Source organism: Epinephelus lanceolatus, chromosome 16 (assembly GCF_041903045.1).
Source record: "Epinephelus lanceolatus isolate andai-2023 chromosome 16, ASM4190304v1, whole genome shotgun sequence".
NCBI classification, from domain to species: Eukaryota; Metazoa; Chordata; class Actinopteri; order Perciformes; family Serranidae; genus Epinephelus; species Epinephelus lanceolatus.
Window position 1 is genome coordinate 32,910,268 of NC_135749.1, and position 61,168 is coordinate 32,971,435.

Below are 61,168 nucleotides of genomic sequence, written 5' to 3' on the forward strand. Positions count from 1 at the left end.
GGTCATTTGAGGGAGAACTATTCCTTTAATATGCTTTGATTTTGTGATTTGTAAGTCACAAGACTTATTTATTCTCCTAACTGAATCTGGTTAAAAAGTGAACATTTTCACACATCTTCACATGAAGTTTGAACTTAAGCACTGAGGCATCTTTTCACCTGCAAACCACCACACCAGTACTTTCTGGTATTCAAAAACACTTTAAAGCATCATAAGTAATATGATTAATAAAGTGGCCAGATGGTGTAACTACAATTCTCTGTTTTAAGAAGAACAGAGAGCCACAGACGGGTACATTCAGCCAAGTAACAAGCTGCTCAGTGATGAGTTGACTGCCAATTCAAGGTCAACAGTAGCTACTTAACCTCTGGTCCCAAGAGAGTGACCTCAGCCATATCTATCCTACTGACACACACACACACCAGATGAGGCTGACACACTGTGAGCCTATTTATTTTTCATTGTGTGTCAAAGGTAATAGCAGTGACAGATGGGCATTCTCCACACTCCTAGAGAAAGGCACAGCCATAGACTTCAAGCTTCACTCTGTACGCCTCCGTTACACCACTGCCAGTTGTCACAGTCTGGTCAAATACTGCAACAAATGTCCATCTAAACAAGTAACTTCATCTGACTTTAAATTCCTTGAGTCTTTGTTCTAACGTGTGAGATATTTGCTGAGTTCTGGCCAAATGGAAAAAGACTGCTCCTCTTGTTTCAAGATAATGTCCCATATTTCCTGTTTCAATTCCAGTTTTGGCCCTGAGTAAATCTCTCCTCTTGTGCAAAAAATAGCAACATTAAGAGGTTTTTGAAACATTTACAGTGGCTTGTAATGGACACGAATATGAGAGTGGCTACTGTTTAAATTTTAGATAAAGGGCCCCAGTCAATGTTGGGTGGTTGGTGAGTGTCTGTCGCCCTAGTTTTGTCAGTGTGCCCCACACCTTTGGCAGTAGTCAGCCCCTGATGACTTTTTTTTGAGTGAGTCAGCATGTTGAGTCGGCATCAAAGATGGCAGAGATAATCGCTGAGAGAAATCACTTGATAGTTCAGCTCAGTGAACGAGAAGAGAAACAGCAAAACAATAGCTAAAGTCAAGAGGGTGTGAGACCAAAACAAATGTGTTTTATGAGCTTAGATCAAGTTTTTAGCCATTAATTTATTTAGCAGTAACAGTTCATGCTTGTTTGTGTTATTGTTCGGTAGCGTACGGTAAATACTCGTTGTTCTTTTAACACTAAGTTGCGTTGTTAATGGGCTAACTGGCTAACTAGCATCTTAAATCCATCCTGTCTGTATCCCGGTTTCCTTTTTCAAATGACAGATACACACTACCGCCACCTTTTGGTGTGGAGTTATTTTCTCTCACACAAGTGCAGAACAAAAATGCAAGCTGGCCATTGGCTGTAGTCTTTGCGGTGTGTTCAAGTGCAACTTTTTAACCAAGACACATGTGATGCGATGTGAGGTGACGCAACAGTTGGACTTTATCACTACTAGTTAATTGATGTCGGCTTGGTGTAGCTGGTCATTAACAGCTCTAATTAGAGCACAGCTTCAACAGAAATGCCTTGCAAACAGTTAAAAAATAATATTGCAAGCTTGAAAACTACATTTGCTGCGAAGTCAGTCACTCGTAAATTGCACTAACCCTCATTTGCAAGCAAGTAAAAATGCCAATAGTTAAGCTTTCCTTTGGGAAAATGATTTCACTGGTATTGATAGACCGCACTTTACAATTGCTGCTGATGAATTATGGTCATTTTGTGTCATCAGACAGTAAAAATGTAGTTAAATGCACCTTTAAAGTCGATGGAAGCACTTGAAAAGATGGACTTTTTTTGTACCCTTATGTGATGTTTAATTGCCAAAATTGATTCCAGGGATTTTATGACTGTTGATGAAGATGTTCTGATACCGGAGGCTACAAGGCAGCATACGTTGAGTGTTCCTGCAAAGGGCTGCAACCACAGGCAACAGGGTGGGGGTCAATTCAGTTTACACTCAGGGGGTGAAGTTTTAAATAGAACTTAGATCAAAAGTTAAACATTTTAATCGTGTTACTCCAATATGAGATATCAACAATTTTAACAAATAAAGTTCCAGACTTAGTCTTAAAATGTACTACAAAAGTAAAGCACATCATAAGTTGTGAATTATATCATTAGAATTTCTAACAATCATATCTCCAGTGCTGTAACATTTTTGAGGCCAAGATTTCAAGGACATAAAAGAAATTGTGTAATGGATGTACTTTGTAACATTTTGGACTGAAACCACTCACATGTCCAAAATCTGACTATTGCTGAACTTTAAATGCACTCCTGGATCAGCTTCGATTGCAAAATGAATTCAACCCAACCCTGGTTGACGACAAGTCGGAGGAGGAGGGAAAGAGAAAAGAGCACAGCAGCTAGCTTCGGTTCCCCTTCCCTCCGTCTCTCTTTTAGCTATAACTATATACTATTTCACAAACTAGAATAATAAATGTATTATTGAGTATATTATCGATCCATTGACGTCAACAAAAGCACATAATGTCTGTAAATGGTAATCTTTGGGTTGTCTTTTCATTCTGAGTGACTGATTATCATCTCTAGGTTACATGAGATTGTAACTCCTTGAGTATTAATATCATGTTGCTGGTGTTTCTATGATCGTAATGGTTATTGCAGGGTATTTATACACTTTGAAATCTTTTTCTTTTTGTATTTTTTTTATATTCATTTCAAGGACTTTTAAATTTTCTTTCTCTTGCTTATGTACACTTACGTCAGTGGTGTCACGTGGAAAGCATGTGCACAAACATAAGAGGGTGTGTAATGTGTAAGTTCATCTCTAGATCGTTTTCATGATTTCATTACATTTGTTTGTACAGGGAGAGTTGACTGAGCGTGCATGCTCTTTTTCAGCAACACCCTGCCTCACCTTTACTCACACATTTACACTGGCACCTACCCAGTAAAACCAGTTTGCGACTGGTTACTGAGCAGCTCTCCTGGAATAAATGGGGGCTACGTGCCTTGCTCATGGGCATATTGATAGTGTTGGTCACTTTATTTCCTCCATCTTGGTTGCTCACTCAAAATGTTGTGTACATTATTTTTACTGTGAATATTATTTTTGTGCTGTTTTTCATTTTTTTATGTTTGAATAATTATTCTCTTTTTTTTAGAATCTTTTCTTTTTTCTCGAACTGATTAATTTATTTAAATATTTTTCTCTTTCCCAACTGCTATTTTTTTAATCTTCTCCATTTCTGTTTGTTAATTTGTCAGTTTCCTTTTTTTCAATTTATTTTTTTCACTGTTGTTGCCCCCTGATTTTATACATTTATATAGGTATATAAAATCAGGGGGCTATATATTTATTTTATATACATATATATATAAATTTTTTGATTTTTTTTTTCCAGTCTCTTTTCATTTTGTCTTCAGTTCCTTGCAGGCTATTGATTTTTTTTTTCTTCTAAACATTACCAACGTAGCCTAATAATCAGTGTTTTTTAATGTTCCCACTAGTGTATTACTGTTGCCGATAGAATTTATATTAATCTATTTATTTTCGTGGTGGTATGTATAGATATTCTTAGTGTTATATTGTTTCCTACACCTGTAACTTTGGGCTATAATGGCTTTATGCCTGCCTGTGATGTATTGTCAGTAGCCTGAGTGCTGGGAGAGTGGGCTAAATGTGGTCTGTGTTGGTGTTGTCAGTGGTTTAAACATTGTAAACAATAGGTACAAGAAATATAAATTATGTGAATTGTTATAAAATCACTAAATGAACACTGACACTTGTCTTAAACTTATATTTTAACTTTTATAAAGTGTTTGTGAGAACGTGGTCGACAGCGGGCGTTTTGTTCCTTCATTTTTAGTTCATATCCTGATGTAAAAGCCATTTTAAAGCCAGCATGAGTCACCAGCTCCTTTTCCCAACACTTTGGCTACTGACAGGAGTCAGACCTGAAACTCTTCTGGTATATTTCCACTCAGCAGACCAATACATGTAAAGGACAATAAGGAAAAGGGGAAGCAATACAATATACTTATCCTCGCTGGAAAAGACAAAAAAAAGGTATATATACATAAATATATAAATATATAGATATATTCATTAAAGTTCTATATGAAAATTGGGTTGTGTCGTGAATTATTGAGTATTGTATCGATGCACCAACAACTGCAAAAACTGCAGTTCCCCTTATGGCCACTTGAGGCTGGCTCCAAAAGTCCCAATAGACCCTTTTAGGGATGATGTCACAATGATGTCATTTAATTAGCTGGAGGCAAAACACAACTCTCCACCACAGGGCTGTAGGCAACATAGGAGTCTTAAAATGTTGCCTTGTTGTGTTATTGGGAGCCAGAATAGAAGGAGTCAAGGCCTTAAAGCTTAAATTGTATTGCATACCAGCTGCCACTGCCTGTGATAATGTTAACATGTATTAAGGGTTATCATGTCCACCTCATCAGAAATTGGGGAGGTCTTAAGAGGAATATTAGAATTAGAAAAAGATCATTTTCATAGCTAAGAAAGTATAGAGGTGGAATAATGTCTGTGGCTAAGAAGGTCATTATTGTAATTTCTGTGATCTCTTTTGTATGTGCCCAAGATTACATGCACAGTACAGTAAAAAAAAAAAAAAACAGCCCAGTCACCAGAAAGAAATGCTGGTATTGTACCTTTATGCAGACCATGAATATGTTACTTTGCAATTTGCATATCTATTATAATGTTTCCTAAGTGATGTAGTATGAGCTGGCTTTGTCATCGGAAGGTGAAAGAGATGGTGGATGGAGTGTCCTAAGCGATGATCATGAAAGTTACTCAGTGGCACATGAAGCCAAAAAACCTTGATTTCCCTGCTATAAAATCAACTGGATGTGCCACACTGTGGGTAGTGATGGCCAAATGAAGCCTCATGAAGCTTTTTCTTCATTTTATGAGCCCCCTAGATGGCACTTTTTCTTCAACAAAAAGTTGAAAGCACACTGAATTGCCATTCTTTGAGTCTCTCTCTTTAAACCAAGAGCGCCATCTAGTGGGTTCATAAAATAAAGAAATTGCTTCATAAGGCTTCATTTGGCCATCACTATGTGGGGCCCATAAAGCAGGTGCACTAGAGACTTAAGCTAGCCAAGCGACTAAATTCTGGTTTAGCGCTTGGCTACCTTGAACGGGGATTAAAATTATTAAATCGTGTAGTTCTTCTAGACTTAAGAAATCTTATCGTACTGAATGAAAAAAATTCTTCGTGGGGACAGTGGCGCTCAAAGAATATCCACTGATTGACAAACACCTTTTCACAATGTATGTTTATGGGAAACACTCTCATACTTATACTTGTACGACACATTGACAGTGACAAGCAAGAAGTTGAGGAAGAATTGTCATGAGATTTGGTCAAACCCGTTGGGATACAGCTGGCTGATGTTCACCAGTGCATCAGAATGTGCTGCTCAGCTCTTCCAAAAAGCTTGAAATTGATCACATTTGCAATCTTGATCATCGCATCCAGGCACCAGTACCTTTGTCCTTTTGGTGCATCTGGTGTTTGTTAAATGATTCAGTGTCACTTCTACCACTGCTACTGACAGACATTATTCACACAAATGCAAGAAGTTGAAAAACACACAAATATAGGTGTCATTTTAAGCATTTGAACAAATAACCAATGCCTCTCTTATTCTAGATAGAAATCGGACCTAAAAAAGGAAACAGTGCAGACTGTGTCAGGCAGTAATTAAGACTGTGCGGTCTCTTAATAATGCTGAGACGTCTTCTCCAGAGGAAAAACACAGGGAGGGACTGTCAGCCCAGGGGAAATGTGACAATTTTTAATCCCGCTGACAATAGATTTGCTGGCGGAGCACAGTGGAGACAGAGATGTGTTTGGTTGAAGCAGCGAGGAATATGATTTGGTGTCAAAGTTTTAATTAGTTGGCCTCTCTGTCTGGAATCCTCCTGACGCTACAGTGCCGTCTCCATGTCTTTGTGCAGCAGGAACAGGCACAGCAGCTCTGCACTGGCTGCTTTGACAAAGAGAATGGTTGTCTCTGCATTCTTGCATAATCTCAGTAACCATGCAAAGACACAAAAACTCTAATATTTCTGACTGCACTGACTGTCATTTTCTTATGCACACCTGCTTATTCTGCTCAGTGCAGCCACTGTGTTTCACTACTGAGCTGAAACAGAATATTTCTTTATACAGAGTCGCAGTTCAGATACTAATAAGTGAACATAATGTCATAAAGGTGTAGATCATCAGCACCGGGCGCAACATCAGTGGTTTCTGACTGGTAAAGCTATTTTGAGAAGAATTAGTGCGTCAGAGATTTAATCTGTACTCGTGAGTCGTGGGGCTTTGTCGACTCAGCAATTCTGATTCAGAGTCCCTTCAGTGTAATACAAGGTAATTAAAAGAAGAATGAAGGTGGCTGAGGCTAAACTGTACTGTTAAGCATGTGGTAAGGGTTAAGGCTAGGAGTAGTAACCATTAGCTGTGCCCTCATTAAGAAGCTAGTTTGAGAAACTGTTAAAGGTAATTAAATTCTGGAAGCTACCTGTTGTGTCCAGATTAACCATAACATCTGAGGTGAGAGAAATATAACTGTCTTGTACTAAGGAGTAAACGTAGGATAAAACATTATGATACTGTCAAACCATTAAGGCTCAGTGTTGTTCGTCACCTCACAGCATAGGTGGTTTTGGACCGGAGAGTTTTTCATAGTTCCACACATAAAAATACTGGGTGAATTTTGACCCAATTTGGGTCAAACGAGGAACCCAGTACTGGGTCAAACTAGCACTGACCAAAATAACCAAGTACCCTTGGGTATAAAACCACTGGGTCACCAATCATACCCAAAGCACTGGGTTAGGACCCAGTACTGGGTCTAAGTAACCTAGCACCTGTACCTTGGGTTATTTTGACCCAGTTTAAGTATTCTTTGTATTATCTCTATTAGGTTGTTCAGCCATACCAAGATGTGGTTATTTTGGCCCAGTAACAATAGGTTTGTTCGAGATGAGCCAGGCCTGCGCAGATTTGATCACCGGCGATCGGCGCACAATGCATGCCGGTTAGTTTTGTGCCTGACTTCATCCCGACTTGCTCTGACGTATTACAAAAGTGGACGGCGATAAAACCGCGAGAGCGAGGCGGCCGCAGTTTTTAGAGCCAGGCGCTGCAGTTGCTCTCCACTGACTGCACTGCTTGGGCCTCACTTGATTTGATGATTTTAATAAATTAATCTATCATAATTAAAACAACTGGAGACTGAAAACAAACTGATATATGGGTCTGATCACTTTTTTAATGAACTCACATCATTCCAGACAGGATGTTAGTGTGTCTGTGATTTCCTGTACGGACTGAAGGCTGCTGGAAACTGTCGGGAAACTGTCCGACTTCACCGCAGCTTTTTGTCACTGCCCCCTGCTGCGGCTGCCTGCTCTCATCTACTTTTCAGGCGAGGCGCAGTTCATCTTGAACGAGCCTGTTGTCATATTTACGTTGCTGTTGGTCAATATCAAACCAAAAAAGGTGGTTTCTTTTACCCAGAGAGTGTTCTGTAGTCAATGGAAAATGCATTCAGTATTGTAAAGTCACTGTAGATTTATTTAAAATATAACATAATAATAATATAACATTAAAAGGGCATATTAAAAACATATTTCACTTATAATGACTAATCAGTTTTGGAAGTCTCCATCAAATATAAAAAAAATATACAAGGACATGCAATATAAATTACTAAACCTAACTGTTTTGAAATCTGTCAAATAGTACAGTACATACTACAGAGTTGGTGTGCCTAATACATACTTCTAAAGTGTTTAAACTTCTACTGTCTGACTACCATCACATGTCTAACAACAGCAGAAATTACGTCAAAAGTAAGAAATTGAACCTCTGAATACGAAGGACAGAGAATAATATACAAACAGTCTTTTCCATCTGAGGGAGCTGAACTTAAAGTGGTTTTCTGGTTCTATCATCACAACCCATCTGAGAACTAAGGCTGTGTGTCAGGGCAGTCTACCTTCTCCACAGTCCAGATAAATGGCACAGAATACACTGCTCCGTAAATGAAGACCTTCTTCTGTTGGCACCAGTCATGCAATAAAAGACAAACACTTTAGTTCTGACATGGTGGATCACAGTGAATTCTACACATATGTGACAGACAGAAATAAGTTACGTAATGTTAAATTAAAGCAGCACTAGTTTTTGGTTTCACACGGAACGTGAACAGCAGTGTCCATGGGTGAAAGTCTGTTTGTCTGACCCATCCAAGTCTTTATATTATCTTATTTGCTTTGAGCATCAAATATTGCCATGTATGGGTTTACACTGGAGTAAACTGAAAGCCTGGCCTGACAAAGCATCATTATTTTGCAACCTGGAAATGAGGACTTGGACTTAGCCTTTTGACTTAAGAACTCGATAACTTCCACCAAGCAATTTGGGAAGATACATTTATGGACATTTTTCCAGTTGGAGATGAGCTGAATATAAGACAGGACAGAAACATGCAAAATTAATGTACATTTTATATATGTTAGCACTCTGTTGTTAAATGGCATGACACTGGGTGAAGAGTGCGTTAAGACTTGTTTAGGACTTGAAACTCAAAGTTTAGAACTTGGGACTTGACTTGGGATTAGTCTGCCTTGACTTGGGACTTGAATTGGGATGTGAGTGAAGACTTTAGACTTACCTGTGACTTCCAAAACGATGACTTGGTCCTACCTCTGAGTGTTTGTCAACTGGCTGAACATGAGCCAATGCAGTACTGGCAACCACATTTTTTAAAAAATCAATTAGCAGTGTAAACAATGGAAAACACAAACAACAGCTTATGAAAAAAAGACAACACAGACAAATGATCTGACAGCGTCCAGACTTTACTAAGCATAAATGCAATGACAGAAATACAACCTGATTTTGACTCATCAAAGCAAAAGGGACATTGCTAAATATGCAAACGTTAAACCAACCGCCAACCAGCTTACGTCACTTTGTGTTCCTGTTTGTAGTGCAAATGCTAACAAAAACAAAGCCTTTGAAGGCCTACCGTTGTCAGGGTAACTCACCGGAGGGCAGTTCATCTCAGAGAGTCCCCAGAACTGTTTGGTCCTAAACATTATGTGAAAATTATGTGATAGCAAATACAAGCTCTTCTTGCGTTTGCTCTTGTTCCCTTCAACAATCCAAAAACTAAAAACTCAAATTAACTCGTTGTGTAAGTGTGGATGGTTATCTTAGGTGTAGACTTGCATGGTGTGTACTTTAGCTCACTTTAGCTCACACGCAGTCAAAACTGTGGATTCATCAAAAGAAAGCTAGATACAACATGGTGTACAGCTTTACCGCAAAATAGGGCTTGAAAGGGTGACATAGCGGAAGTGGAAAAACCACAATGCATTGTGGGCTTAGTGGGCAATTGGAAAGTCTGTTTACATTGCACGACGCTATGGTTGTGTTTTGTTGTTGTTCTTTTAGAAAATTAACATATAACGTTAGCGATATAAAATGGTGCAGACTTGCTGTGTAGTTAACTGCTACAATCGTTCTCACAATCGCTATGGAAAAAGGATCGATGCGTTGAAATTTTTCTCCTTTCCCACTTGGAAACAAAGCCAGGGACCTCGGATCTCTGAACTAACCAAGAGGCGCCGAATGGCTTGGATAGCAGCCGTAAGATGACCAAACCTCACTTTCAGCAAGATTACCCGACACATGTTGGTGTGTTCACTGCATTTTCACACCGGTAAGTTAGAATCAAAGCATGCGTTTTGTTTTTTCATACGCAGCATTTAGTAGGCTGCTAGCGTTAGCCAAGCTAACATTAGCAGAGGGCAGCAAACAAAGCAAAATCAAAGCACACCCTCTCTTGCTCTCTTTCCCCACACACATATGAGATTTGTTTGACTGAGTTTTGACTGACATGAGCCTTTAAAGACTTGGCATTCCTAAATTTGTTACCGATATAGTAGCTTATTCCGTTGAATATAAGATAGAGGACTAGCTCCGCTTCAGACTACGGCAGCAGGTCATTTAAATTCTGAGTCCAGTTTCAGTGCTAGTAAGGATCCACCCCACCTATTTTTGTTATTTTTTCAAGGTACAGAGCCTTTGGAACAGGGTCCAGCTTGTCTCGGTACTGTCCGGCAGACTTCTCCTTAGCCCGGTCCATTTTTTTGTTGTTTCTTTCTCACTTCTCGCTTCACTTCTTCTCTCTCTTTCCAACGTAAACAAAACAATAATGACCGCAAAAATGACGCTTGTTTCACAATGTATTGCGCAACCACGTGCCCTTTCGAGCCCTATTATTTTCCTGGTGGTCAGCTGTGGTACTGCAATGAAACTGTCCATCAGTCCATCAACTGGTGCATTTTTGTCGAACTGCAAACAAGGTCACTTATTATTCTTTGTATTACTGAGTTTAAGCCATAACATTTTCGCACCCTTTTTTCTGTTTTTTTTTAATTTGATTTTTAATTTGTGAGAAATCATCTCAATGTAAAGACTATGAGCAGGCTGACTGAGGGAAAGAAAAACAAATGAGCATGACATGAGGAAGCAAACCTGGCAGAGAAAATAAATGAATAATAGTTTCATGGTGTATTCACTGGGTAAGGCACTTTTGAAGGATTAGTGGACACTATCTTGGACTTTCATAATCCATGGCATATGACTTAGACATGGAATAAATGGATGGATGTTCAAAATAAAGAAAATATGTCCCCACACAGTAATCCATCATATTGCCATTATGGCATTTAATGAAAGCCCAATATACTGTAACCCTTCACAGCAGACTGGTGTTTACCCTGGGGTCTTCCCAGGTGCAAGAGGCTCTGCTGTATTATTATGTCTGACGCTAGCAGCCGATTGTCATACATGCAGTGCGATATGATAATGGCTGCCGCCTTGTGTCAGCTTTCATGACTCAACCACCTGTGAAGACATTCTGCATTTTAATTTCCTCTCTTCATTCAGTCTGATGCTCGCTGTCCGGCTGTCTCTCTTCCCAGGGCTCTTTGGTGGTAAAGAGCGCATGCCTGCAGTAGCTGATAACGGCTCTGGGCTTGCTGACAGACGTCCGTATGCCGGTGGGGAGGTCTGTCACTCAAGATTACACTCTCATTTCCTCTTGTCCTCAAATCCTTCTTCACTCTCAGAGAGGGAGATCCCACGACAGGAAACCTGGGCTGTCTGAGCAACACTGTCTCGCAGGAGAACACACATTGAACTTCATAGACAGGGTTCATACTTTTATTTCTGTTTCAAACGATTACAGCATTAACCATAAAGGTATCTTACAGGTATTTCTACTAGGATATGACATCTGTGTAATTCCACTAAGTATTTCTTGTTTATTATATTAAAACTTTATGTGACATTTAAAATTTCCATTTAAACAAACAAAATCACAGTCAGGATATGTTCATTCATAAGTGGAACCTGATCTAAGTGCCACACCAGAATCAATCAAAGTAAAAGGTGTCCTGGAGGCTTTCATTGTAACACTGATCAATTTCTCAACAAAGGTGTAATTCGATATTGCATGTATTAAGTTTAAAAGTCAAACACTCACACGTGGATGTCTGATTTTTGATAAATAGCAAATGCAACTGTTATCCAAAGGATTCCAATGTGTATGAGTCCATACACAACCTACACTGACCAAACATTTTAACACAACACTTTTGTTTTTGTGTTGCATTTTTTTTTTTTACTATTTTTCTCAGGTTTAAGTTAAAGATCTAAGACTTTTTTGAATGAATGCCTTTATTGTCATTGCATGTTCACATACAACGAAACTTGCTGTCTCTGATAAAAGAAACAACTGTTCCATTCACTCAACACACACGTACATATCCATACACTGAAACAGGATAAGTCTAAAATATGATAAATAAGGTGCAATGAAAAGGACAATGTACAGTGCAAGCAGTTCTTGTACATCTGTCCATGGTATTGCAATTTAAAATGTTTGTGGTGGTGGGGCACTCATGCAGTTTTGGTTTCTTCAGTTTTGCAAACAGATAATTACATCAGCTGTTCAGGTGGTTGAGCTCAGAAGATGGATGCTGGATGTGGAGGTTCTGAGCTGGTGTGCCTACACATGGTCTGTGGTTTTGAGGCAAGTTGGATGAACTGCCGAATTACCAGAAATGACATTGGAGACCATGCCAATGGCAGGCTCCCTCAAAACTTGGGACATCTGTGGCATTGTGTTGTGTGATTAAACTGCACATTTTAGTGTAGCCTTTAATGTTGACCATTCCAAGGTACATCTGCCTTAATCTGTAGATTTTTATTCTGTTATTGTGTAGCTTTTTCGAGTCTGAACTAACCCCTTAAAATACCACAAGTCTCACAATAATACAAACAGTTTGTTGTTCAGTGAGGTAAAAATTGTGTTTTTGTCAATAGATATATAGATATTTCCACACCTGCATTTGTGTGTATGTTATTTATCACAAATTTTCTAAATTCTCGTCATACACACTGTGTCACGGTCAGCATGCAGTGGCCGGGGTTATGACCAGAGTTGGGTATAACGCGTTAAAAGTAACACGTTAGAGTACTTTGATTACTTTTGCAGTAACGAGTAACCTAACGCATTAGTTTGCTGCTTGAGTAATCAAATACTTAAAGCAGCTGTGCGGAACTTTTCGTTTTCGGAGAGCGAGAGGATTAACTAACGTCAGGTCAGACCAAGTAATTAGTGGAAACAGTAAAATTACTCAGTAAATTCTCCTGTCGTGTTTCTGTTCTTCATTCATTCATTCATCTTCTAACCGCTTCATCCTCTTGAGGGTCGCGGGGGGGCTGGAGCCTATCCCAGCTGACATCGGGCGAGAGGCAGGGTACACCCTGGACAGGTCACCAGAATATCACAGGGCTGACACATAGAGACAAACAACCATTCACGCTCACATTCACACCTACGGACAATTTAGAGTTACCAATTAACCTAGTCCCCAATCTGCATGTCTTTGGACTGTGGGAGGAAGCCGGAGTGCCCAGAGAGAACCCACGCTGACACGGGGAGAACATGCAAACTCCACACAGAAGGGCTCCCACACCCAGGATTGAACCGGCAACCCTCTTGCTGTGAGGCGAGAGTGCTAACCACCATACCACCGTGCTGCCCGTGTTTCTGTTCTGATCTAATCTAATCTGTTGTGTATTTTGAGCTACTAAGGCTACCGTAGTAGTGTGAGCCTCAAGTTATTCTGGGTAATGTAGTAACCGTTGTTGTGCTACTGGAAACAATGAGAAGCAGCCGTGTACGTTCGGTGTAAGGAGGAATAAACAGTGAACAAGTCATCTGCTGAGTCCGCATTATTATGTGAAAAGAATACTCTGACGATTTGGGAGTTATGCCCTTTCTCTATCATTTTCATATTGAGACAGCGGTTAGCATGGCACTTGTAGGGGGTCAGTAGGCTACATCTTGCGCGGAGGGATACACCAGTGAGCAACAGCTGCAGCTTGCTCTGGGACAGGTACGCTAGGTCACTCGGTAAAAGCAAACAAAGAGACGACACGGACGATATTACTCACTTGACTGAAAGCTGTCCATCAGCTCCTGCAGGCCTGGGTGTTTTTTCCAGTTCATCTTAGGAACATGAAAAAAAGTTTCAATCACGCCAGGATTAGTCGCCAGGAGTAGTGATTGCTGCAATTCCTTGTGATGCACTCTCTGCGGCGCTTTTCCTCCTGATGATATATCTCCCCAATGATGGTAGCACCGAATCCCATTGTGTGCAGCAAAATGGGAGTGGAGGATTCAGCCTCTCTTCTCATCCGCTCAACATCCTACACATGGAGTTCCTCATCTGTGTACTCCGGCTCAAACAGGTATGGCTTTGGATCTGTGTCTGCTACAAGAAACTCTTCAAAATCGCGTTCAAAGTCATCAATTGCAGCAACTATAGTCCGGAGATATCGCTAGGCTAAATAAACAGCTGAGTTTTGTTTACAAGCTACGTCTGTGCCTGCTCACCTGTGTATCCCTCCGCGGATCACAGCGCAGGACGTACTGATCCCCTACAAGCACAATGCTAGCCGCTGAGACCCAGCCACTGGATGTAGAGACACAAAAAAGATATCGTTCATGTTGTCTCAATATGAAAATGATAGAGAAAGGGCATAACTCCCAAATCGTCGGAGTATTCTTTTATGTGAAGATACACAGTGAAGACATAACATAATCCTAACACAGCAAAGCTGTTACCTGCAGCCTTTGCTTGCAAAGCTAACGCTACTAATGTTAGGTCAGTCCAAGTAGTTAGTGGAAACATGCTAACATGCTAACGTTACACACAAATTAGTAGTAAAGTAAGACCTGTTCATAAATGTTCTGGTGTAGCTCTGAATTTCTTATAAACTGAGGACAACTGCCTGCTGTATATTTGTGTTCATGGTCACAGTCACAGATAATTTTACATGATGCTCCTTCGTTATCCGCCATGACATCAAAAGTACAACCAAGTCCTCATAGATACATCTCTGGTAAAACTGTTAGGTGTTATGTGTTCAGCAATGCCCGCTGCGTACTGCTTACTCGAAGAACACTGTAAACAGGGCTCCTTCTTCTGTGGTTTAATCGCTGCGGGCCGCTGCGGGCGAGCAGAATCACTTCCGCCTCGGGTGCCGTATTCTGGTTCGCTGACTTCCGCTGTGTGTCCGACCCGAGCGAGGCTACGCTAAATAGCCATATAGAGAAAGGCTTTTTTGTCGCTGTTGGGTTCAAATAAATATGCGGTTTTTCAAGAGGCAGTGATACGAACTAGGGACAGTTTTATTAATGGTAAAAAGTTCCGCACAGCTGCTTTAAGTACATTTTCAAACAAGACATCAGTTACTTCTGTTACTTTTAGAACGCTGGTCCTTCAGCTCCGAAACAGCAATGACTGTCTTTTGGTTCTAAAAACAGAGATAACATTAAAGCTATCAGTCCGAAAGATGCCACGAAGCTTGTGGCTCGCTACGTGGTCGGAGAAATGCTGCCGTTGTCTACAGTGGAGTCTAAAACATTTCGCAGGATCGTCAGTAAAATCCCCAAGACTCAATAGATGGAGGAGGACTCGCTGACAGACAGGTCAGACTTAGGACTTGCATTATGCGTGGTACACACTACACGACATTTCTGCCCGTTCTGAAAGTCACTATGTCACATTACACAATTGTGGAGTCATAAAATCGACATCGACATGTTGTTGTAGTCACCTAAAAAGCGCCAGCAGGTGGCAGGAGCTACATTTGAAGCACCGTATGCAAACATTCAAGCTACTGTATCCTCTACAACCAAGTTCCTACAAATGTTTCACAATAAAAGCCTATTTAGAAAATGGAGGGATTCTCTCAGCCGAGGTTATAAGGGGCTTTTAATCTGAAACAAATTCAGGAAGTGTTGAGTTTAAAATGACGGCACGATGCATTAACTTTATGAAGACAACGGAGTGGATAAAAAGTAAATATATAAACACACAGAAGGATTAATAAATAAAGGACCGTCTATAATGTAGTCTGTTTCAAATGAAGCTGGGAGCCTCTGCAGTTGTGGTGAGTAAAAGCCCCGCCGCTATTTGTTAATGTTATTACTTCATGTCCGACCGTGAGGATGTACCATTGTTTGCTAGCTTGATGCTAATGACAGTAACGTTAACTCAGCGGGTTGACAAAGTGCCTCTGCTGTTTCACACCATCATTTCCCCCTTTTACTCTGTGTGGTAACATCCCTAGAGGAAATATTAAAAATGCTGGGGTGTTGTTGTCATAGCTACAGTTGTCTATGGCAGCAGGTCGTTCTGTGTTTCTACTGGTCAAAGTGACGGCTGTGATGGGAGAATTGGATCTCAGTGAAGGGCAAGTGGTCCATAACTTTAATTTTGGAGACAAAAAAATGTAGGCTTAGCGCCCTGTGGTCCATTGCCCAATAGGAAATGTAGAATACTCAAAAGTACTTTAAAAGTGCTTGAGTGACTTTTCTCAAGGAGTAATGTTGGAAGTACTTTATAAGTACTTGAGTTACTTTTCTCAGGGAGTAACGTTGGAAGTACTTTATAAGTACTTGAGTTACTTTACTCAGGGAGTAACGCAGTAAAGTAACTGGTTGCTTTTCAAAAAGGTAACGCAGTAAAGTAATTTGATTACTTTTAAAGTAACCCTTACCCAACTCTGGTTATGGCAAGCTTCTATGAAATCAAAGACCACAAAAGTCAGAGAAAGTTTGAATTCATTCATGTAGCATCAGGACTCACAGAAGTGACATGAATCATGCTGTATAATCCAATCCAAACTGCTGAAAGTCTGAATGATAATTAACATAGCAAATCTCTATCTGTACTAAAGATCAGGATCTTTAAAAATCTGACCAGTTTATCCCTCCAACATATCATGACCTGTGTCAGTGTACTGTATGACTTTTGTTCTCTGCTGTAGGTCTGTGGTTGGAGCCCTGCCATGTCTGTGTGTATCTTTATATAAAGACATCTGATATTCACTCACACATGGAGCTGTATTTGTAGATGAGCTTTAAAAGGTGCAATTAAGTCTTTTATTAGGTCATTACTCATTTCACTTGAAATTTACCATGGCTGTCTAGACATGTGTGACATTCTGGGGATCTTGATTTAATGTGTGTGTCTGTGATACTGCAGACATGTGCAGTGTGTTGGAGCTGGACGCTGCTCTGTTTGAGTTGGACTGTTTGAATATCCGTCTGAGACCAGTCAAGAATGTCCAGCTAACTTCTCCCACACACTTCTGTTCTGGGTTTAAGCCAACAGAGCTGCAAATATTTAAAAGCTTAATATCAGTTTTCGTCGCGTACACTCTTCACTTGTCGAGGTCTCATATTTATTGGAGGAGTGTATTTTCTTTCCAGTGGATTGGATAACGTTTTAAGTGAATGACTTTTGGGGGTGCAGCTCAAATCCACATCTGACTGTGCACACAGTGTGCAGCATTAGAGTATTAAACAGGCAAACTGTATTGAGCAAACTGAGGTAAACACTGAATTTTGAAAGCTTAAAAGTTATCATTTTTAAACAGTGTTGCTGTGCAGAGGTCATGGATGGTTCAATGTCTGTCAGCAGCTGTAGCAGAGGTCTGGCATTCAGTACCTTCACATTTAAGGAACATGAGACAGAGTTCATATCCTCCATCATCCCAAACATCTGTGCTCAAAATGCAGTTGCATCAGTCCAGAAAAATGCAGACTTACATTACACATGAGGAGTTTTTCTGACAGGGTCTGCATATAGTAAAGTTCCATCCAAATGCAGCACAAATTTTAAGAATGTTTTTTTTTTTAGAAAATCAGCCCTGTGTGCATGGGAGTGTCCAAAGTCAACCAGAGACCATAAGAGTGCTTGGAATGTCCTATATGCAATGATAGACCCGAAGCATAAAACCTTTTCATGATATTCTGAGATTTATTTTTTGGGGTATTTCCACTTAGGCAAATTGTAAATGTGCAAATAAATATATATTTTTTTTAAATTAAAAAGTGGATGCAGATGAACCTTGTGTTTCTTGTTCTTCTGTCCAAAAACATTGGCACTGTGCTTAAAGTGAAAGTTTTACACACAAAGCTGCAATTCATCAGTTTTTTCTTACCTAAATTTTACATACCCTGCAAACAGAGGTGCCTCAGACCAGATACACAAATGCTGAAGTCCAGCTATTAAAGACAATAGCCCCTTTTACACTGCCAGATTTTCCACAAATGTTGGGCTGTTTTGCTGGCAAGCTGCGAGCGTTTAGACACACAGAGCTGGACTGGCGAGTTGATCAGAGGTGCCCAATTTTTCGCCTCATAGGGTAGTCATATTGGCGGAACCATTTTAGTTTAAACAGACCGAGGTGGCCTTCCGCCACGGGAGGGGCTGTTGAAGACTTGTGGGAGGAGCTGTTGATGATGCCGCACGTGCGACCCACTGGCGGTGGACGAACAGGAAACAGCTGATAGCAGGAATTAGCGAGCAGCTAGTAGCAAGAGGGAAACGCAAACCTGACAGACACTGTAAAGATGAGCAACTGAGGAGACAAGGAATTGCGCGCCCTCCTTGCCCTCGCAAACGAAGAGGCCATTAACCGTCAAATGACGGGGACGGTGAAGAACGGGCCAACTTACGAGAGAATCGCTGAAGGACTGACCAGCTTTCCTCCCATGTCACTGTTTATGTCAGTATGTCAGTAGCTCAGTCCATAGGGACTTGGGTTGGGAACCGGAGGGTCGCCTGTCCGGACCAAATATGGAGCGTGGACTGGTAGCTGGAGAGGTGCCAGTTTACCTCCTGGGCACTGCCGAGGTGCCCTTGAGCAAGGCACCGAACCCCTCAACTGCTTGGGGCACCTGACCAAGGCGGCCCCCTCACTCTGACATCTCTCCACTATATGCATGTATAGGTCGTGTGTGTCTTTTGGACCTGTGTGTTAATGACAAAAAAGAGTGAAAAAATTAAATTTCCCCTCAGGGGGATTAATAAAATTAAAAATAAATGTCACACATTGAGCTACACGTTTTGTTACTTGCTCACGCCCCCCATTGCCCCAAAAAAGGCACATTCTGTATAAACAAAGTAGGTAGGCAGCATTTTGCCGCACTCCCCGATTTTGTTTTTATACTGCCAATGCTGAAAAAAGACTGATTGGGCTTTCCTGCAAATTTGCACAATTCCTATCTAAAAAGGGCTAATATTAACACACACATTTTAACTAAATGCATGGGTATGGGTACATTACAAACGCATTTAGTACCCTGGTCGGTATTTGTTTCAACTTTCTAACCCCATCAGTCATCAAGTTACTTACAGTAACAAGCCTTATCGTTAGCTTATGTGGGTTATATTTTTGTATGTGAATATGCATACAGTTTATATATTTTTGTGTGTGTGTGTTTTTTTTCTTGTGTCGTCACCATCAAAAATAAATCATGTGATTTTTTTTTCTCCAGTGGTGAGCAATTAAAGTCCTTTTTTGTCTTATGTTCAGTCTACTCTAGAGGTGACTCTCTAGGTGGAGGGTATGGTGGATTATATGCCAGCTAGGTGAGATGGAGAGATCGAGACCAACAAACAAAACCAATCGTTTTTTAAGGACCCATTACTGCATTTCAAGCCGGGATAATGCCATAAAAACTGTTTGGTTTTGACAGAGACATCAGCTACATTTCCAGCTGGGGAAGTGCCACCAAAACCAAACCGAAGATGTGTGTGAAGGATCCACATTTTAGTATTTTAAGCCAAAACATGATCTTTTACTTAGATAATCAAGTGGTTTTTGTGCCTAAACCCAACCACACATTAACCACAGTGTTGTTGAAACGTAACATATCTGCTACATAATAACGTGTAAATGATGTTGAGACATATTAAGAGGTTATTGGTCATTGTCATCTTAGATGCATGTGAGATGGTATGTGGCCACATAGGTCAAGGCCAGTGTAAGGAGGTCAAACCGACAACAAAAACACAGACAGTGAGATCAATGGCTTGTATCAAATGGCTGACGGAGATCAGCTGTTAACTTATAGACCACTGGGATATAATCAAGTTTGTTAGGCTTTAGCAAACTAAGCAAACTAGCAGCATCGGATTTGAGATCCTCAGTCAGCACATCAACATGAGTGACAGGTGCTGTGAGTAAAAGCCTACCCAACACCGGGGCTGGGGGGGGGGCACATTTTGCTGACTCAAAAAGAAAAGCTGTGGCTTTAACAACTTACTATCTGTGCTCTTTTCACTTTACGACTTCTCATATTAATTTCAGGATAATTTGATTCTCTGCAGTGCAGTGAAGTGGATTGGATGACGCTGGGAATGTATGACGTTGGGGGTTCAGACTGTGCTCTCACTGTGAACGCTTAAGTGTGTATCATTATATTTTTTGCGTTCCCGCACACACAAGGAAGAGATCCTGTGTGTGAACCAACGTAAGCGGACACATGTGTATCTGAGAGCATGTTTGTGTGCACAGCTTGTCTCCAGGTTTGTGTTTCGACTGCCACGTCAGTCCTATTGGCCACGGTCTATATTTAGCCAGGAGGTCGCAGCCAACAGCATGGGAGACGCTTCAGAGAGACGTGAGCCTGGAAGGAGGTCAGCGTGTTGACTGAGATGTGCTGTGAGCAGGATAACAAGAACCGAACCAGTAGTTATGTTACTGGAGGGAGGGGGGGGGCGGAAGACGAGCAGAAACCATGACTGAGACCAATCAAAGCACTTAACGTTCTTACCATTGTTTGTAACTCATATATCTACCTCAGTGATCTTCAGCATCATGCAAATATTCCAGAAGTTGATTAAAGTCTGTGAAATGCTTGATTTAAAAGTAACTGAAATGATATTACCACATACCTATAATCTGCTTTTTATGGTTTTTTGAGTTGCTGTCAGAAAGATCATGATTGTGACCTGAGTGGCCGTGACATGTATAAAGGCCCAAGCTGGTGGTCTGGCAGTCAAACTATGTACTGTATCGTATAACAGCATGTAACATGCAACTGCAACATCCTGAGTTCAAATTTAGCTGGGACCTTTGTTGTAAGACGTAGGCCTCTTTCCCTCCTCTCATTTCCTGCTGCTCTTCACTGTTCACTGTCCTTCAAAAGGTAATCATGATGCAGATCTCATGTTCAAAACAAGGTTAATATGAGGAAAGTTTGAATTTAGTATGATATTTATGTGCAGAGAGTATGACCAATGTAATGGACTAATGACAGTTGTTGATTTTTATTTTTTATTTTTTTTAATGTACAACAGCCATGGCCGAAGGCATTATGTTTTCGAGTTGTCAGTACGTAAGTATGTCTGTCCTACTCATGTGGAAGCAATATTTTAAGAATGCCTTTATGGAATTTGGCACAAACGTCCACCTGGAAATCTGAACTGATCAGATTTTGCAGTCAAAGGTGAAAAGCAAAGGTGAAAGGTCATTGTGACCTCAAAATACATGTTTTGGCCATGACTCAAGAATTCATATACTAATTATGACATCATTTCACACAAATGTCTAATAGGAACAAACAATGAAGTGATGACACTTAATACCCAAAAGGTTCTGCACTTTTTTGGCCATTACTCAACGCCATATCTCAGGAACAGAAGGAGAGACATTTGGTCAGATACTGGGTGATGACCTTGAAACTGTGCTGTTTTGATCTCCTGTGCCGTCAGGTTGAAGATGTATGTGAAGGATCTATGTTTTAGAATTTGTAGCTTCTTTGCAGAAACACCCATGTTTGGAGCACTGTCAGCTGTCATGGCTACATATCAGTCTGGAAATGGATGTAAACTGTAAATGCAACTTGACTGATTCACAGAGACAGTGGCCTCATTTGAGAGATAACCCTTGACGAGGGAAGTGAGAAATATTAGGGTAGAGATCTTTCCCTAAGAAATGAAACACTGCTTCATGCAAATTGGCGTGGCCGACATGCAGGCATATGTCACGCGTATAGCAACGCAAGACACCGGTAGTCATTCAGGTTTGAAAATGCCGGTTCCAGTGCTTGTGTTGTGGCACGGTCTGTGTTCATTCTTCTGATGAATCAACGGAGAAGAAATGCTGAAAACAGATGGCGCCTACGACGTCTTCTAGTTCTGATTGATTTTGTTTGGGCAAGTCGATTTTTTAAAATATTTTGACGCTGTGTTCAACCGAGTTGCTGATGAGTTTACGCTAGTCCAACCATCTGTTGTTTGTATAGCCTACATTCCGATCGTACAGTAACAAATTGTTTACCAAAACTTGCCGAAGTTGCTGACTTCGCAAGATTTCATCTTCCACTTCGCTGAAAGTGTGGGTCGGGGCTCCCTTGGAATCTAGGGCAGGTTTTAAGTGTTGTAACCACTTCCACTACCTCAATTATGTTTTGGAACACCACTAGCCTAAACGTAAATGCGCACAACCAAGTGCAAGTGGGTATTTCTAGGGGAAGTGTGGGTATTGGGACAGGCCCTAATACCTGTACTTGGGTTCATTTAGTCACACCAGAGGGAAAAATTATACCTTGTTACATTTTAGTTTTGGTTCAATTCCTGTTCACACTGACTTTTTGGAAATGAACCAAGAGGAGTGAACATTGGTTCTTCTGACTGGCAGGTAACGCAAATCAAATTCCAGTGACTGCCAAGAGTTTATGCAGCAGCACTTAAATGCTTCTGAAGTGTTTATGTTTATGTTCTTTGGTTTCCCAAGTAGCTCATAGAGAAATAACTGATTGTAATCATTAATAGTGGGCTATTATTAGACTACAAATCAATCGCATGACATGAATAATGACACAGGATGAAAGGATAAAAAGGAGGCGTCTTGTACAGTGATGATTCAGGGCTTAATACTGTGGGATCACTGTCACACACTTTTTAATGGACTTCATGAACAGTCAAAGAACACAGAGTCAGATACAATGATGGCAGTTTTAATAGCTATATAATCAGAGGAAATACCCACACTGACATGCATATGTTACCATGGTCACATGTTTGCATTAGCATAAATAGGTTATGGGATATACGTGGCCTTTATCAGGATCAATTATAAGATCATGGCCAGATTTCACCATCAGCAGATGGATTTATTTTTGGTTTAGCTGTTGAAATCCTGCTAAAATTACATATCTGCTGTCATAAAATTCTGTGGTTGGTTCATTTTCTTTCACACCATAAAAGAACTGCATCAGAGTATGTTGGAAGCAGACCGGAACCCACCTTTTTAAGCAGTCTTGATTCGGTTGTTTGGTCCACACCAGGGTTCGACTGACAGTTTTCACACCAGCCCAAACAAACCGTACTAACCACGCAAATGGACCTGAGTTTGTTATTACTGAACCATAAAGGTTAAGTGTGAAAGTGAGTCTACATTTTTAATCCCAGTGTGACAAAGAAGAAGAAGTAGGATGAGTTCACAACTGGTTTGTTTTCTTGTTTCATTTAGCCTGTCTATTGATTTATTACAAAGAAAACAGATATTGTAAACACTGAATGTGCTCCAAAGCCTGACCAGCACAGAGCCAGTGGGACTCAGTTGGGCATTTTTTCCATTACATTTCTTTAAAGACATACTTTACAACAATGCAATCACCAGAAAACAATTGTGTTGTACATTTCTGCAAATCACTGATACGTTACATTTGTATGTTGTATGGCACAAAAATCACTTGGTTATGGTTCAGAAAAATACTCTTTTTAGCTTAAAATACTCAATTATGGTGGGACAATCCACACTGGAAACATAGCAATATCTTCATTTTTTTGTGTCAATATCCTGGCTGGAAACACAACAATGGGTCACTCATCCTCATACAACGGTTAATATGATACATACCACATAAGCTACCCACAAATGATACACTTACATGTAACGTAAAATTGTGTACTTAATATAAAGTCACAGGTTAGGTTTAGGAAAAGGAACGACGTCCGTTAAAATAAATTAAGTGTCACATTCTATGTTGTCTGGCCAATCCACCACTCCAACCTACCTCCTAACATGGACTCTCAGCCTTTATACTACTTCCTTCTCCACTCCTATAAACTCATTTGTCATGGGATCGCAGCCTTCACGATCATATGGATATACACAAATTACTGGGTCATGACTAATTGTGGTGCATTCCTTTTCATTTGTATACCTACAAACAGTGCATGAGAGCAGCCTGCTAAAAAACACCCACATGAGGTGGCTAAAAAGCCACTGGAAATGCAGGCGTCTTGCCCAGGTGCAATGCCAGCCACCATCCTGTATGAAACATACAGTTGTAATGTATCTGCATTTTGCATAAAGGTACATCCATCTATCCATACATTTTAACCACTTTTCCAAAGCTGGGTCACGGGGTCAGCAGGCTGAGCAAAGTGCTGCAGCTCAGTTCTCTCTTTACCAGGACAGTCCGGCACAGCGTCCGCACCACTGCAGATGCCGTGGAACAGAACCACATCATCTGCAAAAAAAAACAGAGATGCAATTCTTAGGTCACCAAACCTCGATGAAAAGGGACAACCCTGGCAGAGGCCAACACCCACCCGGAACGTGTTCTACTTACTTTGGTTACAAAAGGGCCGGACCCCTCCAGCAGGTACAATGCCAACATTTTCTTCCAGCGACTGGGCTGGTTTCATGGGTCATAGTGGCTACATCTAAATAGAAATGCACCATGCTGTTTTTGCCAAAACTTAAAAGCTATAAAAAGATTCAAGTTTAACACAGTATCTCCACTATCATATCATCTGTTAAGGATTAATCGCACATCTGCAACCTAATTTGCCACCTGCAGTCCATTTAATTTGGCTTCCTGCCCTTGCTGTTAGAAAAACCTGCACAACAGCCATTATGTTACATGGGCTGAAAGGGGACTCAGGCTCTAGAGATGTTCACCAAAGAGTTCATGTAGAGCTTGAATATGAGCATCTGTCAAAACTGCTATCGGACTTTTCAGGAGTTCAGCAGAGATTTGGGGATATTTCATTCACATATTATGCAAACTGTTCTAAATGATGATTAATTGTTGAGACTTCAAGTATTTACTTTATCATGTATTATCATTATCATGTAAGTTTTTTTTTTATTTAAAATTGATGACATTTTAGCAGACACCCAAAGAGGAACTATCAAATGTGTAGCCAGTTAGCCCAGTCATTTTTATCACAGAGGTGTAAAGTGGGTCCATAAAAACAGCTATCGAGGAGGCAGCGACTGTAAGCTGAGAACGTGTGGAGAGTGCAGAATAGAAGCGAGAAATGAAACCTGAGAGAGGATGGTATTAAATATTCATGTCATGTTTAATAATAAAATGAAGTCATTCATACTCAATCGATTCAGATCAGAAAAGGTTGCAGAGACAGCTCACCTTCCATTCAGGCACAGAGAAGCACTTTGTTCTAACATCAATCACCCAAGAAAAACACTGGAGGTAAAAACATGGCAGCGTCTCACACTTTTAGCTGAGTTAACACTGTGTACCTTCTACTCCAACATAAATCTTTACAATGTGTTCTCCTTGTTTCTGCTTGCCAAACAGTTTACAAAGTGTAGCACCTACCTACATATGTTCTCTTCTTACAGGGTACATTGTGCTTACTATACAATGCATGAGAAATCTGATAATGATAAAAAAGACAAGTTGCTCATCACAATGACCATACACGGAGATGACATATATATATCCTGAAATTAATGATTATAGATGATAAATGAAAACAAGGTATGTATGTGTACAATTATGAAATTAGAGCCCTGTCACATGACAATACAGGTAATGTATTTCTAATTAATGTCTTTCAATGTTAATTGAAGAACAGCAAAACAACATTCAACATAGAAAATAGAAAGGTGGCTCTGCAGACAAGACAAATATAATAACTGCTTTTTTTCACACATAACTGAGAAAAACCTTCAAAAAGGTTTTCAGACTGGAGGTCGATAAACTGTTCTGTTCATTCAGTGTATTTTTTAATTAAGGTTTAAGGTTAATTAGTTAATAGTTTATAATTACCAGCATTACAATAGAAAGACTCTTGAAAAGTCCTACATGCGATGGCATCCTGAGAATGCAGAGAGTCACACTCCCTCTGTGTTTCATAATCCGAGCCTCTCTGTGGTTTGTTGTGATAAGCCTGTCTAGCTGCGCATTAGTGCATGTGTGCATCCCACTGGCTAGTTCATCGCCACTGCTTTACATCCTTCTTATACGTGGTTACTGCTGATATCTGGAGGGTATATTTGCAGAAGCATAGCGCCCACCTTCTGCTTCCCCCAGGTAACACTGTTAGCTCTGTCAGCGCTGTTGCTGTTGTTAAGCAACCTGGTCTCACTCCAAAGTCTTTGAAATCTGGCGCTTGGGCAGTTACTTCTAGTGTCCGACACAAAAATGCAGTCCATATACATCGGCATGATACGTGGTGTCAGGGGTAAAGTGGGTGAACAATGAAAGTTAAGGCGGCAAAAGTCCAAGTGGTGTGGGTGGGAGGTGTGGTGGATGGGTCCAACAAACACCAACTTACACCCGGGAGAGCAGTGTTCATGTCCCATAAGATTATAAAACCAAACCTCTTATTTTTTCCTAAACCAAATCACGCATGTTTGTTGTTGAAGGAGAAGAAGGAGTTGCAGGAGAATATTGTGAACAGTGTGTGAACAGTAAACTTCCTGTGAAAACAGAAGTGTATTTTGAAAAGCATGTAACAGGCAGAACTTGACATGGTGTCCCAGAACGTTAACAACCAACGTAGCTGGGGTACCTTTCATGTTCTATCTGAACATGGAAAGTCCATGGCCACATGAAAATATGTGATGAGGTTGGCGTGAGAATGTGTTGTGTTTTGAGCTGTTTATGGAGTTAGCACTGTTAGCTACTAGCCTCCAACTCAGCCACCTCCATATTGTGAACCATGTCCAGGCAGTTTAAGTCCCCTTTAAATAAGGGTAGATAAATCAAATAGCAAAGATTGTAATATCCATCATTATGACATGCTTCATAAACATGTTAGCATTAAGGTTAGCCGAACATGTTCGCTAGCTTGCAGCCAATGAGTAACTTTCATACTGTTGACTCAAACTGTTTACTTTGTACTCTGCTATATTTTTTAAAACAATATTTTTTGTTAATTACTGCCAGACAATATGGTCATATCAAAGAAATAGATTAGCTACTGGTAGTATTTTTTTATTTTTTTATATTTAAGTTAGCATTATGCTAAGGACTGGTTAATTTATTGAATGAACTAACAGTAAATTGCCTCCGAACCCTGCAGGATGATTAGTAAGACAATACAGGGCTGTTTCCCAACCACATCTGAGCATAAAGAAAGCAATTTTATAACATCAAAATGAATACTTCACTGTAACCTGGTACTGTAGCTTTTAGTACCTAAATGTCTCCATGCTGAACAATATGAATGTCAGCAAAATTATGTCAGATCATAGCCTAGTCACCAAAAGAAAATGTTGTTGTCGTACGTTTCTGCAAACCATGGATACATTTGTGTGGCACCTGGACCAGATGCCTGCAAAGCTGCAAACCACTGTTTAAGACCAGTGGTTTTTTAGCCACCAAACATGGTTGTTTTTTAAGTGACCCATCCTTGTGTTTCCAACGGGGATAGTGCACGAAAAAGTTTTTTTTTGTTTTTTTTTACCAAGACATTGTTGCATTTCCAGACACGATGGTGCCATAACAGCAGTTGTTTTTTTCTCTGAAACATATCTGCGATTCCAGTCTTCCAGTTCCCAAACATGATCTTCCTATCCATAACCAAGTGGTTGTGTGCCTAAACTGAACCAGACATTAACCTAAGCAGTGTTGAAATATAAAGTTTCAACATAATAATGTACAATAAAATGTACTCCTGCTTGTCAGAAACATAAAATGCTAACAATTATTCTGCTGATTGGGTTGCAGATCAATGGGTACAGGTATCCAGAATGACTAGCTAGGAAAAAAAAGGATTTTTCATACTAAACAATAATATTGTGATATTGTAAGATAACAAGTTAAGTGCTCAGTGCATGTCAGTAAATCTCCCATCACTCTCCCATGAACATGCTTGTGATTCCTATAAGTTCACAGATAAAGCTCTCTCTTTGCTAAGACATCGTTGGGAAACACCCACGCCCCTCTGCACCCTCACTCCTCCCAAACAGACAGGGCGGATAAAGTGCAACTCCACCTCCGGGCCACTAGCTGCTGCTGTCCTTCTGAGGGAGACACCTCTGCCAGGGGCTGTAGGGCAGCGCCAGCAGCAGGAACAGGATCCCACCCACAATGAGGACAGCGCCCGCACAGCCGATACACGACACCGACCAGGAGAGCTCGTGGTGGAGGGGAACCGTGTGGTCGCTGGCCAGGAAGGCCAGGACGGACTGGTGGAAAACAAGGAGAGAGAGAAGCACCAGGAAACCTGTAGAGGAGACAGTGGACATTACCACATCCATTGTGAGACAGAGAGTGCTTTTCATTATGCTAACATGTCTTCCCGCTTCTCTCACTTGCATTTTTTCTTAGAAGAAACTCGAAAGTAGAAAGTAGCAAAGAAGGGTGGCAAGGATGGATGGATGCCAAGTGAGAAACTCTTTGTCCCATGGCATCAGTATTAAGCAACATCAGTTACCCTGCCACATGGGAAGGCAGCTGATGCTAGGAGTTAGCATAATGAAAAGCACCCACTGTCCTAATATTTTTATACAAAGGAGACAACATTTATCAGCCTCTGGAAACCTCAACTAAATTATAATCAACAAAGATCACATACACTAAAGACACTTGCCCGGTGTGTTGTTGCCTCTACTGACCTGACAGAATAAAGCAGATGGACGCTGGCTTGAGGAAGAACAGGATCTCTTTACTGAGAGACATGGTGATGCATATGGCGCCCATCACCATCAGGAACAAACTGAACAGGGCCAACATGGCTGCCGCTATATTCAGATCTGCACAAGAAAGGAGAACCAATAAGGTAAATCAAATGGCTTTTAAGTATTTGACACTTGATATGTTTTTACGGATCATCATGTCATAGCTGTTAGAGAGAACAGATATGTGTGAGGATTTCATAAGCTTGAAATTTCCTGAAAATTTTGCTGTATTTATGCAAGTTGTACCTGCATAAATACCTGGCACAAACTTTGCCACAACGCATTTTGATATCTTTGCATTATATTGGCCAATTAAATATCTGCGAGTGCATATTCCTGGTACATTACTTTGTATTGGAGGCTGACAGGAGCTGATGCACAAACAAATTTGTTTTTGATGCGGCCATCCTTAATAAATTTTGTAAGACCATTAAACACAAAAAAAGCGACTTCTTGTTTGTGAGAAGTTTTTGTCGCTGGATGATTCTACTTAATAATCATGTAGGATGTGAGGAACAAGAAGTAAGACATTGGTAATCTCAAATCACAGCAAGCATTTCCAGTATATATTTTATACTCTCATGTCTGTACTTATTAAATCACCACATTGAGGCCTATAGCCTGACAGCGATGTGGCACCAGCAAACAAAGAGATTTAAATGTATGTCTGTCTTTGTTCACTCAGTGTACAGCACTGTGTGATCTTAATCCATTATGGAGCTGCCAGTGAAATGAGAGGTTAGACGGCAGCTCGGAGACACTTGAACGCAGCGTAGGCGGAATAGATTTCAAACACTCACAAAGCAGACAATGGCCAACCTGAAAGAGTGCAGCGAGGAGGTGAAGGGAGACAGAGAGGGAAGGAAAGGACAGAGAAAGATGGGGATGGATCGTGGGAGAGATGACAGTCAGGGGACTGGAGAATAAAGAGAGAGCATCAGAGGAGAGAGATGAAGGGGCAAAGAGGGCGCAGGGAGAGAGGGAGGAAGCAAGAGGGGGAGATAGATAGAAAAGAAGAACAGGGATAAAGAAAGGAGGGAGTGGGCGGATAAGGTGGGACAGCAGTTCAGAGAGGCCACGAGAGCCAAAAGAGGTGTGTGACTCACTCTTCTGCGTTGTCTTTTGAAACAGCACAGCATTTTCCCCCGTGGTGAAAAACTTGAAGTAGGTGCAGTTTGATTCTGCAGGTGGAAAATGACAGAAAAAGAGAGAAACAGCTACTGTAAATGACAGAAACATAAACGGTTATCCGCGGACAATCTTATTGACATTCGAGCAACCACATCTCTCTCAGCCCTGTACACTTAAGTTTCAACAATGCTCTGTCAAACATAATCAGCCGTGAACGACAATGACAAGCTCAAGGTGACAATCCAATGCTTCCTGCGCAATTAGCATTCTGCCGTCCTGATGATGTGTTACAGTAATTAGAGTTTAGCCGTCAAATAGAACGTGACACCTCTATCTGTTCCCTCGCACATTTGAGCACACAAGCGAACAAAAAACACTCACACACACATCAGTCTTAATTAGTGTGATCAAAGCCACATCCTCAAAGAGTTCTGGGTTGTTTTCTCCACCACAACAGCTATCAGCATTACAGCACTGAGAGGAGCTGCACTCAAATCCAATTGACGACAATTCAAACCCCATCAGCAAATAAAGGGTCTCTGCTACCGGCTGGTCAGACAGTAATTGGACTTTTCCTTTGTGCAATCAATTATTTGTCACATGAAATCATACAAGCCACAGCTCTGCCTCCTCTTACATTGTAGGCTGCTGCTTTATAATTGTCCATGTTTTCACACTGGCTGCAGTGTGTATGTGTGTGTGTGTTTATGGTATCCTGGATGGTTTTGGTAATCCATGGTTTCTGGTTGCCAAATAATTTAACTGTAGTTTTGGGTACAATTGCCTTTGTTGTTTTACAAAATAAATCCACTGAATTCACTGATGTCATCAGTTAAATTTGACAGTGATGTCCTGGAACATGCTCCGGACTGTGATTAGTTCCATCTCTGGTGGCACTGAAGAGATGTGTCATAGTTTTTACATATCTTAACCTCAACAAGTTGCCCGACAGTTGCTCCTCCTGAACTAAGGCAGCCACTCTGCTTTGCAGCCAGCTCTGAACCATGGATGTACAGAACTGGATCCAGCACTGGTGTGGGGCTTCATTCATACCTATGAAATTTGCTCAGTGATGCATGATGCCAAAATCCCTCTTCGTTGGCAGGATGAAATTACCTGGATGATCAGATCTGCTTCTGCATCATTGGGCCAACAGAGCAGGTGCACTAAAGACTTAAGGCCAACAAGCATGACCAAGTGTTCGTCTTTCACTGGCCAAGCAACTGACTTGTGGTTAAGTGCTCCACTAACTCTAATGGGGATAAAATAATTTAAATGTGTAGGTCCTCTAGATGCCTGTGGATATTCTCATTCATCCAGGTCATAGTTATCTCAAGGCAACTGAATCAGACGCAACTGGACTTGGTTTTGTCTTAGAAGACGTTTCGCCTCTTATCCAAGAGGCTTCATCAGTTCATGCTTGTCTGACTAGGCTGGAACTAGTCTGACAAACTGGTGTGGAAACAACCCAGGTATTTAACCTCTGGGGAGGTCTTCACAAGGCCAATGATGTCACTGGTTCGTTAGTGCTCCAATGGTGTGTCAACGATGGTTGTTGAAACTGCTGCAACGGTTGTCATTGGAGTCGTTAGAGTCACATGAGGCCATTTGTGAACGACCATTGTTTTTAGAGGTTAAATTGTTAAACCTCCTGGGCAAGGATGAACAATGCTGTCCTTTCATCCTTATGACTCCAATGACAACCGTTGCGTTGTGGTTACGGGGTTGTGGCATTCAAAAAAATGTTTCCACTGATTTATAGACATCTTTTACCCAGTGTAAGCCTATGGGAAAAAGTCTTTTTGGGCCCACTGGCACCACATGACGGACCCCTGAACTGCAGTACCACTATTTGGCCACTACAAAAATTGGCTTCAAAGCCCAGCACACCTCCTGGGGGCCTGCTGTGACCAGTACATAACAGTGATCCAGAGTGTTTTTTCTTATTGTGGATCATGGTGAGCAGGAACAGGACAGCACCTCACATTCCAACTGTAACACCAGTCCTTATTCATCATAAAGCACAAACCTCCTCCCCTTCTCTCACCCAAGCTGTTCTCAGGCACTGTTGATCTGTTTTCCTACATATCCTACATAATAATGAGCCAGTAATGTGTGGGTAACCCAAGCATTTGGGAAGACTGCGATCCCATGTCCAATGCGCTGATAGCAGTAAAGAAGTAAATGGTCTCGTAAGGACAGAGGTTGGGGTGGTGGATGGATCACACGACACCCGACTTTCCTCTGGAGATTGGTGCTCAGAACCATGTGAGGTTTGAGTCTTTTTAGCTACGTTGTCACCGTGTTTCTTTTCCTAAACCTAGGCGCAGTAACTTTACTTGCATAAACCTAACCCTGGTAACTTTAAAGTGTGTAACTTTATGTCAAGTAAATAACACCATTCCTGGTGCTCTAATTTGTAAAATGTGGTACAAACTGTTGTGTGTGCCTTTCTTAGGATATTATACGAACCACCACCAATACGTTGTCTCACCTCCTCTGCTGAAAAAGAGTCACCTGGTTGAATGGCGCTGTTCAGGATTTAGCCAAGTTTCAGTAAAACACAGGGTATTACAGCTCCTGATACCAAGTTAGAAAATGATCAAGACACAGAAGTTGTCCAGTTTATATCCAATGCGTATACAAAGGCCTTATGTTCCTTATGTTTACATTTGAAAACATTGACCTGACTAGCTAGCAGGAGGAATGTTTACAGACTGGTGAGTTTATTTCCTCTTCCCGATGAGTTATTTGTAGCCACTTGCTGCCACTCCTCCAACGCTAACCACAAAAAGCACCACATACACTTGCAAAATAGACGTAAGAGCATAGATTTAGCACAAGTTTAGTGGAGCTGACAGAGAAGCAACTGGAAGTGTCTGATCCTTTATCCATAGGAAGACACGGTTCATGTTGTTCTATCCTGGGCATCTGACTCAAAAACAAGCATCTGCAGTAATATGTAACATTTAAACTGAATAATCTGAGAATATGTCACTTCATTAGAACAATGTAGCTTACATGATTTAACTTTTTACACACATATCACACTCAAAGTTAACATCATGCAGTGGTGAAATTGTGAGTGTCCAGTAAACTGAAAATGGTGACACCAACACAGAGACAGTTAACTGCAGTATGGTCAGCAGACTAATAGAAAATCAATCATGTCGGCAAAATGGTTTCAAAAAGGAAACAGCACAAAAATGTAGCCTACTATCTACTCCTTCACAGTCTTTAGATGTTGAAGTCCCGGGGCACACTGCAAACCCCATCAACCACAAAGCCAGCCATCAAATAGGTATCCTGTCTGAAACTGATGACAAACACACACAGAGCTCTCGGTGGACTTTTCTCTGTCTCTGTTATGTTTTTTTATGTGAGTCATTCTTCAAACAGGGATACAGGTGAGTCATAGAAAATAGAAGCGATACTACAAATAGCTTTTATAATGTTTTTCCACACTCTGACCAACAATATTGTTTCCATTAGCTGTCCTTGCACCTGCGCAGTATATATTGATATGGGTATTGACATGCCATTTTCTGTTTTATGTTCTAAAATATTAGTCGGTGGCGGCACGGTGGTGTGGTGGTTAGCACTGTCGCCTCATTCCTGATTCGATCCCAGGTGTGGGAGCCCTTCTGTGCGGAGTTTGCATGTTCTCGTTGTCTCCGGGTACTCCGGCTTCCCCCCACAGTCCAAAGACATGCAGATTGGAGACAGGTTAATTGGTGACTCTAAATTGTCCGTAGGTGTGAATGTGAGTGTGAATGGTTGTCTGTCTCTATGTGTCAGCCCTGCGATAGTCTGGCGACCTGTCCAGGGTGTACCCTGCCTCTCGCCCAATGTCAGCTGGGATAGGATCCAGCCCCCCGCAGCCCCCCCGCAGCCCCCAAGAGGATAAGCGGTGAGAAAATGAATGGATGCACGGATGGAAATATTAGTCCGTTCATTTTAGGCAAGGCAAAGCACATATAGCACATTTCATTCCCAAAGGCAACTAAACATTCTTTACACGTTGGAAACAATCAATAGCACACAATAACACAATGCAATAGTGTAGAACAATGCAAAGAAAAAGTTGATTTCAAAGAGATAGGTTAAAACCAACGGAAAACATGTAGGTCTGTAGCTTGGATTGGATTGGTCAGCAGTTTCTCAAGTCTTAGCTCTTCTGCCTATTTGTTCCACATTTGAGCAGCAATCACAGCAAAGTATTCATTTAGTGCACTGCTGTCTTGGCCAGTTCTTCTTTGCCACGGTGGTTCCTGACCTCTTTGGGACTTTTAAGTCAACGTGAAATGAAATTAAGACAACTGAAAAAATGTTAAGCAAAACCTTGGCAAACCAGAGAACAGGTATTGTTGCCCAAGAGCTGAGGACTTCCAGAATGCAAATGAAGAATCCCTTCACTTTACCCAAAAGCAATTGTGGACTTGCTCTATCACTCAGCTATGTAACAGGGACTCAGGCATTTAGTAAATCAGTGCATTCATCCATCCAGCCATCAAACAGTGAGCCAAGCATCATTTGTCTAGCCAGAGAAACAGGTAGACCTCTCATTCATGCTAACTCGCTCCCCCAAACTGAGCTGTCCAACAAGCTCGAGAGTTTGACGAACGTCCAGTCAGCCAGCTGGTCCGTCAATCATCATCTGAAAACTCCCTCCCTCACACAGACCAGTCAGCCATCATAAAAGTTACACAGCCATCTACCCAGCCAGTCGGTAAAAATCTATGAGTCACCTCCGGGTAGTTCAGCGGGTCCACAGCTCTCTCTCTCTGGGTCGATATCAGCCACCCACAAGGTCTTGGTGCAGCCCTTCCACAGGCCGTAGTGAGCTGCCAGACATGTCTGCAAAGCCAAGATCACAGAGGTTTTTTCAAGACAAGGTCAGCAGTAATATTATTTATCCATCCATCACAGTTTTTAGCTTGAGATACCAAACAGTGATTCATGTCTAACAGGAAATTACAGTTTAGTTGTGGTTTTTGCAGCTCAGTCACCAGGAGAATATGTTTGAATTGTACATTTCTGCAAACTGTGGATACCTTACAGTTGTATGTTTCATATGTATCATATCAATGTGTCTAAAGTGACGAGGTGCATGAGCTGACTTTGTCATCAGGAAGTGGAGGCGGTGGTGGATGGTGTGACACCTACGCGAGATACCTATCAAACTGCAGACCACTTTTTTAGACCAACAACAAAACCTGTTCTTTTTAGAAAGTCATTGCTGCATTTTCAGCCATTAAGCCATTTTAAGCCATTAAATGAAGTTGTTTTTTAGCAACCCATTACTATGCTTCCACTGGGAACAGTGCCATAAAAATCAATTGTTTTTACCAAGAAATTGCTGCATCTCAAACTGGGATAGTGCCATGAAAAGTGATTGTTTTAATCATCACATAGCTGCATTTACTGCCAGGATAGTTACAGATAGCAGATGTTTTTACTGAGATATTGCTGCATAATCATTTTTATAGAGCCACCAAAACTGGGAATCTTTATCCAAGGCATGATTTACCAAACCATAACCAAATAGTTTTTGTTCCTACATCTAACCACATATTAACCACAGCATTGTTAAACTGTACAGTTTTAACAAATCTGATCATACTAACATACAAATGTAATTATCCATTGTTTTCAGAAACTTACAATACCAACATTTATTCAAACGATTGGGTTGGGTTTTGTCCCCATGTTTTGAGTATTGCAGAGGACATACCTGGACAGATTCAGAATATCAGGGACAGATGACGAAAACAGCAGCATATAAATTAAATCATGACCACAATTGACCTATGGCTAAGCCCTGCCCTCAAACGCAATGAGCCAATCACAGTGCATATAGCCATTCCCATACACTCGGACATTCTCTGCCTGGACATCCATTGAAATGCATTACAGAAAGTCAGTTTCATTTGGTTTATGAGCTTTTTCTCAGATCTGAAGTTTAAAAATGGTCAAACGGTGTGCATGGGGTACATGGAGCTCCGACACAAGGTATCCTGAGAGGCTGGGCGACGAGGTGTATTTTTTACCCTTTCCTAAACCACATCTCAACCGAGAAAAGTGTCTCCTTTGGATAAAGTTGTGTGGTAATGTTAGACCACAACATCAACTCAACATGAATAAGATTAACAATGATGTCTACATCTGTTTTAAGGTAAGTCAACATTGTGTTTGAGACAACATATTGTCACTTTGCTGGAAAGAAATATAAAGTTATCTTTAACAAATCTAGCTAACGTTAGCTAAAGTTAGCCTAACGTTAGCTCCTAGCTGCGTTGTTCATCATGTCACCTTGTTTGCTGGGAGTTCATTAGCCTATTTTGTTCTAGTTTTGTACTTTGGTGATCGTACATCATTGTTAGCTGTTGTCCAAAGGGCTCTAGTTAAGCTAACGTTAACTTCTGGAGCTTAGCTTCATTAATTTATCTGTAATCGCAGGATAACAAAGGTTGGCAAACGTTATGCTGAATGATTCACTGTAAATACTGTAGCACCAAACTAACGGAGAGACACTCTTGATAAAGATGGTAAAAAGGCCGTTATCCTTTTCTCATATTCTGAACCAAAAACTTTAACTTCAGTGGCACTTTACTTGTTGTCTTTGATAGTGACTGTAACAAGATAAGGTTTATCATGCTTACATTGGGACCTGTACATTTTGGCTTGTAATTTAAGCTTTTCATTGACCTTCTCAACAATAAAATGATGAATATATCCCTCCAATGCATAGTTTAGGCCCTTTTGGTTACATCTGATCGTTATGTCTCCAAAAATCATCAATTGCCTCCTGCGAAATGCCATGTACTGTGACACCTGCCATAGCGCCGGTCACTGAATGTTGACATTTTGAGTGAGTGGAGGGGGGCGTGGCTTAGCCATCTTCCCTGTTTATTGGCAATTCATATTTCACCTGGTTGTTGTAGAAACTCTTAGGAGCTGCCAGCTCCACCCAGAACTCTGTCCCCACACCAAGGACTGTCAGGACTACGCCCACGATGGCCACGAAGAATGCCAACTTGATCTGGTGACATCAAACAAAACAGAATGTGCTTATGTTAAAATAATGGGAAGGGGAAGCCAAAAATGATAAAAAACATTTCAGACAGACATGAAAAGACATAGTAGTAGGCACCATGTCTACCATTTTTCACACATACATTTTATTTTAATCACTGATGATAGTAACTGCCTCTATCCATGTTAAGGTGATTTCACAAAGTAATGTCTATTTCCTTGTACAGCTTTTAGCACCTCCTTTTGTCAGGCACTTACAATAGTCATGCTTGTGACATTATTTAATGTCTATGGCCTATTTCCAATTTCCATCCCCTATTCACTTAACGCCCACAATGTGCTGTGGTATACACAAAGAGAACAACAAGAGTGCTAGTTAATTAAGTTGAGCAAAGGGTATATATGCTGCAGTAATGTGCAGTGAGGAGGTAGCAGTACCAAAGGAAAAGGACAGTCTCAGCATGTTGTTTTTTTAATATCCTCAACAGATGAAATATCAACCCCCCAACAAGCAGCTGAGATGTGTGGGTGGGCTCTTGTACTTCTACCTTTTGTGTGGAGATGTTGAGAGTAAAGAAGCACTGTGTAATGCCTGGCCACAGTCTCCAAACTAACAGGGGGGCTTGTTTCAAAATGTCAGGAAAGTAAATATTCTTCTGTTTTTCTTATCTAAAAGACATACATCCATACATCTTCCGAATTCAAGCTTCTTTCCTTCACCAGTCTACGACTTAAGTAAGCTTTATTGCCTTCTTAACTCATCGTAAAACATGCTTCATTCAAACTTGACAGACACCCGAACTCATGAAAACCTTCTTGATTAGTCTTTCCACCCTGATTTGATCGGACTGAACCCTTAATTCTCCCTCTAAATTAGTAAAATGAAATTACAACCCAAACAACATTCTCGGTCCATTTCAGCACTTTCAATAGCTTTCATTTAACTTTGTGGTTTCTCAATCTTATCTCTATCTATCTGAATTAGGGGTAAAGTGTCATAATAAACAGTTTTTTTAATGCTCACTGTGTCTCTGGGGGCTGCTTCAAAATCTGTTTTGTTCTTGTGCGAACTGGAGACAACAGTGGTGCTTGTGTGAACTACAATTTCAGCTAAATTTCTCGTCTCCGTGTCTGGGTATCCAGGAAGTGTGCTCCAGATACTTATTAAAACAAATCCTCCTTCTTGTCTTGCATTGCAAACTACTTGCATGTTCACCAGTTTTCATTCAACCTATCTAAAGAAATGCAGTGGAGAGTGGACGAGGCTGCAGCTTACTGTAGCCGTACAAAAGGGTCCCGCAGGTGGGGGACCATGCAGGACTTGAGCTACTGAGAGCAAACACCAACTGGTAGCGCTTTGTTCAAGCTGCCATCTGATGCCGACAAGAACAGAATCATTTTGCTGGATGCTGTTACCAACTACAAACCAAAGAGAGCTTGAGTGTGTTACTATGCATTAAAGTTTTCGCTCATAACTATGTATAATATATTGACTGAGTACATTAATGTTTTTTTAGGCCTCTGTTCCAGTGATAATCGTGGCCAGAGGCATTCTGTATTCAGGTTGTCCATGCATAGGTACGTATCCCATTTTTGTGAATGTAATACCTCAAGAAAGCATTGGGGGAATTTCATCAAATTTGGCACATTTATCCACTTGGACTCAAGCAGGAACTGGATTTTGGTGGTCAAAGGTCAGTGCGACCTCACAAAACATGTTTTTGGCCATAATGCAAGAATTCATATATTAGTTATAACAAAATTTCGCATTAATGTCTAATATGATAAAATGATGAAGTGATGACATTTTATATCCAAAAGGTCAAAGGTCAACTTTACTGTGACATCATAATGTTTTGCAAAAAAAACTTTTTTGGCCACTATTTGGCATCATATCTCAAGAACAGAGGGGGAGACATTTGGTCAGATACTGAATTGGTGACACAAATGTTGGGTGTCCACTTTGAAACTGTGCTGATTGTTTAGATCCCCTGCAACACTTGGGGTAAGATGTGTGTGAAGCATCCATGTTTTCACAGACATGAATGTAAACTGTAACTGCAACCTGACTAAGTGATTTTGCATCTGCCTCCTAAGAATGACTGAGCTTCACTGTCAGCTGAGAGACAGTGGGGAAATACAGTGTGTAGAGCATGTCATAACTTACCCAGTGACTAAAGGGTATATTATGTCCAAACCAGAGTTGGTGATTGTTCTGTCCAGTTTAAATGAAGCACATGAATATATTGTTAATAGCCAGTTGTTGGACCAACTGTAGCCAGTTGGAAAATTACTGGGGACCTTCTTCAAGATCCCAAAAATCAACCCAAAAAAACAACTAAGGGCAGCAGGGCTGAGAGGGCTGATGATCACTGACTTTTTCGTCACCTATTGCTACGTTTGGCCTACAATGACGATGCTTTATTCTTTATGTCAACAACGTCGTGTTTGAGACGCCCATTTCCACGTACTGGGCAGGTTCGGGGACTATTTGGGGGTTGAGCGTCAGGAGCTCAGGTGCAATGCATCCTTGTACATTTAAGACTCAGAAGAACTTAGTGTTCTCTGGCAGTAGGCCCTGCAGCACTGAGAAATGTTATTTCCTCAACTGACATCAACACTGCTTGGATATCCACTTCACACATGGTGCATTTCTCGTTTCCTACACTATAAGGAGATGGCATTAAACCCCCTACTAAGCGTCTATCAGGTTAGAAAGGACAACTTGTCGAAGCTACTGGTGGCATGGTGGCATTTTGCAAGTGTTGCAGGAATTACATTTTGTCATCAATGCTAATGCTGTTAGCTAAAGTAAAAACTCACAATTGCCCTTTTCCTGTTTGGCCCTTAATCATATGCTGGCTTACTAAATTGGCACTCAGTCATCAAAACTTAACTGTGTTAGGGTATTCAGTTATAAATTAAGGTCCTCTGTACAACTTGTGTATGTGTGGGAAAATGTCATAAAGTGATGAAATTGAAGAGCCTGAAATCTCAGCTGGCTATGTCATCTTTGAGCAATTATATCCCACCTGCAGATTACTGTCATGGTTCTGATGGTTACATAACATTTTATTTCCTTAATGTCAAAGAACTGCATTTGATCTTTGGCAAATACTTATTTTCTAACATCAGAAGTCATTCATCTGCTCTTGTGGAGTGTTTCCTGCCCCGTGGACGAGCCTGATTTCAGTTGAAAAGGCAGCTGTATGACTGATTGGTTCCTTTAGCTCCAGAGTACTTTCATACAGCCTGAAGGAAAAACACACATTCACACAATATGACACCGAGTCACCTTTCCTTCCTGGGCCTCGCTCATGGTGTGTCCCGTTGACGTCGTCCTGCGGCGCTTGTTCCCTCCAAAGGTACTGCGTCCAGTCATGAGGCCAGCCAGACCTCCGGCAGCCTGGGGTGCTCCTCCTGGTGCAACCACCGTTCCTGGCGCGGCCGGACCCACCGTGCGACCCTCCTCGTCGGTCACAAAAAAGGTAGACCACATGATGTGACAAAAAAGGAAAACACTAAGACAGCTCAGTGGGATTCTGTTTGGCAGCAACGCTTGATTTGTGCTTTGCCCTTGACAGGGATGGTACAATTTTAGCAATAGAAAAAGATAGGATTAAAACAGAGGAAAACTGTTGTGTATTCTCAGTTTGTGCCCATAAAGAAAACAGGAAAAACACCTGAGATAGTAAAGTAAAATGATGTCATACAGGTGTATCTGCCAGAAAGGAAAGAGAGGCACAGTAAGACAGAGGTAGAAAAATGAACTGAAAAAAAGAAACAGCTAGGCTATGTGATAATAACTAACAGCAGAAAAAAAGTCTATACAAAAGTAGAGGAAACACTTTAAGGCCAAAAATTCTCCTTGGTAACAAAAACTAAAAACATATGTTTCTGAAAACTTTAGCAGACAAAGGCAGGAATCAGCCTTCTCTTGTAAAAAAGCCTCAGAACAAATTGCGGTTTTGATGACAGGTGCAAAACTGATAAATGAATCATCGTGAAAAAATAAAATGGCAGAAAATATGTGTAGGAAAGTGAAGCCACTGGAGTCTGTAGAGGTAGAAGTGGATGAAGTGATGCTTCCTAGAGATGAGAATGGGAGGAGAAAAGGAAAGATGAAAATATAAACTATGTCAGGCATTTATATGCATATTCACCTGAAACTGAGATTTTGATCTTTTGCACAAACTTCACAGTTTACAGAGATCAGAACTGTACAGACAGAGGAGAGATGCAGGCGTAGAAAATGCAGCGCATTTCATGGTACAAAAATAAACCAAGATACAGAACATGAATGCTGGTAAACAGAGTGCATGCAGGAGTATTAGCACTGTGCCTTCTCCACTGATTTACACAGGCCCACATATATTTAGATTTAATTATGTAGAGATGAAATAAAGAATTACACTGTGTTTGTGTATATAGACCTGTTTGACATGTGTAGACATAGATGCACTTATGGGTACATGCAACCAATTTGGACCTTGTGGACATGAGCAATAATGGAAATTACTCCCATTCTTTGGGAATTTCCGTATTAAGTTGAGTTGCTCTAATACTAATACCAGTATCGGAAAGGCACCAGTCCAATACCACGTAATTTATCAACAAACTCAGCTAAAGTTGTTGTAAACCCACAAAATATAGCAGTTTTTCCTAGAAATCAATTCTTCATTCTAACACAGTAGCAACCTTCACAGCAAGTTGGGCTGTGCAGCTACGGGTAACTCCTGTTTAAGAGCAATGAAGAACTAGTCTGAGTGGGCGGAAGTTCGCTGCATAGATCAGCCTCTCATTGGGCGGAACGAGCCACTCGCTGAAGTCCCGCCCTACCACCTCCGGTTGTCATAGTTGACAAACGTCCTTTACTAACTTTTGCAGTGTTTGATCTTGCAGAGATGTAGCCATTTTTCTGTCATGGTTCGCATCCTGTAGGCGATATTTTTGTGGGCGTGTTACACCAAAACCTGTTTCCCCCCGGCAATATTTTTGCAAGCGCACCATTGCTGTGGCACCTCCAAGAATGACTGTGTTTGGTTGAAAGAAATAAAAAAAGCCGGGGCGTTTTTTTCTCCAATCTCAAAGTGAGAGTCGGCCCAGCCAGACCTTTCTTTTCTTGAGAAAGGTCTGGTGAGCGAGACTAATGAAGAACTGACTGATGACTGACAAGCTGTTAGCAAAATGTCAGCAATTTGTCAATATTTTGGACTGGATAAAAGACAGTTCTGTGGCATCACTACGCTGTATGCACAATGGCATGCAAAAGTTTGGGCTGCCCAGGTCAACATTCCATTTACTGTGAAAAGTTAAGTAAGCAGAAGATGAACTGATCTCCAAAAGGCACTGAGTTAAAGATGAACCATGCTTTTCAACATTTTAAGCAAGATCAGTGTATTACTTTTGTTTTGTACAATTTTAGAATGGAAAAAAAGGAAAGGAGCTCCATGAAAAAGTTTGGGCGCCTCAAGACATTTGACTGCTCAGACAACGTCTAACAGGGTCTCAGACCTTAATTAGTTTGTTAGGGCTCTGGCTTGCTCACGATCATAGTTAGGAAAAGCCAGGTGATGCAAATTCCATTACTTTATAAATGCTTTGACTCCTGAAACCTTGTCCCAACAATCAGCAGCCATGGACTCATCTAAACGGCTGCCTAGCAGTCTGAAAACTTAAATAACTGACGCCTTCAAAGCAGGAGAAGACTATAAGACGATAGCAAAGTGTTTTCAGGTAGCTGTTTCCTCAGTTTGTAATGTAATAAAGAAATAGTCGTTAACAGGAAGTGTGGAGATCAAGTTGAGGTCTGGACGACCAACAAAACTTTAGAGGGCAGGTAATAGGATTGCTACAAAGGCAAATCAAAACACCTGTTTGACTACAAAAGACCTGCAGGAAGATTTATCAGACTCTGGAAGACTCTCGCCAGTTCAGCATCAGAAGATTGCAAAGGAACATTTAAACAAGCCTGATGCTTTTTGGAAACAACCCCTGTGGACTGATTAACATAGAACTGTTTGGATGCAATGAGCAAAGGTATGTTTAGAGAAAAAAAGTGTGCAGAATTTCATAAAGAACACATGTCCAATTGTTAAACACTGGATGGATTGATCATGCTTGGGCCAAAAAGTGTTGGCACACTGACAATGTTGATTGTGTGGTGTAAGGTGGTCATAAAACTCAGTCTGAGTGTCCTGATGTTCCAATAAAATCAAACAATCCTGAAGTTCAATGATGCAAGCAACAACCAATAGGTGCGCTCCCTCCAGCACCGAACAAGAAGCAGCAAACCAGGTATCTAGCAGTAGTCTTGCAAGTAGTGCAAGATCCCCAGTCTTTTAAAAATCATATAGTGTGAGACAACTCATACTGTCTTTATGTGGGAGGGTGTCAGACTTAAGTCTTTTAATAGTGTTTTCAAAGTCTTATAGTGTACGGTGGGCATAAGTATCTTTAAAATCACAAATGTACAATAATGACATTATTTAAACTCAAATAACCTGAAATTAAAAGCATTGTTCCTCTTTAATTGTGCAATGCGAACACAAATAAGTCCGATCTAGAAATGTAACAAAAAGTCAATTATAGTGTATGTAGACAAAAAAAATAACTATGAATTATCCAGAATTCAGTGTGAGCTTCTGATAGAAGAAAAGCACAGAGCTGAAGAGAGCTTCCTCCAATCACATATAATTACCTGTGCTGTTTGCTCTACTTTCTCCATTAGAACGGAAAAGCAGTACAAAAGCACTTAGCATTGCGAATCACCATCAATTATCTATTTTGAGATGTTATGTGACAGCAAACACACGGGAAAAAACAGTGCTGAAATCATAACCTGCTATCTATTCTGAGACGCTTTGTGGTACCTCAGCAGCACAAAACCAGTCATCATGTTTGAGCCGTAACCAATTATCTATTCTGAGAAGCTCTGTGATGGAGAAGTCACGCAGATACGCTACCGATGGATTGAATCTTAAACCCTTTATGTCTGTGAGGTGAATGAAGCAGCTGTCCTACTGCGTTCCATCAGGATGTGGTGACAACAGACATGACATGCAGCCCTCCCTCTTGTTAGCAAAAATGAAACACATCCCCTGGGGAGAACGCATAACTCTACTTTCCCATCACCGTCTGTCTTGTTAACAGGCTAACAAGCTCCAGAGTGTGAGTTTAGTGCTGCTTTCTGGCAAAGTTCTTCAAGGAATACAGATTATAATACAAAACAGCACAGTGCAATGCATCATATATACATTTCCACACATTTGTATGCTGTTATCCACTTAGATGTCATCAGTAAACACTGCAAATCAGATTGAGTCACTGAGTGCCTCATTAGGAGAATCCACAGATATCAAGTTCTAATGCACGTATCAAATAATACATTTATGCTGCATCAGTATACTCTGTAGGGACATGAAGCAAAGCACACTGCTCGCCAATGATAAATAAGATGCTTCATGTACAGTATACTTAAAACTACAGGAAGGAAATTTTTTAGCAAAAATATCACTTTTTTTTGATAAAATATAGGCAAGATTTTTTTTCATAACTGTCACTATATCCTGACAGTGTAACATGAGGCAGATATTCTGTGAAGAACATCATGTTCCTCCTCCTCCTCATGCTCCTAAACATGTTTGCAAGGATCATGAAAACAACCAATCATCTAATGATGGGACCAGAATCACGGCAATTTTCCGTGGGCCTCTTACGGCTTCCATCGGGCACCCGATGGCACATTGTATTCCTTATCTGCCGTGAGGGTCCAAGGACAGGGAGTGTCATATGCTAAGGCCCGCTGAGGCAAACTGTGGTTTGTGATATTAGGTTACAAAAAAATTAATTAAGATTGAAAAGAAATTAATTATTTACTTTTTAGCTAGTTAGCTCTTGAGTATAAAACAGGGTAAATGGTAAAATAAAAGAATGAGATGATCAGACAAACTGACATAATTAGATTTGACAAAAGACAATTAACAATATACAACCTAACGACTGACAGCATCAAAGACTGATCAAATGGTGTTGAATATTAACAATATGTAGTAATAAGGACAGTGTTAGAACAGGAAGAGGAGTTAGAGGAAGTACAATAAGTAGTAGCACTGCTAGTAAAAGAGGCAGTAGTAGGAGTGACGGCAATAACAGTAGTCCCTCAAGGATTTCATGGGCTGTTTTTGTGATTGTTATGGCCTGAAATGTCTGATTTTACAGCAGCTTTTCCACAAAATTGCATTCCATGTTGCTGTGTTTATAGATAAAATTTTGGAGGCAAGCAAATTTTAAAATGGTTGCAGTGCTATATCAGATTTGGAGTGTAACATTATGAGCATAAACTTTATCCCACAGAATTAGAACCTATCTTGCACCGTCTCTGTGAGCTGCTCTCCTGCTCTGTCTGCCGGCTTAGCATGAGCTACCACAGCAGCAACACTAACATTTCACACTTAGCTGTTAAATTGTCCCAACAATATCACACTGTAATGGCTCGACTCTGTGTGACTAGGGATGAGTATCGAAACACAACTAAATAAGCCCCGGGGCTGAATTTACAAAGACCGTAGTATTGATAGGCTCTGACGGTATCGGTACTTTTACACATTTTGGTTCAATTCATTATCGTCCTGCAGCCTCTCATCTGCGCTCTGTGCCGGGGTTGAACTGCTCCACATACACACACATACACACACACGCCTACACGACAAGGTAATCTGTGAACAGCCGAGTGGCCGTGGTGGATACAAAGTAAAGATAACTTAAAAATTACTTGAGTTGACAGCAGCTACACTCATTACTGTAAGTGAAATTAACCCTTAGCAAATAAGAAGCCAATACTTTATCAATACATGTGTTCAGCAAGCATGAACATATAAACATGTAGACAGAGATATTCAATATGCTCCGTCCGCAGTCTCTCAGAGGAGGAAAGAGGACAGGAGAACAGGAGTACAGGAGGACAGAGGGCAGGAGGACAGACTGATACATACTAAACTTCACTCAGTATTGTAATGTCAGGAATATTATTTATATTGTGATGTTGCTGTTGTAAAAATTACTGTTGCTGCTCTGGAAACAATATTTAGTTATATTCAAAATATTCAGTTATCCTGCTCTGAATTTATTATTTTTAAATTAATATATTTTTGAAAAAGCTATTATTCAGAAATAAAAAAGATCCGATAAGAATACCGATAAAGCACCGGATCCATAAGGAGTATCAATAAAAGTAGTAGTATCGATAAAATCTTAATGATACCCATCCCTATGTCTGACTAGATAACCATTGGGTAACATTAGCTGTGGGATACTAACAGTTAGCCCTGTCACTGTGTGTGTGACTCCCAGGCACAGAGCTCCAGTCCTGAAGCAAGTGGAAGTGGTTTCATGATAAACAGAGAAAAGAGAGGCCAAGGCCAGTGATCAATGTCACTGCACATAGCCAAATTTGCAGTGGCTGGACAAAATGGCAAGGTCACACAGAATTCACTGGGACTGGCTAAATTTGTATGTTTTTGGCTAAGTGGTATGTTTTTCATTGTTGGTCTAATTGTGCCTTTGTATGGCCAATGCACTAATCCAAAAAGATATACAACAAAGGAGCAGGAAGGCACCGGGCATGTGGCTCAGAGGCACTTTGGTGAGCACAAGCATTAGATGCTGGCATCAAACCTGCAGCTTTTCACACATGAGACGTAACATGAACTAGCCTGCCCCTGGGAAGACACACAGCTGCCATACTGATGTTAACAATAACGTTGATTGCATTTTGGTTAATTATGTACTAAATGGAGTTATTATTATCGTACAGTTTCTGTTATTTTCAACACTGAAGCAGGAGTTATGTAAATTTACCAACTTCAGTTACAATGTGAATATGTTAAAGTAAAAAAGTACATTTCTACCAAAAAGTAATTGCATGCAATTTGCTAGAATGACAGTAATAATAATTATAGGCTGATAATTATGGTCGACATATATAAAACTACAGCAAACAACTAAACAACATTCACATCTGTCTTTACAGAACAAATTAATTTAAGTTAAATGTTAGTGGTGAAGAAATTAGAATATTAAATAAACTCTGTCCTTACTCATCCAAACTGAACACGGCTCTCCTTATAAGGCATCCAATTGGCCTCTCTCGAAAAGCAGCAATGAAGCACGAGGAAGAAACTCATTACAGCTGCTGAGGCCACCGACAAATACTCTTTAGCAAGTTCACTCTCTTAAAATATCCCTCCTACTGTCTCCAAAAATAAGCCAATGTGGAATTGGCCCAGAGGAGAAGGTTCCTAGGTTATATTAGAGCAAACTGGACTCCATAAACACTCTGTACAGGCAACGTTTGAAGAAGAAGCCAGTTCAGCTTTATTCTCCCCCCACTGACATGACCCCCACCAAACAGTTCAGTAGCCAAAAAATGTCATGCTGAAATTAGACACATTAATTTTATTTTTTCACTCTTTAACACGTGCTGCACGCGTGCTCCACAATGCTTGCCGCCACTTCACAAATATCACAACAATGATATGAACAAGTTGCTGACCTGGTTTTTGTGTGTGTGCTTCCGCTCGGAGTGACGGAGGGCAAGGCGAGGCGAGGAGAGGGAGTGAGCAAGGGAGAGACAGGAGGGTACGTGAGGGAGGGGAAAAGAGGGTGGAGGTCGAAGTAGGAGTCAATGTTACGTCCGAGGGAGGATGGGGGGGTTTAGGAGTGTACGTGTGTGTGTGTGTGTGTGTGTGTGTGTGTGTGTGTGTACCTTTGCACACATACATATAGGGTTGCAGGGAATACACATTTGTGTGTGTGTGTGTGTGTGTGTGTGTGTGTGTGTGTGTGTGTGGTTGTGTTTGTGTCTGTGAGTGGTAGTATGAATGTATCTGTGAGTGTGCATGTGCATGCCAGCGTATTAGCTTGCAGGCCCCTGTGTATGTGTGTGTGTTTCCCAAGCCAAATGCCTTAATGTGCGTGTGTGTGTGTGTGTGTGTGTGTGTGTGTTTCTACCTTCAGGGACACATTTAGGAATAAAGATCAGTTAATTAGGGACAGCTCGTGCAACTGGGGACAAAAGCTGTGTCCCCACTTGGGGAAAAGTAGATTTTTGGGTCAAGGGTTAGGGTAGGTTAGTCCTGGTAAAGCAAAATCAGTGATTTTTTTCTGGACACATCACACATGTTGGTAAATACATGTTGAAAGATTCAGGATCTTTTGGGCAGGCCTGAAATCATGGCTACTACTAATGTTACTCTTTCAAACCTGGCAACTTTGCTATGTTCCACAAGCTCTCACGGTTTCATTGTAATAAATACATGGATAAATATCTTTGTTAAATAGAACAATCATATAAACACAAGCTAAACAGCAGTCACTAATGTACCATTCAGACTTTAAGCCCGTATCAGCTACCTGGTCTGCCGGCAGTTACTGCTCACTGCTGCGGGTGTGTACTTTGTGCTAACATTATCCTGAACGAGATGCTCTCATAACGTGGCAACTCTCCCATTCTTTGTCTCAGAGGGTGTGTGCTGTGTAACTGTTTGAGTGTTCTGGGTTAGCCGCTAACAAGTCTGTCATTTTGTGGCGACTCATTCTTCGGCTCAGGGTTTGTATGTCCTTTGTGCCACTAGGGTAGCTCAGCTCTCTGCGAATAATGTGAATTACGTGTCAGTTGAATCAATCTTTACTGCAACCGAAAGTCCCCCAATTGGGGGAAACAATAGACTGATCACGAAGACTATAGTGATGTTGCACATCAAATTTAACAACGGAACCTGGGCTACAAGGCTGTAAAAACCCTTTTTACATGCCCCAAACACAGCTCAAACAACAACTAAATAAACAACAACAACAGCTAACTCCAACAACTCCATACAGCACCGATATCTCAACCCACTCGGTTTTTGCTGTGAAAAGCGCATTCTCCCATTCAATCACGCTTCATTCTCGTTTACCAGATGTGGTCCGTCATTCAAATGAATCCAGGCGGAATAAAAGGTTCCGGCGGAAGCATAACAATGACCACTCACAGCAGCCGACATCACCCCACAACGTGTTCTGCTGACTCTGATTGGCTTACAGTGCTGTCAATCACTGTGTATAGCCTGATTCTATTGGCTCTAATGAATCAAACGAGGTGTCATTCACTCAAATCGGCCAAGCCGTCGCAGAGATACGGGCCTCCAAAGCTCAGAATAGAAACTCAGGTTCAAATGTAGTAGGTGCATATTGGTCAGTTTGGAGTGGGAAATAGAGGAAAAAAACGAAACGGACAGTTGTATGTGTATATCCTAAACATCAGTAGGGATTTACAGAAACAAAAAATGAAAGATATAGGATTGTACATGACAAAAATGACATGCAAACATGGTGCAATTTTGGAGAGCTCGTCTGAATTTTCTGTACTAAAACCTCTCTTATATTGTTCTGCTTCACTTTATCAGAATCAACCTTTGCAGAGTTAATGTTCACATATTGTACTATGATGTGATAGAGGTTTAGAGCTGCAGCTGCATCATTCCAAAGGGATACTCATCCTGAAAATGCTTTTTTTTTAGGCGAACCTCAAAATGTTTCATTTGTGCTGTGTGCCATCTTCATTTACTCTTCACATATATATCACGTATACTGATATTTACACATCTTAACAAATCTCACAAGTGTTCCCTTTACCATGACACCAAAAGTATTCAAATAGACCTTGTGGTTGCAGAGATATATTCATTTTATTATGTATGTGCAATTTTCGAGCAGAGGCCTATAAAATAGGCTTATTAAAGAAACTCAACGCAATGGCATAGAAAGCCCACCAGGCAGTTTGCATTTTAGTGGTGTAACTGCAAAGTGACGTGGACATACCATCACACAAATTTAAAGCCTCACACTTGACTAGGCTCTGTTTAGAGGTCGAGTATGGGTAAGTCTTTGATAAATTAATGTAAGTTCATGTAATGCCCCCAAAAGTCGCGTAAGTAAGTGTATGTGTGTTTGTGTGCGTGCATGCATGCAAGTGAGGTATGCAGTCACACTGTAGCCTCTGAAAGAGAATATGTTTGTTTATGTTAACATGGACAGTCGTGCTGGACGAGTCTCTTGGCTTCAGAATGTACTTGTGTGAAAATGTGTCACACACACACACACACACACACACACACACAACCCCAGCTCCTTTTCTGTGTGTGTGTGTTATGCGTCTCTCCAATCTATTTTTGCCCCCCACCTGTTAATGACATTAAAGCCGACCCAGGGGAAAGGGCTGCAGCGGGGGGCTTGTGTCAGCTTGACTCTGGCTGTGAGGCTCATGTCTGCGGCCGATGCTACGATCCCGCTGATTGAAGAGGGAATTGTAGATTCGTCACCTCGAAAACAAGTTACGCTGCCGGTTGGCTCACATGGTTGGATGTTGGAGCCGTGAGATCGATTCCAACCGGACAGTGAAACCCCACACGCCTCACCGCCTGCTGACACACAATGCTGCAGCTTATCCACAGTTTGTTCCCACTGAGAGACAATTGTCTTCAGCTGTTTAATAAAGGTTGTTACATTCTAAAACTTTATTCTAAAATGTTTACTGTGCTCTATTGGGTGGACTATTAATTGACACTTAAAGAAGCTGTATTATGGAAAATACCAGTTGTTTAGGAGTGGATTTTGTCAGAGAGGATGCTTTTTGATGTGATGAAACTGCTTGACTTGTATTTTGACCTCACAGTGGGATGTCATGTTAGGAAAAAGGGGGGCGTGTCCAGTGGTATCTCCAGCCAGTCACAGTGCCAGTTTGTAAACAGTGCTATACCCCCAGCTCACTGGAGCTTAAATCAATTCAAATCAGTTTTGGTCAAAACAAATGTGCAGAGATGTGCAGCAGTATTATAGCCTGGAAATCCAGACTCAAATCTAGAAAGATTTTGAGTCTGGCCCTCACCGATACACCCTTCCTACCCAAGGGGCGGCACTAACTGAGGCATATTAAATGCCGCCGCACGCAATTGGATAGCATGATAGCCAATCAGAGCAAAAAACAAGCTGATGTAATCATTGCACTAAGCCCCATTTGTTTGCCGACCAGTGGGGCTAACTGATATATTATGGTTTTGCAATATCCCGTCGGCAAAACAGCAAAAACGTCCTTCCTGGAAGCGAAGGCTTCTAGGGCAGTCTTCTGTTCCTCTCTCAAGGAAAAAGATAAGTGTAGTTGGCTTAGCATTTCTTCGGCAGCTGCCATCTTGGCTGTTTACTTTTCAACTCCTACGGCGCAGCATTGTCCTCATCATGTTACGCCCACCCAGAGCCCGCCTCTGTCAGGTAGACTGACCTGATTGGTCCGATTTGTGATTCAGTGGGCTCTGCTCATCAGGGCCAGATCCCTGTGCAGTGCAAATTCTAATTTGCTAGGGGCGGGGCATCTGGATTTCCAGGTTAGCAGTATTACAAATTTGTCACAAAAAAGAAAATAACCCTTTTCTAAAAATAAAACAAAAAAATAAATACAGAAAAACCACATAAGGTCCAACTTATAACACATGTCATGACCTTAGGCTACTCATGACTTTCCAGTGGAAAGCCATGAGACAACAATTTGGGAAAAGAGGTGAAGAAACGTGTGCAAGCAGGTTGGAACGGGTGGAGAAAAGTGTCAGGTGTGATGTGTGATAGAAGAGTACCAGGAAGACTAAAAGGAAAGGTGTACAAGACGGTGGTGAGACCAGCGATGTTGTTTGGTTTAGAGACAGCGACACTGAGGAAAAGACAGGAGGTAGAGCTGGAGGTAGCAGAGATGAAGATGTTGAGGTTCTCTTTGGGAGTGATGAGGATGGATAGGATCAGGTATGGGTACATCAGAGGGACAGCTCATGTTAGCTGTTTTGGAGATAAAGTCAGAGAGGCCAGACTGAGATGGTTTGGACATGTTCAGAGGAGGAATGTATCCGTAGAAGGATTCTAGGGTTGGAACTGCCAGGCAAGAAGCCTAGAGGAAGACCAGAGAGATTTATGGACATGAAGTCAGTTGGTGTGACAGACAATGATGCAGAGGATAGGGTTAGATGGAGGCAGATGATTCGCTGTGGCGACCCCTAAAGGGAACAGACGAAAGAAGAAGAAGACGACTTTAAAATGATGACCATAGCCACCATGACATCCTCAATGGTTTGTGGACTCCCATTTTGAAGCCATAAGTTTGATATTTTGACCATCCCCATCTTGGATATTTGGAGCCAGAGGTGACCGTATTTGGATGAGAACATGAAACTAACCCTGATGCTGGCTGCGAGCGTGATTAGCACAGTGCATGTGCAGTCTTTGGTTAGCTGTGATAATGCTAATGAAAATTTTGCTAGCGTAAAACTGGCTTAAAAAGATTAAAAAATGTACTCGCCTTAGAAACTGATTATTTGACTCCTGAGAGGATCTTTTAGTAAACCAAATGCTGAACAAGACTGCTTTTTAGATGATAAAGTTTTTCTTATTCTATGAAGACAATATGGTACTCTTTAAGCCTGCCACAGATATCCCTCACTCCCTGAAAATTCATCTTATTGAAACAAGTGTATTTAAACTTTCTGAAAAGCTAATGACCTGCGACAGATTGACTGGTCAGCTGTGGCGTTACTGTATTGTTTTGGCAGAATATGCTGTTAACCTTCAATTTAATATGTCTAAAGAGGCGCTTTAAATATCCCCATAATGTCAACTAGCTCAAGAGTGCTCAGGGGGCCTCTTCCACAATGTATCAGCTGGGATTTCATTAAACCATAACCATCAATGTTGTCTAAATTACAAACATATAATAGATATTTGGACTGGCATTTTTCAAGGTGGCATTTTTCAAGGGCAGTTTCCTCCCACTGGCGAAATAAATGTCAGCATAGGAGAGGAAATAGCCTATCTCCTGCCCATTGCACACCCACACATCTGGAGGTAATGTTCATCATAGAATTCAAAGTCATTTCTAGTTTGTGTAAGTTCAGGTCATTGTGAAATTTTACTGTCAGGTAGAAAATGAAAATTTGCGTTACGTACATGGTTAAAATGAAAGCAGCAACAGTCATGTCTAACAGACAAAATGGACAAGACTAAAATGTCCAGAAAGAAAAAAGTCAGTTAGAAGGCTTTGGTAAATGAACCAAGGAGTCACTTCAACTTTGGTCATTAAATAATGTCGGGCTCGGTTCGGGTTCGGACAGAAATATGCTGCCCGTGCCGCACTCTAACACACACACACACACACACACAAACACACGGAAAACCGGACATCAGTTTATAAAAACCTCCCAGACGCCCCGGACAGGACGTGAAAAGTGGACATGTCCGGGCAAAAGAGGACGTTTGGTCAGCCTAACATACTCTAACTCACTGACTTTACACAATCGTAAAAGTAATCTTTCAGTAATGTTTCCATCTGTCTGATCAGAGGGTCCTTTCCCTGTCCTGCTGCCTGAGAGAGAGAGAGAGAGAGAGAGAGAGAGAGAAAGAGAGAGAGAAAGAGAGAGAGAGAGAGAGAGAGAGAGAGAGAGAGAGAGAATACTGCAGTCAGATGTGCCTGGCATTGTGATAAATGGTGTTTGCAAACAAGAAGGTCAGACAGACGAAGACAGACAGATGGAGGACTGAATGAAAGGGAGAGACCGATTAAGTAAAAGACAAGAAGAACAGAGAGGAAGGCGGAGAACCAAAGAGTGATGGACACGGAGACAAGACAGGCTCAGACGGTTACCTCACCGCTCAGCCGGAGCAGCCAAATTAAAATGCACAGCATGCTGAGGTGGACGGTGGAGGCTGATGTAGAGCAGCTCAGAGTTATCAACTGATTACACAGGATTTTTATTAACAGTCAGCCCTGAAGCTACTGGGAAATACTGGTTCAACACCAGTTAACATTTGTTTTAATGGTTTAATACAGTTACTGGTGAGTAACTGGTTTGCGGTAATGTACTATGCTAACATTTTTTCAGTGATTGGGTTGACTCATCTCAAGCACATGCCCACATGCTGCCAGTGTTAAATTATCTTTTTTTACATGACCCAAAGTGTCCCTCATCCGACAACACATCCTAGCTCCGATCTTGTCACATATTTGGTCATGGACCTTCATCGAGATATGATGTGCAAGGTACTCTGGGTGTGCTGGTTGCTGACGTTCTGTGACGCCGTGTAAAGTTCTGCCTGTTACATGCATTGTCTGTTTTCAAAATACACTTCTGTTTTACAGGAAATGTACAGTTTGCATACAATTTCTTTCAAAATAAACACACTGTCGGTACAACACAGGGAATTAACATTTTTTCCTTCAACAACAAACACACATGGTTACATTTAGCCAACACATGCACATGGTTAGATTGAGGCAACAAAAGCACCAGTTGAGTTTTGGACAAAAGAACAGGGTTTGGCTTTACAGTCGTACAGGAAGTGAACACTGGCCTCTCCGGTAAAAGTCAGTGATTGTTGGACACATCCACCACCCCTCCTGCTTGCCCTACTTGGACTTCCATTGCCTTTAGTTTAATTGGTGTTCCGCCACGTTTCCCCCTGACAGCTGTGTATCATGCCAATATGAAAGGACACCTTTTTCATTGGTGTCTGACACTGGAAGTATTCGTCATGTTCCTGTCTTGAAGGCAGGTTAAGATGTATGACTTAACACAGCTGGAGCAGCACTCTTCGACATTGTTCCGTGGCTAAACAAAACACTAGGCCTACTCACAGAAAACAAGCTAGCAGACTCAATTCATTAATAAACGTACTAACTGAACTAGTTTGAAACAGGTACGCAAGTGGAGTATCGTTAACCATCTAAAAAGACTTTCAGTCTGGAACCTCTCAGTTCATTTTCAATTTCAAGGGCATGCTATCAACAGCCATAGACCAAAATGCCTCTGGACGCAACTGCATAGACCTACAACCAATTGAAGCAATGGAGTGTGACATAGCGCTGCGTGACAGAGACAGCGTGCAGAGATGAGCTGTGATGGAGCAGCGTGTCTGTGAATAAGTGTTCACATTTTTACCATCAGAATTTGAAAATAGTGCTTCAACAGAAAGTTCTACATTAGCTGCTGGCTGTTTCCCAAAATACCTCAGTGGCCCTTCACTTTAATAAGCTAGGTGTATGCACACTGTAGTTTCCCCAGTGTGGAGGTGCATGAGCCAAAAATGAGGTCATCACGTATTTTGTGTAATGTGCATAGGCTCTACAAGTTGCAAGTCTTTGTCACAAACATTGTCTATTTGATAAAAAGTTTTAATATTGACATTATATTTGACACAAGTCTGCAGATTCACTTGGTTTCCAGGGTACAGTTCTCACACATGGCACTGAACTGTGGTGATAGAGTTTTATATGACTGTGATGTTTTATTGCTACTTCACCTCCCAATGGAAGATCACAAGCACAGTGTGGTCTAACTTACTTCACTCCTCCTCCTGTTTTAAAGAGGAAAAGGTGACTTTACTCCAGACTTCCCGTCTACTGGAGCGACTGAGGGTTGGCTGCTTTGCTCAAGGACAATTGAACCTTAAGTGTTCAAGGAAAAGAGAGTATTACTTATTCGCTTTCTCCTCCCAACCCACTCAGCCAATCAGGGCATACATGAACCAGTGACCTTCTGGTGTGCTGGCTTTATATAAGAATAATATTAGTTTCCAGTCAACGTAGGTGCGAAAAAAATATCTTTCAAGTAAAACTGCAGTGCTGTACCAAAGCAACCTGTGCATCAGTCCCCAGTGCAGTGGTGAGCCCAAACCATAAGATGGCACTCCCTGGCAGGGAGGCATGCAGGGAGGGAGGGGTGGAGGGTGTGATACTGAGCAGCTCTGATCCTTTAGACCTGCAGAGAGTCAGAAGCCTGAACCCTGAACTTGTGTGTTGCAGGGAGGTCTGATGGGATTACAACAACTCAAAGAGGCAAGAGGATTTATTAGGTTGCATGACCTGTTTGGGACACTGCACTTCAGTTCAGGTTCATGTATGCAAACTGAGACTGTACACCACAGTCATATCACATCATATACAAACTGTATTAGATCAAAAGATCAGCAGCCCTGCACAGTTCAAGTTGGGTAGTGAGTTTTTGCCAAAACTTCTTCACAACAGCAACACAAGTTTATCTGTTTACACCTTATTAACACAGAGAGGATTCAAAGAGATTTACAGCAACATGTAAAACCACATTTTCTTTTAGCTTTAGTTGTAAAAGTGGATAGAGTTTGGCCTGGCTCCAGACCTCTGAATTGCTCTCAACTTCTCACATTTGGTTATGAATTCAGTTAGGTCTTTTGTGAGCTGAGTCATTAGAAGAAAATGCTGGCATTGTACATTTCTGCAAACTAAGGATATTTGATGTTTGTACATTTTATACGTTATATTAACTTCTTTAAAGTGACATAGCATATGAGCTGACTTTTTTATTAGGAAATGGAGGGGATGGTTGATGGTGTGGCACCAAGGCAAGATGCCAGCCAAGCTGGGGACGACTGCAGACCACTGTTCGAGACAAACAATCAACAACACCTGTAGTTTTTGGCAACCCTTCATTGTGTTTCCAGCTGCTTTTAAACCACCAAACGTGTGTTTGTTAGCAGGCCATTGGAGCATTATCAGTCAGGATTATGCCACCCAAAAGTGATTGTCTTTACAAAGACAATCACTTGACATTGATTGTCAATGTCAAGTGATTGTGACATTGCCACATTTCCACCGAGGACTGTGTCACCAAAACTCCATATTTTTAGTGTTGGGACCTGACCTCTGACAAGCAATCCAATCATCCAATAAAAGTATCGAAATAATTAATGATTATTAATATAATTATTAATTATGTTTGATAATGTGACTTAATTTACATGAGATCACGTCATGGGGCACCATTCCTGAAAAGGAAAAAATGATAGTTAATGATATCAGTCTCATGGAATACACTTAACAATCAATTTGGAACTCAGATTAACACCTGGACCTGTACCAGTACACCTGGAACCACTGCCCATTCAACGAATCGAATTCCCCAGCAGAATTTAATATCTTCCTCCACCAGGCGATGAGTGACGCTGCCACTTGTGGTAACCTCATCTATGTGGATGGCATCCTCATGACGAGTCGCACCTTTGAAGAACACCTGACCGAGATGTGCTCAAGCAACTCTCCACAGCAGGAGCCAAACTGGCTCTCGCTAAGGACCACCAAGGTTGAGTACATTGGCCTGACGGTTGGTGCAGATGGCATTGAACCACAAGCTGTGTGTCAGAGCTCAGGAGCTTTCTTGGCGTCTGTAACTATTCTCGCCAAGTCACTGCGGACTATGCAGAGGTAGCAAGACCTCCCACAGGGCTCCTTCGTAAAGACAAGCCCTACTAATGGGGAGAACCCCAAGATTAGTCCTTTTGCCACATGAAAAAGAAAAACTGCTTGGCACCCTATCTGGCCTACCCAAACAAGGACAAAAAGTTTCACCTTGAGGCAAGCTTTTCATGCCTCTGTCTTGGTGCTGCCCTGGTGCAAAGATGACACCAACAAGTGAGTACTCACGCACGAGAGCCAGCCGCTGAGCAGTGTGGAGATGAAGTTCTCTGACTGTGAGAAAGCCCTCTTTGCCACAGTCTTGGCTGTGGAGCACTTTTGCAGCTTAATTGGTGGCCAGAAGGTATTTATTGAGACATGTCACCAACCTGTCACCTTCTTAAACAGCCAGCGTCTTCGGAGGGATGCATATTAAACAGTGCATTGTCTCCTGGGCGATGGCACTACAAGGCTATGACAGTGAGGTCAGGTATGCCCAGAATCACAAAATGGCCAAGTGCCACCACTGCGACTGCGAAAGTCAGTCAAGCTCTCAACCTCTTCTTGTCACCACTTCGGCCCTTCCATCTTATCATCATTATTATGATGAGAACATCTGGCAAGGCCTGCCAAGGGCTTACATAGACAGCTGCTCATTCTACCCCGAGAGTCAACTCAAGGCTGGGGTAGGCATATTTTGGATAGGCAAAAACCACAACATCCAGAACCATTCCCAAGTGGGCATGAAAATGAGTCGGTAGGCTGACTGTATGCAGCAGTGCTCATTGCACTCCAGCAGGCTGTCAAACTGACTGTAGTGCAACTTACGATCTGCTCTGACCCAAACTATGGTCGCCATAGATTCGTCTTGCACTTCCATGTGGAAAGAGCGTGATATGAAGAATGCCCGAAACAAAGAAGTCAAACATTCTGAACTCTTCTTGACTGCTGTTTTCTTGTTGTGCTTGCCATTAGCTGATTTGTTATTATTATTACGTCACATTCCTATCTGGCGCAAAGACCAGTGAACCGTGGACTGACCTCAGTTCGTCTACTGGCCTCTGAGGGATAGGAAGGCCACCATTGTGTTTCTCCACGGCCTCTATTACCTCATGCCAATTCCTAGCACCTGCTCTTTTTTTTCACTTTTCCTACAATTCTCTCCTACTAATCTACACACACACTCGCACACACACACCTATACCTGTGGAAAAATCCCATATTACCCTGTGAGTGACTCCTTAGGAGAGCTCGCCATTACCACAGCCTCTACGCACACTTGTAGGCACGGCTACCTTGTAAGAGCATACAGTGTGTTCAACCCCCTGGACGCCATCTTGTGCATACTTTAATGGAGCACATCACGATTGTCTTGTACAGATCTCCCACCTTAGTCTTATCGGCACCTGGTTTGACATGCTCGCGTCCGCCATTTTAGGTCTGTGGTAGCGTGACTCCCACGAGATCATGTCCGCCATTTTGTCTCCCTCTCTTGCCTCTGTCCCTCACACACACTTTCTCTCACACTCACACACACACACACACACACACACAGATCCAGTTGCTTTATTGCTTCTAGTTAGTTTGTTCGTTTGTTCATTAGCCTAGTGTGTTTATTACTTCAAGTGCTTGATTGGTTGATCAATCGCTGCTTTAATAAACATGTGTGACTTAGCTAGAGCAGTCCTCTGCAGTTATTTGTGCATTGTTAGTTGTATCACATTGGGCCTGTATACATGCTGTGTTTTTTGCACCTTCAAATCCGTTGTTTTTATTGTAGACATGCGGATGGCACGCTCAAAAGCAAGAGTGACGACATCACGGAGCACAAGTGTTCCCTAGTGCCTTTTTTTCAGGGCAGGACAGCTGAGATGAACAAAGTTCAACTTTTGTAACGCATCAGTGCAAATCCCATGCAATTTGACAGAGAACAACTAGTCACAGCTGGCAGATATCTCTCCTTTCTTCCGTAAATATCAGTCTGTGGTAAATATTAGGAAGAAGTTAATCTTTTTAGTGCAGGGCGACCCCAGAGCTTTACATCTGTCCCATATACAACATTTAAGAGCTGATACTCACTTAAAAAGAAGATCAGCTCTGCACTCAGGATTTCTAGTAAGTAGGCTATGATAGGTTGCTGATTATGGTCGCTTAGAAATTCCAGACACAATCTGCCTCTGCATCCTTGAAAGCTGGCACAGAGCTGGCACGTGTTTTCCAGGTGGTTAAAGACACAGCGTGTGTCCTGGCCCCTAAAATGGCAAACCTTTTTTTATCAGAAGCATTCTGGAGTGTCCCTCAAGCAGTGGATCAGAGAGTCCCAAACTGAACTACAGTACTTCTACGCCCAGATGGCACAGATTTGGCCATTATCTTGCATTAGTATCTGTCTTCTTCCATTGGTTTTTAACATTTTTTTTATTCTATCCTATACATGCAAATAGTGATTCAGATCTGATCCACAGAGGTGCACAGAAAATGTTCAAGGTGAAAAGGTCAGTTAGCCTGGTGCAAGTGGGATTTTATATATGTATCCATATATTTCCAAAGAAGTAAGCTCATTATTTTACCACAGTGAGAGCAGAGCTGTGTCAGCTCCTTTTCTTTCTGGCTGATTAGAGGCAGTGGCTGATGCAGAGAGAGAAACAGAGATTGTCATCAAAGGACAGAATTGGAGAAAGATATGAAGAAGTTTGGAGAGCAGAAAAGAGGGCTTTTGAAGAAACAAACGGGGATGATGGCATCCTGCTGGTGTGTCTAATCAAGCTCATCTCTTCTTCCTGATCCGTCTCTCTCACAGTGTGATACACTACGTACGGATGCAGGCAGATACACACAAACACAAACTTTCCTGTACGAAACCTTTTTGTTTGCCTCTTTCTCTGTGACCTTGTTATTCATCCGTTCATTCCCCTCATCAGCAGCTCTTCTACATCTTTGGCTGTCATTGTATAGAAGACAATTGGACATAATTATCCGCCTGCGTCAGCGATGACCTGCAGGTCACAGTCCAAATAACCGTATGTAAAAAGTGTTCCAGTGTCTTGATGATGTGTTACGGTAATTATAGCAGAATAAAACTCAGACAAAGGGAGTGTCATGTTTTCTGTGAGTGCCATTACATTTCTTTTTCTCAACTGAGTCTCTCTAAACACATAGTAGAAGAAAAAGTTTCAAAGTGTGGCACATCTTTAAAATATCTGTAAAACTCAAGGAACAAAAAGCCTCATTAGTCTACTCACTGTGAATAACAGCAGATAAATGGCTTCTTAAATTTGCTGAAGCCATGAAAATTAAATTTTTTAAAAACTAGTAAGAATAAATCTTCTATGAAATGAATCTTCCTGATAATAATGAGTCTTTTTAGCCGGCCTGGTCTTTGCAATCTTATTATCTTTATTATCTTTTTATTGTTATTACTTTTTCTGAATATTTTTATTAATGCACATTCTTTTTCCCATTGCCTTTTTCATATGTCTTTTAAATTGTATTGTTTTAACATTGAAAATTGTGTTGTTTTAACTCTGAATTTAATTGCTATCTATTTTCTACCTACGTCTGTGTAGGTAATGTGCTTTATAAATAAAACTGCCTTGCTTTGCAGACCCGGTGCATACCACAAAATATCTGAAATATCACAGCTCCTTTGGCTCCTGGTTTGCACCAACTTGTTTGTTATGCATTGTAAAATATTTTTAATGAATATGGCAAGTCGCAAAAATGTTAAAATTGAACGTGTAAGTAAAATGTTCATTGGCAATTTATTTGTATTCGTTTTCCGGCAGCATATCCAATCTTGCAATACAGTATCTGCTTGTGGTGATTTCATGATTACATTATTGCTTCTTCTTGCTTTTTATAAAACTATTATTAAACCCAAAATAACTATTTCTGTATCAGTTAGTCATGCCATCTTACCTTGAATTCATGAAGAAAACTTGCCAAGCAGCAGGCCACTGTTCCAACACTAGTTGTTTTTATCCCCCTTTCCCACTGAACAAAAACACCCATTAATATCTTTCTTTTTTCATGTGTGTAATGGGAAAGTTTACAATCTACATTTACATCCGGGTCAAATGACTCTGCAGTAGTCATGGGTATTTATCCACTCCAGCTAATTTTTTGCCCCTTGTTGGCACGATGCAATGATGTATGACTACAAAATACCATCATTCTCTGTCCATGGAGCACTCAAACATCATTCCAAATTGGTCTATTGATCTTTCTATTGTTTACTAGCCTGTTTTCTGGCCTGTACATGACAGCAAACATGACTCACCAGTAAAATAAGGAAAAACACAGAAAGGCATGCTCGTCTGCTGCAGAGT

At 41.2% G+C, this 61,168-nt stretch overlaps 1 protein-coding gene across 2 annotated transcripts; it reads right to left on the reverse strand.

Moving 5' to 3' along the window:
* Positions 1-24,806: 24,806 nt before the first annotated feature.
* On the reverse strand, positions 24,807-47,249 carry LOC117264089 (voltage-dependent calcium channel gamma-6 subunit-like). Of its 2 annotated transcripts, none has more exons than XM_033637903.2 (7): positions 47,115-47,249; positions 39,858-40,651; positions 36,459-36,569; positions 34,276-34,384; positions 29,503-29,577; positions 28,334-28,471; positions 24,807-27,942 (listed from the first exon to the last, which is right to left on the reverse strand). In XM_033637903.2, exons 2-7 carry the CDS (start codon positions 40,059-40,061, stop codon positions 27,722-27,724), a joined length of 858 nt encoding a protein of 285 aa, XP_033493794.1. In that variant the 5' UTR covers positions 40,062-40,651; positions 47,115-47,249; the 3' UTR covers positions 24,807-27,721. The 2 variants fall into 2 exon arrangements, with proteins under 2 accessions (XP_033493794.1, XP_033493795.1); XM_033637904.2 differs by lacking the exon at positions 47,115-47,249 and adding an exon at positions 46,660-46,769.
* Between the last annotated feature and the right edge of the window lie 13,919 nt (positions 47,250-61,168).

Bases quoted from the DNA above. Each gene is read 5' to 3' on its own strand.
- LOC117264089 (XM_033637903.2), bottom strand. From the start codon at position 40,061: ATGTGGTCTACCTTTTTTGTGACCGACGAGGAGGGTCGCACGGTGGGT. The intron at 36,570-39,857 runs GTGACTCGGTGT...TGATGTCACCAG, and splicing joins GCGAGGCCCAGGAAGGAAAG to ATCAAGTTGGCATTCTTCGT. The intron at 28,472-29,502 runs GTGAGTCACACA...TTTCTTGTGCAG, and splicing joins TCAAAAGACAACGCAGAAGA to ATCTGAATATAGCGGCAGCC.